The 72089-nt window shown below is 35.6% G+C and overlaps 3 protein-coding genes and 2 pseudogenes across 4 annotated transcripts; 4 read left to right on the top strand and 1 right to left on the bottom strand.

Moving 5' to 3' along the window:
- The window catches only part of LOC143529366 (uncharacterized), a 902-nt pseudogene extending 609 nt beyond the window's left edge, over window positions 1–293 (top strand).
- A 39712-nt stretch (window positions 294–40005) lies between these two features.
- On the top strand, window positions 40006–42694 carry LOC143529318 (homeobox-leucine zipper protein HAT14-like). The gene is made up of 3 exons (XM_077025141.1): window positions 40006–40997; window positions 42072–42151; window positions 42231–42694. The coding sequence occupies exons 1-3, from the start codon at window positions 40344–40346 to the stop codon at window positions 42493–42495; spliced, it is 999 nt and encodes a 332-aa protein (XP_076881256.1). The 5' UTR covers window positions 40006–40343; the 3' UTR covers window positions 42496–42694.
- An 8532-nt stretch (window positions 42695–51226) lies between these two features.
- Window positions 51227–53520, top strand: LOC143529317 (thioredoxin-like 3-1, chloroplastic). The gene is made up of 5 exons (XM_077025140.1): window positions 51227–51611; window positions 52768–52842; window positions 53021–53087; window positions 53201–53218; window positions 53303–53520. Exons 1-5 carry the CDS (start codon window positions 51301–51303, stop codon window positions 53399–53401), a joined length of 570 nt encoding a protein of 189 aa, XP_076881255.1. The 5' UTR covers window positions 51227–51300; the 3' UTR covers window positions 53402–53520.
- A 1073-nt stretch (window positions 53521–54593) lies between these two features.
- LOC143529315 (DNA-3-methyladenine glycosylase-like) lies at window positions 54594–57830 on the top strand. The gene is made up of 6 exons (XM_077025139.1): window positions 54594–54983; window positions 55721–55792; window positions 56333–56456; window positions 56592–56662; window positions 57377–57434; window positions 57505–57830. The coding sequence occupies exons 1-6, from the start codon at window positions 54615–54617 to the stop codon at window positions 57666–57668; spliced, it is 858 nt and encodes a 285-aa protein (XP_076881254.1). The 5' UTR covers window positions 54594–54614; the 3' UTR covers window positions 57669–57830.
- A 1082-nt stretch (window positions 57831–58912) lies between these two features.
- LOC143529337 (gamma-tubulin complex component 3 pseudogene) lies at window positions 58913–62233 on the bottom strand (annotated as a pseudogene). The gene is made up of 2 exons (XR_013134638.1): window positions 59802–62233; window positions 58913–59322 (listed from the first exon to the last, which is right to left on the bottom strand). The product of XR_013134638.1 is annotated as a gamma-tubulin complex component 3 pseudogene (transcript).
- Window positions 62234–72089: the final 9856 nt, after the last annotated feature.

Here is a 72089-nt window from a genome sequence, read left to right as displayed (position 1 = left end):
CCGGATGTTACAATGGAGTTGGTAAATGATTATGTACCTGACCTTACGTCCGCTGAAAGTTTTGTTGACTCGTATTTTCGGGACCACCCGGATGAAAGAAGTCAAGACGAGCTTGCGTTGATCGATAGCCATTCGATGTCGAGTGTTGGTGGCATCATCATACAGTCGGAGGTCTCGACAGCTGGCACTGGCTCGAGAAGGAGACGTGACCCATCAACGTCTAGGGTTTTGGATGTCGATAGAGGAAATTCTCGGCCGAGAAGGAGGAGATTGCATTAAGGTTTGAAGATCTTTAGTGAGTGAGCACAAACTGTTATATAGATTGGCTATATGTGTATGGTTTTGTTTTCTGCATTTAGTTGGTGCTTAAATGATTGGGATGTTTATGAGTTTTATGATATTAGATGGTTACAGTATGTTGTGCTTTGGGTTATGTTTGAATAGAATCCTAGATGACAATGGTCACAAAACAATGTGCATCATCTATAACATATTGCACAGTGAACATAGCTTGTGCTTTTATTTTAGATAATTTATATCACAAAAAAAAACTCGACTTTTCTTTTTTGGATCGTTGCAAACTAATGTGCGACAAACAAGGGTTGGGGCCGGCTCAATATATGTTTTAAGTAAAATGAGTTTGAGTCAAAATGAACTGGGGGTTATAAGCTTGTTTGGGTCAAAAGACTTCGGACAAAAATGCACTTGGGTTATTATTAGTCATTTTAAAAAACAAACAAAATAAATATATTTTATCACCATCCGCTATATTTGTGTGAGGCCTTGTGTGATGGGTGGGGGTGGTGGTACCGTGTCAATAGGGGAAGGCGACAACAATGGTAATGTCCATAAGGGTGATGATAGTAGTGACGACGTAGACACGTAGATGGTAGAGACAAACAATTGGTCATGGATGTTGTTAACTCATATGGATTGTTTTATGCTAACAGATTTTTTAACAGTTTGTTTTAATTTGTTGTCTAATTTGAGTGTGTAAAAATTGGCATGTTTAATTTAAGTTGTACAAAATGAACCCATATAAAATTTCAACATGCTCTTGCTCTTCAAAAATCATGGTCATGAATCATGATTGTCACATATAATAAAAAATACGATTGTGTTTAATTAATTGTAGTCAAATTATGTTTTAACGATCCAAATTACCTATTAGTGGATAATACTCCATACTGACATCATGACTAATGACATTTCTAATTTTCACCTTTGTTACCTGGGACAACCTCACTCTAACAAAAAAAAGTCTATGTCTGCTCCTAGTAAACAATTTACCGATTCATGTCTCAAACTCTCAATCATAATGTTACAAATTGTTTTGAAACAACATAAATAAAAGTTAAAGGCAAACACAATTACCTATACGTTAGACTAGAATTGTTCATCAGTAAAAATACTTTCTTTTTGTAAAAAAAATTGGAGGTAGGCTTAGTCAATCTCTTATGAAACTACTCATATTAATGATATTTAATGCTTGTTTCTATTATTATTTAAGGTTGTGGTAGATTGTTTGGCAATTAAGGTGTGACATGATTATGGAAATTTGCTGAAAGTGGGTTTGATGATTGGTTAGAAGAACAAAGTTTAGAAGTTGGAAAAGTTCTCTGAATGAGTCCATTCCAAGCAAAAATCTTAATTTTGATTTTGGTCAACTCTCCTTCTCATCATCACTTTTCAAATGAAATGTTTTTGTTATCATTTTTACCACTCAAATACCATCTCAACATCATAATTTGGAAATATTAGGTAAATTATAACATTAATTTAATGATTATGACTTTATATTTATAATGAGTATGTAATAAAATGTTAATCAGTTTAAGTACATGTTTACGTGTATAGCAAAATGGATTATTAACTAATTTGTCACTTATAACATATCATAACATGGTATGGTATGTTTATAACTTATAATTGCCGTGTATACGTGATCACACTGTCGCACATTCACATGTGCTTATAAATTAAAATTGGCGCTTTAAAAACAATATGTTTGATACATAAAAAGGAGTTAACATGCTCGCATGAATGAAATTCGTTACACTCGTCGAGTGTATATAAAGAACTCATGATCATTTTATTATTCTTTTATGTAGGTCAATCAAATGAATCAATGCATCAAGAGCCAGTAGACATGCCATCATTCTTTTAATCTGTCAATTTGTTTCAAATTCAAGCACACAATTAATAGGCTTTAATCATGTCATGCTCATTGTATGGATCATCACATTATGACTAGAATAATTATCCCATTATAAAAGCTACAAAATTTACTTCTTTCATAGAAATCATTAAATTACTTTAGACAAGAGCTTTTATGATTCATATTGTTGTTACATCAATAAATTTATGTTCTTTTGGGTTTTATAATGTTATTGCAATTGGTTAACTTTGTACATATATAACAACCTTTTTATCGTGTGAAATGTGATATTTCCTAGGAGCATACTTGTCATATGTTAATAATTACACCCATCAAGCTTAACTATCCAGTTCCAATGAGAACCAATGTGCTTGTGGCCCCAAAATGGGTCACGTATCGTAATAAGAAATCTTCATTACAAATCTAGCATCTTCCTTGTGTGTTAGTGCTTTGTGGATGTGAAGGAGTGTGAAATATAAGTTATCGCAAAGAGAATGCATCACACATCACTAACACATAATGGAGACGCTAATTTGCATAAGAAAGCCTTGATCATATCAAACATGACACGTTCTGGGGACACAGGAGCACTAAGGTATGTCATCATAAGTAACCTCTTTGAGACACTCCCATGTGTTTGCTAAGAACAAAACCTCAAGAGTTGGGGCCAGATTTACTTTTCCAAAGTGAACGATATCATGCTGTTATGGACGGAGGTGTTACACTTCATTATGTGAAAACAGAAAGAACCTTGACAAGAAACAAAGATGAAATGAATAATAACTTGAGAGTAAAAGTGGGGTATCATCTTACTTTTGGGCAAAAGAAGTGTACTATTTATCCAATTATGGTTTTGACTTTATTAAATGATTAAGTTAAAATATGATAATACAAACGTAGATAGAATTAAATTCTAAAGTTTACTAAACAAAACACAATACTTATGTGTTGACTTTCGACTTTCGAAGTTTGAATGTATGTTATGCGTTATCTTGTCTAGCATTCCAATCACATTTCGGCTAATATAAACCAGATTCTACGCATCCCAAATGTGTCTTTGACCCATTACTTAGTTAGATGTAAAACATGTATAACATTTGAGTTTTTATAAAAACTTATTCATGGTTTTATAAAAAACTTTTGGGACGGTCATAGTTTTAAAAAAAGTCTAAATTTTATTAATATTGTTAATTATATTAATAGGATTTGTTTGCAATCTCTCTAATTCCGTAGCGTATTCATGTGGTTGGTTTAAGCCTTGATTCACCCCTGTTGATGTAGATTCTCAATTTCGATCCTTGTAGACTTGAGTATCATTATGGTTGCGATATTTGGATTTGTTGATTATCAAAACTTGAGATGATTCATTAAGTGTATAGGGATATGTATGCGGTATATAAGCATTTTTAGTAAGCAAATGATAACACTAGTTACATAATGTTAAGTCATTATAAAAAATAGGGATCATTAAGTTTAAATAGTGTTTTCCCAACAAAGCCGATGAAGGAGGGCTTCAAATCGCTTCAATTTGCTCCTATTTTTCATGTCGTTAATGCGAATCGGGTAGAAGATAGATAACTATGTTTCTTGGTTTTTGATTGATAGTAACCTTGATTCAGAAAATCAAAATTAGCGCTAAAGAACAAATCGTATTGATGAGGTAAACTTATAACACAATTTTGAACACCATATATTGTCTTGACATGATGGTTAATACATATATCATGAGTATTATATGAGGGAACATTGTGATGAAAATAGCAAGAACTATATGAGTATAATAATGGGCTAATGGCAGTCCATGCATCTATCCATGTCCAACAACTTTATGGCATGATTCAGTTTTTTGTGGATGCATGTCCCACCCCTTGGCAAACATAAAAACAGCATCCCAGGTTGAAGATTGTTAAAGATAATTGAAGAATGCATGATGATGATGATGATGATGATTATGGCTACAAATGATACTAATGATGATGATGATTAGATATAATCAAATATAAGAAAGCATGGAGATATATAATCATTTTGCCACCTCATTTTTCTTTGCTAGGATTTGCACGAGAAGATGTTTTTTTACTCTATATATAATCTTCTAGTAATCATAAAACAACTAATTCTTTAATTAACCTTTTTTTATGTTGCTTTAGTTTTACCAAATAAGTACTTTCAAACTTTATATATGCTTTCATAAAAGCTACCATATTAATCATAATTAATTTAAAGGGTTGAGAGTGAATAGGCTAATACCATATATATTAGTTTTAAGAAAACTTTAGAAATTGATTTTATACTCGGTCTTGTAACTAAATACTTACAAAGACCGACCCATCTTAGAAGACCGGGGTTAAATGATACATACTTTACCTTTATATATGTTAAATATAAATTGAAAATCTGTTAACTCGACAATTTTTTTGTTATAACGTCTACGTTGAATCAACTTACCAAGTTTCAAGCTTTCTTCTTGTGTTTGTTTCTCGTTTTCTTGTATAGTCAAGCATTTTTAGGCCATTTTAATATAACTTAAATTTCTGCCATCATTATCTCATTCATGTACCCTAATTTATTTTAAATATATTTAGTTATTTACGTTTTCGGCATCCAAAAATGGTTTTGATAGAATTTGCGATGAATTTAAAGGTGAAAACGTGGATTTCATACTGGTTTAAGAAAATGTTCTAAAATAATATTTCTACAAATTATTGAAATTGTGTACTTTTGAATGTCTATTTGATAGGTTCGATCGACCCAGAAATTCTGATGTCGAGTTGACATACATACACCTGAATAAGTACGTACTTTCAAAGTTTATATCCTTTCATAAAAGCTACAATATTAATCATAAATGACTAATAAACTAAACCCGATGAGAAAACTACTGGATCCACCCTGAATACATACTCTCATAATTAATCGGTGTTTGAAGTGGTTTATGTATGTATAAATTCTCATTATGACACAAACATTTCAATATATCTTGCATAAATTCATATCATTAATGGAATGTCCGGTCCTTTTTTTAAAGCCAAATAATGTAATTGAACTCATGACCTCCCTTTTCACATCCATACCACCTTATCATCTCATCAAAGTGAGAATGGCGGGATGCCCGGTCCCTCCTTAAAGTTAATGAGAATTCAAGCTTCTTTCATTCCATGATGAATAAGAATTAACAAAAAATAATGTTGCCATATCCATTTTGTGGGATGTAGGTAAGGTGATTAAGGTGTGAAACATGAAATTAAGGGTTTAAACCTTATATAGTGCAAACATTTAGTCGTTAAAAATAATGAAAAGTATGATAAAAAGTTAAAAGAAAATTATAATATTGGTTGAAGAGAACTAAGACATTACATTTTAGATATATACCTCTATTATTATTATTATTATTATTAAACTATATAAAAGCTATTCTTTTCAATAGCATGTATTGTCTATATGGTCATGAAAGTTAACTATTTCTTTTGTAAAATTACAAATGATTGCATTGATTGACTATTTTATTAACTGATAAATAATAATTGTTAAAAAGTAAATCATATTATTACAAAAAATGAAATAAATTTATGGTGTATCAAAGAAAGCTAATTCATATAAATCAATTGACCCGACCTATAAATCGATTGACCCAAACCGACCTGACCCATAAACCATTGACCCGACCCGAACCAAACAAAAAATATAATCACCATGAGAAATTCAAGATGAGAACCAGTTACTACGCCCTAGAGTCTTAAGACTAAATGCAAGGAAATACTACTAAAACCAAGAAACCAGCCCATAAGCCCATGTAGCACTACATCAGATATCAAAATCTTATGTGGCTCTTTTTTCTTTTCCTATTGATTTGAAGGATGTAACAGACACACCAATGCTAAGGTTTATAGATTTCGTTCATATTCAGAATAAAAATGTCATTAAATATTTAAAAAAGTTTGTGTCACAACAGTAATTTACACATCACGTAAACCGCTTCAAAATCGATTAATTACATATCATCTTATCGGAAGTCATACCATACATACGAATATATTTTTATATGGACAAAGTGGTCAAACATTTTTTCATCATGCAAGATGTAAATTCTTAACTCGCATTTAAAATTAATAAAGTTTTACAATTTATTAGATTAGTTTATTATATTTAAACAGATTTAAATAATTTAAAAATGTTTTAATTAGGGTTTGACTACAGAAGTAGGTTGGTATAGGTCAGCTGGGAAGGATCTCCAACAGGTACAGACTTCCCCTCGGTCTCCTCAGATTCTCTTGTCTTGTCACTCCAACTGTCCTTTTCACTTTCATTCCTCATATATTCTCTCATTATTGTCTTTTTTTTTCCTATCTAATATTTCTTTTTTAATGAATACTCAAAATAAACTATTAGCTAAATTTACTATATCAAAATACACTTATCTTTTCATTCGGAAAAAATCATATTGAATTCACAACGATAAGAAAAACCCATTAAGTTCAAGGATTCAAATAGTGAACGTCAGCTATTATTCTAGTCTCATCATCTCCCTTCTATAATCTTTAATGTTAAATCCTAAATTATTAAATTTTAAAAGTATTTACCATCAACTTTTAAAAGAGAATGAACAGTTCTCTAGTAGCAAAACAAGGATTTTTCATATAGAAAGTCACGCAGGTTCGAGTCTCGTGTGATATATGTTATGCATGACCAAGGTTTTATCACAGTAGACCTTCAGGCTTCAAGTTTCTAGTGAAACTGGTGGTGGACCGGATCACCAGTGTTATTAGCAATCACGGACATGGGAGATCTTTTACCAGTGGGTATACATAAGTGGTCGGACTTTGTTAACATCGTTCAATAAAAATATACTTTAAAGAAAGTACTTTTGTTTTACCAAATAAGAAGAGACTATATTTCCATAGAACTTCCAAGTTCATGAAACCATAATTTAAACATATGTGTATCAACTTCATAGGCAACCAGTTCGGCAAGATATGTATATCAATTTAAACAGTTCGGCAAGATAGGCAACCAACAGATTTGTGTTCTCCGGCGATTTAGCTTTCCTTAAACTCCAATTATTATTATTATTATTATTATTATTATTATTATTATTATTATTATTATTATTATTATTATTATTATTATTATTATTATTATTATTAACTTTCAGTATTAGTTATTATCATTATTATTATTATTATTATTATCATTATTGGGGAACACTTTCGGGTTCGTAGTTGTGTGTTTGTATGGGACTGGGTATACTTTGACTCGCAATACGCGGTCTTACTTATTTACATTGGGTGTTCTATTGCTTGTGTTTGTGTGATTATGTGCAATCATAGAGCGTATGAACCATGATTATTACTTGAGACCATGTCCTGAATCGAGGGGTATAGGTAAGGGTAAATATAGGGAGCATATATTGCGTCTGGCTTCTTGGAATGTAGGAACACTAAGTAGTAAGTTGCTCGAATTGGTGGATGTGCTTAAAAGACGTAAGGTGCAGATAGCGTGCCTTCAAGAGACTAGGTGGAAAGGACATAGAGGAGCCGAGTGTAATGGGTATAAGTTATGGTACTCGGGGTCTGAAAGAGCTAGGAATGTAGTGGGGTTTCTAGTGGCTAACGAACTGCACACTAGTGTGGTGGAGGTGATAAGACATAATGACAGGATTATGGTGTTGAGATTAGTACTAGGAGAGGAGGTAGTGGCAATAGTTTGAGCCTATGCGCCTCATGTAGGATTAGAGGATCAGGAAAAGAGAGAATTTTGGGACTGCCTAGATGCAGTGGTAGGGGGAATACCTAGGGGTGAGAGAATTTGCATAGGAGGTGATTTTAATGGACACATCGGTAAGGTTAACGATGGTTTTCAAGCAGTACATGGGGGTTTTGGATTTGGTGATAGGAATGAGACCGGCACAGATCTCCTAGAGTTTGCGGTGGCTCACGACCTAGGTATTATAAATTCGTACTTTAAGAAAATAGATTCACATTTGATCACTTTTAGCAGTGGCGGGCGAAACACTCAAATCGACTACCTTCTGATGAGGAAAGGAGACCGACTTTGGTGGAAGGACTGCAAAGTCATTCCCGGGGAGACGGTTGTGTCTCAACATCGTCTGCTGGTGGCGGATATAGGCTTCAGAAAAGCTGACCGTTCGACAGAAGAAATGCACACCGAGAATTCGATGGAGAATTTTGAAGGACGAAAATCTAACGCTGTTTAAGGATAAACTCATGTTGCAGACAGTGGCTCGACCAACTGGGGACTCAACGCAAATATGGGAAGCTATGGCGTCAAAGATTATTCAAGTAGCAAAGGAGACCCTCGGAGTCACAACAGGAACGGCAGGTGGCAGTAAGGAGTCTTGGTGGTGGAATGAGGTAGTACAAAACAAGATAAGGGACAAACAAAGAAGTTTTATGGAGCTTATGAGGTGCACACAAGAGGAGGAGCGAGTGGAATTGAGGGAGGCCTACAAAACAGCCAAGAGAGAGGCGAAGAAGGCGGTGTCGGAAGCAAAGAACACGGCCTATAAATGTATGAACGTTTAGAAACAAAAGAGGGGGAACATGCTATGTTTAAGATTGCAAAATCCAGGGAGCGCAGAAGGCAAGACCTAGGGCCTGTGAAGTTTATAAAGGGCACATAGGGACATGTTCAGGTTAAAGAGCAGGAAATCAAGCTAAGATGGCAAACCTACTTCCACAACCTTTTTAACAATGGGAGAGCTTACCAAGAAGAAGATGACAACACAACATTTCAACGACAACAACCGAATAACTGGCACTGTCGACGGATCACACGGGAAGAGGTGTAGACCGCACTTAGAAGGATGGGAAGTGTGACATCTGACCCGATCCGACCCGACCCAGGTACCCGTTTCTCCGATCCGATCTCTTTCTTTTATGATTTAATATTTATTTATTTTTACTTTTAATAACAATATATTTTCCTTTCCGCCTCTTCCTCTCTTTTTCTTCCCGCCGTCCCGTCCCTCTTTTTCTCTCTTTCCGCCTTCTTTTCCCTATTGTTGCCATCCCGCCTCTTTCTCTCTCTTGTCGTCGTTCCGCCCTTACGCCTTGAACCTCCTTTTCCCTTAACTCTTTGCTTGTCCTTTGGTTCTTCCCGCCTAAGGATGTCTGCGCAGCTCCACGCGCCAGACTCCTTACAAGGAAGCCTGCGCGAAGACCAGTTCCTGCGGTACGCGAGGCGAACTGTTCTCGCAGCGCGCTAAGAATTGTAGTTCTTCCCGCAGCGCGCTAAGAACGGTAGTTCTTCCCGCGACGCGCTAAGAATTGTAGTTCTTCTCGCAGCGCGCTAAGAATGGTAGTTCTTCCCGCGACGCGCTAAGGATTCTAGTTCTTCCCGCGGCGCGCTGTGGACTGTTCTCTGTCTGCCTTCGCCCTCGCGCGTGCGCTCGATGCTTTCTCGTGCTATGTCTTGAGTCTTTTCTTCTGTTTAATCCAGCCGTTTACTTTTGTGATGTCTTATCTTCTGTGCTGTTGACCTGACCTATCTTATGTCTGAAAAGTTACTTTCGGCGCAGCATGCGCACCAACCTCATTGGTTGACAGAAAAAGTAACTGACATTATCTTTTGAGATCTGCTTTTTCCATGCTTGACCAGTACCTTTATCTGACCCGCCCATGCTTTTACTGTTACCTGTCAGCTTTTCCTTGTCCCCTGCAGCTGCCATATCTTTCCATATCTTTTGCTTTTGTTTTCTTATGCTTTTTGATATCTTTTGCTTTTGGAATCTTTTGCTTTTTGAGATCTTTTCCCCCTTTCTAGGGATTGTGTTCCCTAGGGTTTCCCTATAAATAATAATGTTATTTTCTTAACACTACACACACAAACACTTAATTTAACCTCCTCCTTGCTCTCTCTGCCGCCTCCCTCTTTGCCTCCGTCTTCTATCCTGTTCTGCCCTGCTTTTCCGGTAATATATATATATATTATATATAATAATTTACTTATTAATTATGCTAACTTATAATCTAGACTTAAAACCAATCATTAAAACAATAATCTTTAATTATAGGTTAACTTGTGCTTGTTTAAAGTTGGTTCTTGCTTTATCTTACACCGCATCGTTTATCAAGTGAGTAATCTCGTACCTAATCCCTTTTTATTTTTAATGTTTTGGGATGTTCATGTGTTCATACAAACTTAGAGTCTTAAACTTATTTATGAACTTTAGTCGCGCAGTATCCCATGTGTTGAGGACGTTTACTTGGCTGTTTATTTGTATGTGTGTATCATTAACCGCTTTGTTCGGCCTATTCTGAAGTTTTCATGGATCCATTGGATGAACACGGGAGACCTATCGTTTACGGTTTTCTTTGTTTACACTTGCACAGATGTTTTCTTGTTTTTGTGCTCATTTGGGAGCACGGATTGAACTATGAACTATGATCTATTTAGGCTTGATCACAATCTGATTTCACCCTTGTTAAACACCAGACATACACGTGTTGCGCGCAGATTTATTGTTATCTATGTATTGTATTAAACTTGATTTCTCACCAACACGCAAGTGTTTGACGTTTTATTTTAACACATGTTCAGGTTTGCTGTAGCTACATTTGGAGCTTGTGGACACGTAGGACGTTTTTACTTTTGGACCTAGATTAAAATGTATCAAGACAAGTTATTATTGTTCGAATATTTTGTTTTATAATATATTGATTTATATTGATTTATGTTGATTTATGTTATCTTGTGTTTACGCTGCGCGTGCGCGAATGAATGTATTTATTAAATATTGACACCCAAATAGTGTCACGAGTAATGAAACAATATGTGGCGCCCCGATGTATAATCCGCCTTTGGTCGGGGTGTTACAGGAAGGGCTAAAGCGGTTGGCCCAGACAACATACCCATCAAGGTGTGGAAGGGTCTGGGAGAAGAAGGAATAATGTGGTTAACTACTTTGTTCAATATTATACTAGAATCTGGTAAGATGCCAGACCAGTGGAGGAGCAGCGTCGTAGTCCCTATCTATAAGAACAACAGAAACGCCCAGTGTTGTAGCAACTACCGAGGAATCAAACTACTAAGCCATACTATGAAGCTATGGGAAAGAGTGATTGAGGTTAGACTTAGACGGGAAACTCAGGTTACGATGAACCAATTTGGCTTCATGTCGGGCCGTTCCACCACAGAGGCAATACACATATTAAGAAGATTGATGGAAAAGTATAGGGAGAAGAAGCGTGACCTTCATATGGTGTTTATTGACCTAGAAAAGGCGTACGACAGTGTGCCACGCCAAGTGCTCTGGGAATGCCTAGAGGGTAGAGGGGTCCCGAGGAAATATATACAGATAATCTGGGATATGTATACCAGGAGTGCAACAAGTGTCCGTGCGCCCGTGGGGGATACTGATTTCTTCCAGGTGGAGGTAGGCCTACACCAGAGGTCAGCGCTGAGTCCGTTTCTTTTTTGCAGTAGTCTTAGATGAGTTATCAAAGTCGATCCAAGAGACAATCCCATGGTGCATGATGTCCGCAGACGATATAGTGTTAGTTGCTGATAGAAAACAAGATCTAAACATGAGGCTAGAGGAATGGCGAACAACCATAGAGACAAAAGGTTTAAAGATTAGTCGCTCTAAGACGGAATACTTACACTGTGACTTTGGTGGGGTAATTGACAATGAGAATATCCAGATCACCATTGACGGGCAAGTGGTCCCGCAGGTAACGACGTTCAAGTATTTAGGATCATTTGTTCAGAGTGATGGGGAATTAGACAGTGATGTGGCCCATCGAGTCCTGGTAGGATGGTGTAGGTGGAGAGCAGCCACAGGCATATTGTGTGACAATAGATTCCCATCTAAACTAAAGGGAAAATTTTACAGGGTGGCTATCAGACCCGCAGTGTTATATGGAACAGAATGTTGGGCCATCAAGAAGACACAAGCACGAAAAATGGAGGTAGTAGATATGAGAATGTTACGCTGGATGTGTGGACACACAAGGTTATACCGAATAAGAAACGGTGTGTTCCGGGAGAGATTAGAGGTAGCTAACATATCCGACAAGATAAGAGAGTGGAGACTCAGATGGTTTGGTCATGTGAAGAGAAGACAGACGACGAATCCTGTTATAATCGTAGAAAACATTACTATAGGGGGGAGGAGGGTAGAGGCCGACCTAGATTGACTTTGGAGGGGATGATTAGGCAGGATTTGATAGACCTAAACCTTTCAGGGGACATGGTTGAGGATAGGAGTTCTTGGAGACGTAGAATTAAAGCTAAGGATTTTTATGGCGATATGAATTATTAAATGAGCTACTGTTTACCTTATCTTGGTCGCACACCATTATGCTATTTTAATGACATATATTATATAGTTTTATTTATTAGTAATTCTAATTTTATTCCGGGCTATTACTAATTATATTATTGTTAAACTTTAATTTCCTCCTATATCCCCTCAAACATATTTTTTTTAGAGCCGAGGGTCTCCCTGGAAGCCACCTCTCTACCCCATCTGGATAGAGGTACGGTGTGCCTGCATCACACCCTCCCCAAACCCTACTTATAGCTTGCTATGGGTGGGATCCCATTAGGTATGATTGATTGATATATCAACTTCATAGTCAAGCTATGTGTGCACGGAGAAAAGAAAAAAAAGTTGAAAATTACTAAGTATTTAGAGATTAAATTCACACGTACTTTTTTGTTTATTTGTAAACATGGACGTATTAGAGAGAGTGCAGGATGGGTAGGGTCATAAATATTTATTTTTCTTTCATGGGTCGATTAACATATAAATAAATTATAAAGTTACTATAAATTATATGTTATAAAGAGGAGCCAAATATGTAAATAACCATCAATCATTAGTCGATTAATCAACTAAGTAATCTTTTAACTAAAATACCCAATATTCCATTCAGCCTTTTTAAATGCTTAAAATTATAACATGATTAACAAATAATTATTAGCGTCATTTTGAAATTAAAGAATAATTGAGCTTCGCAGCTTATTTATATTTAAGTTTTTATTTCAAAGAGTCTGCCTTGTCCCTCAAATCTCAATGACGGCACTGTTTGAAAACAATACCGATCCAGTTGGTAACATTTTGTAGAAAATCTGGTCCGACCGCCATTTCGTCTAATCAACATAAGCGGGCAAGCGGCCTTCAAATACCGGTACCCAGTTTAAAATTGCATATACTTCCCGGCTCGATTTTCCACCCATGAACACATGAGTGAGATTTAATATTTGTTCTTTAAAAACATAAATATAGAAACAAAAAGTACAAAGATGTGAAGGAAAGGGACAACACGCTATCCGCAATATATACACATGTTATGATGAAATAAAGAAATAATATTATCTTTCAAAATCCAAATTAAGTTTCGCTTTAAACTTGAGTTTTTGTTTTATAAAACCAACTTTTTTATTTAACAACTTTTGAAGCTACCCTTAATACCCGGGTGAGTCTTTCTGAGACGAAAAATCATTCAGTCGGGTATTTATAAAATCACACTCATAACTTTGTACCAAAAAGCCAATTGTTTTTATAAAACCACTTAAGAAAATATTTGAAAACCACTTAAGAAAATATTTGAAAACATGGTTCTTTCAATAAAACACATTTTTTTGCATGAACGCGTAGAAGGTAGAACAACGTAAATTACTAATTTTCCAATTTCAAATTTTGTTTGAACATATAATAAAAGTTTAAATGCCATTTTTGTTCAATTCTCTCGTGTAATTAAAGACATTTTTAAACAAACTTCTTTTATATATAAAACCTACACACATGTGTAGATCATGTGTAAGATTACTAGATTAGTTACCTACAAAACGTGAAGAGTTTAGTTTGATTGTTTTTATTTCAATATATTTAAGAAATCAAACTTTTAACTAGAAAATATAAACCACTTGTGAAAAAAACTTTAATGACTAATATTCTTTTGTTTGCTCTAACAATAATCTAGTGTTTATAATGAATCTATACTATATAATAAATAAAATTTTTAACGTCACATGGCATCATAAAAGATAATTTCTTACAAAATTTTCCCATCTCTCTCTCTTATTAAATGCATTTTCCTTTTTTATTAATAGTTTTATATTTAAATTTTTTTTCCTTCTTAATCAATTATTTTCACTTTCTAATAATTATTTTTTAATTTAAAATTTTAATACAAATTATTATTTAGTTTTATATAAATATATTGTATTAATTATTAATATTAATCTTTTATAAATGACAAATTTTCACGTTGATTTATATAAAATAATTAATTTTAAATAAAGAAATTTTAACTTTATGTTTGTTTCACAATGAAGATTAATAAAAGCTAAAGTCAATCATTATAGATAGTTTTGATTTGTTTTTTAGACAACATGTTTTAACGCATGATAAGTGATGTATTTCATTATCTAAAGTTGAAATAAAAAACAAAATGAAACTACTAATTTTGATATGCAGGTTAAAATTACAAACATTGTATACAAAAAAAAATATTTAAAGACTTAATTTTCAATAACTTTTTACTTCCGTATTGTGTAGTATGTAATATATTTTATCATATATTATATCTTTATATCATTTGAACATATTTACATTGTGTTATTATCTAAACAAATTTATTTATTATAACTCGTGTTCTACACGGGTCTTAATGCCATATGTCATTACACATTAGTGATCCCTACAAAAGTTTCTCATTTCTCTCATGTTAAATATATATTTCTTTTTCTTATTAATAGTTTTATATTTTATTCTTTTTTTCTTTTCAATCTATTATTATTGGGTGAACTACGGTTTTCGTCCCTATGGTTTGTCGAAATCTGCGGTTTAGTTAAATGGTATTCTTTCATCTCTCTCATCTTAACTATGTTGATCCTTACAAAATTTTCTCTCATCTCTCTCAGATTAACTACATTTCTCTTTTTAATTTCATTTTAAATTTTTAATAATTCCATCCTAATTTAAAAGAATTAATATCATCATAAATATGTTAATTTGTTTAATATATAATGTTATATTAGATTTTTATAAGTAACCAATACGAAACGGGTTGGCTTCTTTAACCGATTAAAGTATCAAACATTGTTCATGTCAAAACAGTTTAAGATTAAAATGAGTTTGGTTCACGAGTTGGTTTAAAAAAATTGTCATTTACAACTAAGTTTTTATATAGAAAATAACAAAGAAATAATTTATGATTTATGGATTTTCTAACAACCTTTTGTTTCTAAATTGTGTAATGTGTAACTTTTTTTTACTTTATAATATATCTTTATATATGTGATACATTTTTTTTTGTATTTCACACTATGTTATTATTTAAAAAAAATACTTATTCTAACCCGTGTGCTACACGGGTAACTAACCTAGTATAATATAAGGAAAACATCATAGAATAGCAACAGAGTTTCAGCATTGTTTCAATTAGGTATATTAGGGTGTTCCCCGTCCTAACAAGAAGAAGAATTAATATTCAGCTTGTTGCTTGTTCACTGTGTATAGTGGAAGATGAATCCATAGATCATCTTTTCCGCGTATGCCCATACGCAATGGCAGTTTGGAGAAGGATCTCTTGGTGTGTAGGGATCGATATATTATACAACAATTAGCTCAATTTGATACTTGATTGTTAGCTAAATTTGTGGCACTGGTAGAAATAAAGGAGAAGATATGGTGGCTACTATATATGAAATGTTCGAAATGTGGTACGTACAAAACTCTTGTTCATTAGCATTACAATATTCCTAAAGCTAGGAAGTTACCTATCGGGTTTTAAGCTCAGTTTTCTAGCTGCCCGCTAATGGTTCGATTGAAAGATTTTTTCATTGTTGTTAACAAAAAGAAATTAACCTTTTATACATATGGGTAGTTCATTAATAAAGAATTCGAATAACAATCTTAGTCTCTTTTTAAGGTATTTGTGGATCAATTCAGATGTTAAAACAAAAATATACTTTTTAGAATAGACAAATCTCATATAAATTATAACTTGTCAAAGTTTCCAATGTGTTGATGTGTGCCTTGGAAATTCACTGCATGTTTCAAACATCTTGTGCTTATATAAAAAAATAATTCTTTGTGATACAAAGAAAGACTAACCCTTTTACTTTCTATGCTTTTTAACAATATTTGGAATTATCTCAATATCTGAGTGAACTTTTTTAAAACATGATGCTATTATGTTAACTGTTCATATTGATATTGACACTCCAGGTCTAACTCACTCAGAAACATAATCAGGATAGAAATTCATCACCGTGAACTCCCCCCCCCTCAATTAAGTCAGGTTTCGAACCCGAGACTATAAAATATCTTAAACATCAATCATCACTCTCATACAATTGGACCAGAAAACAAGTTACATTTATATGATTTAATCCTTGAACTTAAATAATATTAAAGAAGAAACATGATATTGTTAAATAAGTATTAATTATAATGATATAAAAATAAGGGAATTGAATACTTAGGTTAGAAGGATGAAAAGGGTACTATTCGGAAAAAAAAAAAAAAGGATGAAAAAGGTGGTTATGGGCGCGAGGCCAATGATAGACAGAGGAGAGGAAAGGGGGTCCTGGGTGAAGCATGCACCACCATGAGGAGACAAACTCCGCCGGTGCAATCATTTCCACCAATCCCATCATATTTATTACTCACCTTCACCTCACCCTCTCACGTGACTTCCCCTTCACCTTATTCTTTTTTTTTTTAAAGTAAACTTCTATTCCACCAAAACAACAAAACCGAGAGTGTAGAACCTGCGCCTCCACTGAGCACGGAGAAGCGAAAGAGAAAAAAAAACCTTACTCTACGACAAACTTACACCACTTATACCAACTATCGTTGAATAGTTTAGATCTATTCTTTATCCACAAAAAGCCTAAGGACTTGATATCGCTGATGACTTCTTCAATTTTAGCTTCTTTGCCTTCATAAATCTTCTTATTCCTAACTTTCCAAAGACCCCAACAAGTTATAATTATGATACCTTGGATTATCTTCTTCTCTTTGTCACTTTTCCTAACCTTAGAATGAAGGCTAAAAACATCTTCCACCGAAAATATAAAGATAGGAGGTAATTTACACCATGCACTAATATTTTGCCATACGACCGTCGCGAAAATACACCCGGTTAGAATGTGCTCTATCGAATCAAATCCCGAATCGCACAAAACACAATATGGTGACTGAACCTCAATATTCCTCTTGATTAGAGCTTCAAAAGTCGGAAGCCTATTTAAAATAGCCCTCCATGCAAAAATATTACATTTGAGAGGTACCCATTTACTCCAAACCGATGGCAACCGATCAACTCCGAGGTTAGAGGACATCAAGGCTTTTCTCACCGATCTAACCGAGTAATCTCCTGATCTATCTCCCAACCAACTCCAATTATCTTCCCCATCATTACAACCAACAGAGGAAATAACTTTAAATAGGTATTGAGAAAATTCCTAAAATAACCCATTTATAGTTAGTGTTTTCAAGTTTATCCCCCATAATTCAAGTTTCCAATTTTATCCCTTTGTTATCTCGTCGCCGACGACATGATAGCGAACACCGACGACATGATAGCGAACATTGACGATGCGTTACCGAAACAAATAGGATAACGACACGTGGCCGGAATCTGGCCAGAATAGATCGTTGCGATGTGTTCTTCGGCCCAGACGATGTGTTATTGTTAACTACGTCAACGACGGGCTGCCATACCTGACACCCGTGTTCACATCGTCGGCGACGACCTACCGGATCTCATGGCCGGCGACTTGTTGGATATAACATAGGGTTGACGATGCGTTATGTTGCTAACGTAAGGTAGCAGCGATGCGTTATCACTAACGCAGGGTCCCGGCGTCATGTTATATAACATGTCGCGGCGACCTATTCCGGCCAACTTGTGCCATATGTCGTTAGTGAATCTAATGTTGCTTCCATTTTATCTTTCAGTAAAATGTTACCCCACCCACTTCCAGCGAAAGTAAACTTTTCGCTACCGCTTTCCACGCTCCGGACATACAATTGTTGAAAGGGACAACCTTACTTACTATCATCCCTTGCCCAATGAATACTTTCAATAACCCTTTTCCCGTTGTCCGACTTATATCTCCAAAACCATTTGGTTAAAAGAGCTTTGTTAACCACCTCAAGTTTACACAAGCCGAGACCACCCAAATTTTTTTGACGGGCCACTTTATCCCAAGCTACCCAGTGGATTTTTTTGACTTCATTAGCGCCCCCCCCCCCCCTAAAAATTTTCTAATTATTTCTTCCAAAACCTCTATAACCTTCGTTGGGACTTTAAACAAAGAAAAATAGTATATCGGAAGGCTCTCTAAAACCGATTTGATAAGAATTACCCTACCCCCGATAGATAAGGTATGAGCTTTCCATAAAGAAAGTCTTTCTTCAAACACCCCAATCACCTTATCCCAACTCGCTCTTTTGTTCATATTAGCTCCAACCTTAATACCATTGGCGGATCCAGCATACAAACGGGTGGTTCCCCGGAACCACCCGAGTTTCGAAATAATAGTGTACGGATATATAGAAGACGCGTAGGAACCACCTTATAAATTAAGAGGGAACCACCTAAAAAAAATTCCTGGATCCGCCACTGCTTAATACCAAGATAAACGAAGGGAAACGAACCCGGTTTGCAACCCAAAACCCCCGCCATTTGAGCAACCTCCAAATCACCAACTTTAATGCCAAACAGGTTCGGTTTGTTAAGATTAATTTTCAGCCCCGAACATAACCGAAAACACCTTAAAATTCTCGCCACATTTCTAAGATTATCCGAAAACCATTCACCTATAATAATTGCTTCGTCCGCATATAACAAGTGGGTTATCACCGGGCCACCATGAGGCAAACTAATACCCGATAGTCTATACTTTTAATATTAATTATTTTTGTAACATTAATAATTTACAAATTACAAAACATTACAACTTTACATAGGTGTGAAATTGAAAAAAAAGATCTATGGGCGTTCAGTTTCACTCTTGTTGTCATTTATTGCTCCACCTCACCTAGTAAATCCACCTTAATTATTGAATCTCTTTTATAAAGCTAGTTATATCATAAAGAGAGAATTGTTATAGCAAAGTGTTATATGATAAATGAGTTGCATGTCACATTGTGTTTCAGCATCACATTTGATGCCTATTTAAATTTCCAAATTACACGAAACTCCTTTCGTGTATCACATTCTTTTCACGTATCATCAACAAAACAAACATTTCAAGAAAAAGTTCAATTCATATGCGAATAAGCCTCGATTAAGTCGCTTGATTCATATCTAGTTACCATTTAGTTTGAAAATAGTTTCATAACCCAATACGCGGATAGAGATCTTAACAGTGTGGTGTTTTCTCATCAAAGAATGATGATCCGAAATGTTGGTGATTTATGTTACGTGACGTTGTCAACACATGTGAAATGATATAACGACGTTTGGGCATGACACCTAAGAGAAAGATGATGCGTGTAATTAGTTTAGTGCTCAACTTCATCATGCTCATACACAGACAATCTTCCAGGGTACCACGAGTCTAAGTTTCCTAAATCCTTTCAATAAAGAGCACGAATTGTGTCACATTATAGTTGTAGTTATTTTGAGACAACAATTGGTAAATGGTTGTGCCTTTGATATACTTTTGTGCCTTTTCATATAAGGTCGAGTCTTTTGCCATTTATTGAACTTAAAACAATATCATCTTCGTATTAAGACAACTATGGATGGTTGGTTGGGTCAGTGTATTAAGGGGGTGTTTGGGGTTGCTTATTTTCACCAACTTATAAACTTTTTGAAAAGCTATAAGGTGTCTGGGATTGTTTATATTGTGAGAGGAAAAATTTCATAAATTACATTTTTGTAAATTATTAACTAAATGAAAAGTTATAAGAAAGTAAAATAAGGAATCCGAAACACCCCAAGTCAATACCTTTAAACATACAACCTCAACCTTCTAACCTACACACCAAATAAATAAATGAATAAACAAGCTATGTTGGGTTTTATTTTGTGACATGCCATTATATAAATATATATAACATGTAGCATATGCTTGTGACACATAAAATAGATATCATTCCCCTAGTAGCTTTTTAACATTAGTGTAAGTGTTTTAGTTTAAAAGGAAATCAGATAGAAATGAATAAGAAACACAGGAGAATACACTTGGTAAACTACACTCAAAATTTACATTTCAAATTCTTCATGTAACAAACACTCATAATTTTAAGTGTTTTTATTTTATATATATTCTTTAAAAGCACACACAATACATTTTAAAATAATTTGACAATGTAAAGTACCTTCCTCATCATTAAAACAAGCATGACTTCAATTATTGCAATGATCCCAAAAGCGTGACAAAACTGACCACCCTTCTATTTTCAAAATTGCAAACACCCCTTACTGATATTGTCTCGTGCACGTGGGTCCCCCATCTTTCACACATTTGCCTTTTATATCCTAAAACACTGGTAAAAGTCTCTCTGTCTTTATTTGTTTTTCATGTCTCCATCCAATGTTATGAAAGTAGGTTTTCAAGGTCGAGTACTCCCTGAGAACTCGCTACAAGGTATGTCACCGATGGGAGTTTTTTTAATTCCGCCTAGTTACTAAAGATTGATTAAAGGTGATCAACCTTAGTCAGAATCGCATCTAGTCAGTGAACTTAGACCGATTTTGGCTTAAAAAATAAATCATAACTCGTATTTATTTAATATTAAATAAAATATCATTTTTTTACTTAGTGACTAACAGTTTTTAGAATAATTTATTATTTACATATGTATTTCTCTTATTTATATTGATTTTTACCTATTTTGTTATAAATATTAGTAAATTTATGATATTTGGCATATATATAATATCCAAAAATTAATTTTCTTTATTCTACCATGCCCGAGTACTCCCCAAGTTCTCCGAGTACACACAACTCCCCAGTCAGCCGTCTAGAGTCCGCCTAATGACTTTTGCAACCTTGTCTCCGTCATATAAAAATTACAGTAGGTTTACATATCCACAACGAAAACAAACATCTATACAAGCACACATTATATGAAGTTAGCTTAAATGCTAGTACGTCGTATCGAAACGTACATTAAAATCGCTCTTTAAATCATTTATAATAATTTGTTTAGCGATAACACATGTTTGAATATGACAAGAATTAAATCTATGAATCACTAAAGTGCAAACTAACGCTAATTAGTACATGTCAAGGGGGTCACATGACAGTGTGTTAACACACAAATGTACATTTTAAACGTGCAAAGGTTTTAATCTTTTGAAAGGTGTATGTTTGCCAATAGAAGTAAAAATCCTTGAAAGATCTTTGACAACTCAACACCATAGGTAAATGCAAAACACCTTCTCTCTCATCTTTTTTACATCATCATCATCGTACTCAATATATCCCACCAATAGCAAAGCTATGGTAGGGTCTGAGGAGGGTAAGATGTAGACAGCCTTACCTCTACCCCATAGGGATAGAGAGACTGCTTCCGGTGAGACCCTCGGCTCGATAGTAGTTTGCATCAAGCCTTGGACATAAGACACATGACACCTAACCATCGGGACACCGACCGATTGGTGCATGTACCCTTGTCTTTCGGCTATCAACGCCACCACATGATGCCTGATTAACCTTCCGCCACTTTTAACATTATTTTCACGAACTAAGCAAAATAACGTCAAAATTAGTGCAATTTCATTTTTGCCCACCCGAGGGTTCACACCTTTTTTACACCTCATCTATATTTACCTCAATTCTATTTACATCAATATGTGTCATTCACTCACAAGGGAAAGAAATATATTAATAAAATATAACATTGAAAAACATGGAATAAATATGTAGTGGTTTAGGCCGATTAGTTTGATCGGGTGTACAAATTAGATGGTCTCCAAAGTGTTGGTTAACCGATTGAAAAAGGTGATTGGCAAACTAATATCCAATGAAAGTTGGCGTTTTTGGCAAACCAAAGCATTCTCGTAGTTTACGTCAAGGGTCCCTTTTTCTCTTTATTATGGCAATGGAAACACTAAAGAGAACCATTAAACGGGCTAGTAGTTAATTAGTTATGGCATCTTCCAAGGTATGAAGTGCGGGTTAGGTGGGCCGACCGTGACACATGTCATGTATGTCTGCAATTGGTTTTTTTAGGGGGGTGGGATAAGGAAAATGCTTTGAACCTACGTTGTATTTTAACATATTTCAAATTGTTGTCGGGGTTAAAGATCAACTTGCCTAAGAGTTATCTATGTAGTACATGTGTATAATCGCATGTTGGATTGGAGATGGCAGCTACACTTTGTTGTAATATAGATGTTTTCCCGTTCCGAAATCTTGGGTTCATGTTAACGACAACAAACAAGAATTTAATGGAAAGTGCAGATCTTGTCCTTCGGATGTAGGGTTATGGTAATAAAAGTGGGCTTACTCGCTTCCTACTTATTATTTTTCTTTGATTAGACCCGGGAAGGGGCATTGAAGAAACTTGAAAAGTTGAGACGGGCATTCTTTTTGGGTGGTTCAAAGAAGAAAGCGAAAATAAGCTAGGTGGCTAAGAATAAACTACATTTGTATCGTGTATTATATAAATAAAATCTAGTAATTACACATCAAATCACATTCACGCATATATTGTCCTGATTTTGATAAGCATTTTATTTCCTTTTATCTCACCATCCATTCTCTAATGATTTTGATAGTTTGTGTTTTTCAACTTTCGGCTAATTGGAATGCCTCCATTTGACTCAACGGCTCACAAACTCTTTATATGAACATATAAATCTTTGATTATCATTCGTGATTGATCTATATGTGTAGGGTTACCATAGTAACCTACTTTAGAAATCATAATGATTTACAACCGATTTACAATATACGAGTTATACATATAGAAACAAAAAATAAATATAAAATACCAGAACATCAAGACACATGTTACATGATTATAAGTGACATGCTAGCTTAATATAGTGACGGACACAAAACATTTGACGATTAAGTGTTTGTATTTCAATAAGAGGAATACCATGACACGTTTAACATGATTATTAGCAAGCCTTGTTAAACACAATTTGTAAGTAATATGACACAATTAACATTATAAAATAAAATTTTAAATTGTCTATATAACTCTAAATCTATGTTGATTCAACCATCAATTCATTAGCATGGCGTGCCGACTTATTAATCCATATTTAACTTGATAAGATAAATCATTGATAAAGATAGGTTCCTTCAATGTTCTCCAAGATATGCAGAGTTGAAGATAAACCCGTAAGATCCAAATACTAGGTTTCTAGTTTACAACTAATATTTTATTATAACTTATTCTTTTAGTTTTAAAAAATAGAAAACATTAAAAAAACATTTAGATGGGTAATTTTAACATGTTAGTTGTTTGCAAGAATTTTTTTTTCTGATTTGGATCTAGAAGACGAGTTGATAGTTTCAACAGTTTGACATATATACAACTTTTATTTGAATATGGCCAAACCTTACAACTGCTTACACAAAGACCTCCATTCGAACAAGTTCGTGAAGCCACTTATAACTGCTTGGTTAAAACGAATAAATTAAAATTTATTTTAATAAGTGTCTATTTATTTTTAATTATTATTAATGTATGCCTTCCTTTTTTCATTTGTATAAAATGAATTTTTATGTTCATTTATGTAAAATAAATAGTATGAAAATAAATATAGTGACCAATATCCATTGCACAAGTTTTTTCGGTTAGCCAATTAATGCCGTACTATTTATGTGACAATGACGTGACATCATTTTTAATTGACTGATCATCAAGTGGCAAACCTAAAACAATTACGCGCACGCGTGTGTGTGGGGTGGGTGGGGGGCTGAGACTCTGAAATAAATATATTAAAAAATTCATATACGAGGGGGCCTCAAATTTTCAATCGAAAACATATAAATTTACACAAACACGAATAAACTTAAACTTTTGCATAAAAAAATAGAGAGTCGGGTCACCCTGACGCTCGCTATTCTTTGTCAATGTAACCATCAACCACGGTACATGAGTTTGGACGGGAGTTTCAGGATAAATAAGAAGAATGTATAGTTTAATTTCGTTAATGGTAGGCAAGTTTTCTTGAAACAGTAAAAAAGTGGTATGTGTTGTTGTCTGGGTGGTCAAACTTAATTTCTTTTGGTAATCCCGACCAAACCCCTACCTTTTGGTCTTCTTTCTTTCTTGGGTCGCTTTTCCTGTTTCACTGTTTTTAATGTTGTCTTTAATCTTAATCAATTTCCCAAATATATGAAAAGGATATGGAGTATGATTTAAATGAATATATTGTTCTTCAAATAAACTGTGAACTCATTTTTCCATATATTTATAAATATAAGAAATGATTGTAAGGAATATTTATTTCTCTCTTATGCAATTAAAAAATACATATAAACAAAATACTTTTTTCAACTGTACCGTAATGAACCAATCAGATACCCGACCAAGTTCCCGCTGCGTCCTCACTGCAATGCGCCGGTTTAAAACAGCTGCAGAGAAAGAACATGGATTCTTTTGAATTTCTGACAAGAAAACCGATGAAAATGATAGTGTTTCTTTGTAATTAAGTTCTGGTTGTCTCGCGAGGTCGGTAAGTATGAGACAAAATACTTTTTTTGACTCTTATTATTGGTGCAACTAGTTGACAAAATACTTAAACTTTTATTTGTGTAAAGATACAAAAGTGAATGATGAAATCAAATATAAGCTCCAACCTTATATTATTACCTTTTAAAATGACGTCATCCCTAGTTTTCCAATCACCCGCCAAGTTGATTGTTTTAGCAGCTTCTTGTTCTTTAAAATACTAATCGAGCCAAGCATGGAATTCATTAGGATCCATAAAGCTCGGACCGAGTAATTACATCTAAGCATGAATCGAGGTCCAAGTCTTGAAAGTGACTCCGCAATATGCAAACACATGTTGAACAACTTCCATTTCTCTAGAGCAAAATTGCACATAATGAACGGGGCATCCAAACCTTTACAAGAGAGATTAACTCGAGCGGGTAACCTATTCAAAAGTAGCCTCCATATGATGATGTAACCTTTTTATGAACATTTTTATTCCATCTAGTATTCCATGACACTTTTAGATTAATTTTCTTTTCCATTGAATTTTTGATTATTTTTATCCAAATTCATTTTGATCTCAAACTCCCATCTCCACAAATTCTTATCTATTAACCAATGATGTTGGACAAGAAAATTTAAGAGTAAAGATAGCTGAGCCTCCTCCTCCTCCACACCTCTAAGAGGGCGTATCCATTCCGACACCCATCTAAGATGTTATTTTCTATTTCTTATCAGACAATCTTTTTTTAGTGCAAATCATCTTAAAAATCTTGAAAGTAAAGTATCATTGCCGGTCTAATGATGGTCAGAAATAAGTTAAGTCTCCCAAGCCTACATTTTTTTCATAGCCTACAATGGGATCAAGTTTCTAACATTTAAATGGTGCATGCTTTTCACGATTCGACTCCACACATCATTTCCTTTTCGCACCTTATATTTATCAAAAACATCAAAGTTATTGCTATTGTAACTAAGAACTAACTCAATGATCTTAGCCCAACGAGAATGTTGACAATGATGAAAACATCATTTCCACTTAAGAAGAGTGCCATGTTTAAGGTGTAAATACTTCCAAACCCCAAACCATCTTTTGATTTAGCATTAACCACTAAATCCCATTGACCCACAACATCTTATTTTCGTTTCCATCTCAAAAGGAATTCACCCTTAGTCCTTCAAAACCCGTATTAACTTTTTTGACATCTATTGTTATTGTGTTGGTTTATAGAAGTCTATTCTCTTATACTGGATGGGGCACAACACGAGTACTCTCCATGGGCATCTCGGGTATTAAATGAACATCACCGCCAACCCAAAAAAAAAACCCTAAAGGTAGTATTCACCAATGAAGAGGAGATGAGTTGGTGTTGAGCTGTGTGCCCAACGACTATATGATCGTTTAACTTTTTCTCCACTTACGAATACCATTCTTCACTAATTTTATACACACTATTCTATAACTATTTTGTGAATTTCTCTCCAAACAAATAATTTTATGAAGCAATTGGAGAGGATCATGAAGATGGAGCCATGAAAAAGCAGTGTTAGCTAAGACTTTGGTCTATGTTTTCGAAGACATGGACCTTGTGGAACAACGACTGTCGGGTTTTTGCCACAAGTTTGGCACTATTTTATTTCAAAGGGAGATGTGGCCGAAATGGCAAAATACGGTGAGACAAATTTGCGTTCGCGATGACGATACCTATGAAGTTATAACGAAAGTCAAGCGCCGATGAAATTGGGAATACTATTTTTATGTTTTGTTTATTGAATAAAGAGTTGTGTCAAGTATTTATGTATTTTTAAATTTATAACCTGTGTTTTTTTTAATATTTTTGAGTATTTAAATTTATGATTTGTTAGTTATTTAAAAAAATATAAAATCTTTAGGGTAGTTTAGGGACGCAATGTCAACCCTTAGAGTAGCTCAACGTAGTTCATGGTAAAAGTGAGGTATGCAAAATATTGGTGGAACATATATAGGAGGTTTAAGAAAAAAATGTTTTCATATATCTTTTTCCTTCTATTCATATAGTACTTTCTATTTAATTTTAGAGAAAGTAGATAATGATTTATGGCAACTTGATTATATTATTTACAAAATAAATAGCAATATTTTAATCTAGTTTAATTGAATCACTTTAATTCTTTGTAAGGCTAAGGGTAGTGAGGCTTGATTAAGCCCCAAGTGATTCAATACATTTACGACACGTAGGCGCTGACGAGGCTCGTGGTCAAGCCTCTGGATCAAGCCCCATAGGGTGTAGTGGAGCTTGATTGATCCACCCCCAAGCTTGATTGTTAATTTACTCAAATCCTTGCTCAACCCTTGTTCAAGCCCCGCGGTCCTGGCCACCTCTCTCGTCTGCGTCCCTGATCACATGAAGGGTGTAGTGGTGTTCGCGAGCCACCTAGTCAGCCACCTAGACCACGCCCACCCGTTCACCCCCCCTACCCTCGGCCTAATGTGGTGTAGTGGTGGAAAGTTTGAGTTATCAATGGAGAACCAAGTTAAATTCCCACTTGCAACCCATTGTGGGGGACTTGAGTGGCTCAATTGAGGAAAACTGAGATCTTTGTGATATCTAGTTCGATCTAGTGGACAACTGGGTTTTACCACCAGTGGACCTTCGGACAAGTAACTAGAGATAACTTGGAGGCGCTAAAGTGCTCCATACGGCTGGGTTGGGCCAGCTGACAGTGACCTTTAGCCACGGATCATTCCATACAGAATACCTAGACACTATGTTTGTTGCTTATTACATTACTTTATGCAAATATTAAACTAATTTAGACTTATGAAAGTAATAACAAGAGGGAAGAGAATGAATACATATTTTGACTCAATCAATTATAAAATTTTAAAAAATTTAGGAAAATGAGTATGAATGGCAAAAACTTGATGGTGGATCAGTTGACTGTTTTGGTGCCATCTTTGTTTGGATTTATGAAATAATGACAAAAATCTTATAAACTATTAATTTACTATAAATAGTTATTAACTAAATTTCAATATTTGTAATTTATGAGTTATGACTGTATTACCATTCCACACTTAATTTACATAAGATTTGAATCAGATATTTTCACCATTTAATTACAAAACTAGTATTTCGACCCCCCGCGTTGCGGGGGGTTGTGAACCATAAACGAATACAAAAACAAAAACGAATGACATTTCATCGAACACAACAAACCATAACTTAACATACAACCCTCATAACAAAGAGTATAACCAATACAGAGGGCCACAAATGGTCGCTGAAATTCAATAGACAGCCTTAAGACCCACACATATTCGAACAATGATGGTTAAAAAGCTTTTTCAAGTGCGCGCTTGGAGACGTGCGTAAAGGAAGATAAGTAAGGAGAGCACATGTAAGCCAAAGAAGGCAAACAAATAAGTACAAAGGACAATGCATTGTGTACAACTTTTCAAGCGACAATGAAAAACAATAGTAAATCCTCCTTAGCTCGTCAAGTTGAATCAATTCACGTCCAATGGAAAAAACTACAACACGCCAATCTTAAAATCTGCATGATAAAACTTTTAAAAATAAATCCCAAGGTTAAAATGACATACCTATCATGAATACCCGATCCCATTTTGTATTATGTCAGAAAAACAAACAATTTATGTTATTTGTTAAAAGTATGCTTTAAAAACTTAAAAACAAAAATCAGTAAGTAAACGTGCTTGTGGTTTTGACTCGCAAGTGACCCGAACCCATTTAGACTTTGTATTATGTCAAAGAACAACAAACTTTTGTTTTTCATCGAATAATCATGTGATGAATAAATCACTAAAAGTTGAAAAGCTCGATATACACTCTCGTTGTTAACAGGTATCTGACTTTGACTTTTTTTAGACTTACAACACAATAGCAAACAAATTGCAAATCAACAAACAAATCTTGTTACAGCTTAAGAGCTTAACAAACTGAAAGAACTAAAAATTCTGGACTTACCTTGTTCTTAAGGTCTTTAATAACAGCACCTACTATGCTTTGCTTTAGCAATTTAATAATATATATTACCACATGCAATTATTTAAAATAAAATCTCCTCAAAAATAAAGATTAAATGTAAAAAAAGGATAAAAATATTGGCTATATCGAATGTGATTTTGAACTGATTCCTGTTGTGTGATTGAGACCAGAAGATGATAAGCTTTATGGAGGGATCGATCACAATATATTCACAATCATAGACGCCTCAAAAGCCGACCACAACAACGTCAACAAATGGCAGCTGTGAAACACCCAACATTAGTGCAAAACCCCGCATCTACAACAAAAAAAAAAGTCTAAGGACCGCCGCCACCATAAACTACCTCCGCCGTCGCTTAGAGCTCCAAATTGGAACCCGAGGACAGTAAAAAATCACCGTCTAAACACAAAGAATTAGCAAATTAAATATACACTAAAATTTGCAAAACCGTACTAAAAAATGAACATCATGACATAAACTCATGAATCTGACAAATGAACTGAGAAAACCAACATTCAAAAAATTCACGCGGGGTTGTTAACCGAGGCTCAGGTCAGATACACGGCAGCAACATACCCGAGACCCGAGTATCATCATAGCCATAAACCATTAGGACATGACAGAGTCATCAACCAAACATCCTTCACCAAACCAATCAGAATTTCAGAGTATCATCACCAAAATGCCAAAGTATAATTGATAAGTGATCTGTGTGGTTGTAAATTTAACCCAATTAAAAACCACAACCTTTCATCAAACATATTTCGATACCAATTTCTTAGATGCACCAAAAAATACAAATAAGGCATTTCATCAAACACCTTGCATGTGTGAAAAGAAAATAAACCATACCAGTTTCAAGAACCAAATCAAACCATGAGTTCTTGCGACAAAGATCCCTGAAGAAAAGTCAAACAAAATTTGTTGCCTAAGGTTTCAAAATGGAACCCGACAACAACATAAAGAAATCCGCCACCGCCATAATCGATCACAATTGACCATTGACACCGTCGGTGTCGCCGCCTAGGGTTCCTGAACAGAATCCGGCAACAACACAGACAAATCCGCCACCGCACTAAGGGTTTCAAATCGGATCCGGATAATGACATATATATGATATTTAGAACTTATACCATAAAGACAAAGTCGGCCACTGTAACCGGCTGTGAACCACCGTCGTAGACCATTCGCTACCATCTCTCCGTCGCCACCAAGGGTTCCGAGTCGGAACCCGGCCACGACAGACGATTTCGTGAACATATAACTAAAGACTTGATAACACTCATGTAGGAAACAAAAGAGAGAGGATGAAGACGATGAGAGAAGAGGTGGCAATGTGAGTGGGATGGGTTGGATTTGAGTGATGGGTAGATTGGATTTTTAAAATAAAGGATTAGGATGGATATGGATCAAGATGGGTAAAGCTAACACATACAAAGGGTTTTAAAAACCTCTCAAAAAATATTCAAAAAAACAATTAAAAAATAATAACTCAAAATATAAATAAAAAACGCAAAATGTAAAATAACAAAAAATGTTTCCCCCGTCATCCTCGTTCATTAAAAAAAGACCGTTTTGTACCGTTACAGGTTCGAGTTTTTCGGGGTATTTTTCGGTTCGTTTTTGTTTTTTTTTTCATTTCGGTCGGTTTCGGTATTTGCTCGGTTTCAATGATTTCGGTTTCGATTTCTCGGTTTTTTCGGTTTCAGTGTTGTTTTGTTTTAGTCAGTTTTTTCGGTTTCATTTCGTTTTTTTTTTGTTTCGTTTCGATTCATTTTGTTTTATTTTGGTCGGTTACGTTTCAGTTTTTTGTTTCGTTTTGGTAAGCTTTTTGATTGCATTTCGCTTTTCTTTGTTTCGTTTTGGTCAGTTTTTCGGTGTCATATCGGTTTTTTTTGTATCATTTTGGTTGTTTTTCTATTTCGGTTGAGTTTCTTTTCAGTTTTTTGTTTCGTTTTGGTCGGTTCGGTGTTTTTGATTCGATTTTTAAATTGCATTTATTTTTTATGTTTCCTTTTCGTCAGTTTTTCAGTTTCAATTCAGTTTTTTTGTTTCGTTTCGGTCGTTTTTCTATTTCAGTTCAGTTTCGTTTCGGTTTTTTGATTCGTTTTGGTCGGTTCAGTGTTTTTGTTTTGTTTTGGTCAGCTTTTCAGTTGCATTTCGGTTTTTTTTTGTTTTGGTCGTTTTTCTATTTCGGTTCGGTTTCGGTTTAATCGTTTTTCTATTTCAGTTCAGTTTCGTTTCGTTTTTTTTGTTTCGTTTTGGTCGGTTCGGTATTTTTGTTTTGTTTTGGTCAGCTTTTCATTTGCATTTCGTTTTTTTTTCATTTTGGTCAACTTTTCGGTTTCATATCAGTTTTTTTGTTCCGTTTTGTTTGTTTTTCTATTTCGATTCAGTTTTGTTTCAGTTTGGTCGATTCGGTGTTTTTGTTTAGTTTTGGTTAGCTTTTCGGTTGCATTTCTCTTTTTTGCTTCGTTTTGGTCAGTTTTTCGGTTTCATTCCGGCTTTTTTTTGTTTCGTTGTGGTCGTTTTTTTATTTCGGTTCAGTTTGGTTTTTGTTTTTTTGTTTTGTTTTAGTCGGTTCGGGGTTTTGTTTCGTTTTGATCGTTTTTTGGGTTTCGGATGAGATTTGTTTCGCATGTGATAGTTTGCGTATTTTAAAATTAGATAAATTTTGGATAACTTGGATATATTGTTTTGACCCATTTTAACCTATAAATGAAACTCACTTGTATATTTCTAACCCATCCTGACCCACTTGAAGAATTTTAATGATACATCTTAACCTATTTTACTTTTAAAGTTTATCCATCTTAACCTAAAACAATCCATTTAGATTGGGTTTGCCACCCTTAATGAGAGAGATGAAGATGAAAGTGTATCTGGAAAAGTGGAAACATAACAATAAAGAATTAATTTATGGATATGAATAGGGAATGGAATGTGAAAGAATTTTGAAAAAGAATAGATAAATTTATGAAATTGTGTTTTTAGCTAAATTATAAGGAAAAATATATGGAATAGGATGTGAATGCTCTTAGGTTGAGGAATACGTTAAATAAATATTTAGAATATTAAAACTGAATTATGTCGGCAATGCAACCTCCAAATCTTTGATAGATTTGATTGGTAAGGGTGTGGTCAGGCAGGCAATAGGGAGAGGTATACAGGGCAGCCATTTTATGCACAAGTCATTTCAATTAAAGGAATGGAGATTGACAATCAAGCCAATATACACATTACCAATCAAACTTCACAACCACCAAGTATAAATTATATTTTATTTCCCTCAACTACCTTTAATTAACAATTTAACCAGAAAATTGTGAATACATGTATTATTAGACCATGAGAATAATATCGACCAAAAACCAGAATAACGGGAAGTCTTTGATAGTTAGAGAGTTCAAGAAACACAAGGGCTTAGAAGTTGACATGCAAAGAAAACATATGAGATGTATAGGAGTTTCACTAGTAGCCGAACTCACAAACATATCATTTATGTGCTGACACATAACATTTTTCAGAGGAAAAGTTTATATAGACGCAATCTCATAAGAAATACGTGGTCCTTGGAAAGGCAAGGGATCGGAGAAAACGTCTAAGCCCTAGACGTTTCCTTCAACTTAGATGTTACCTCCTTTTGTTAACGTTTCCATACTTTTTAGACTTTTTATTTTTTTCTAAATTCACTTTAGACGTTTTCGTACATTTATAGAATGCGACGTTGACTTGAAATGAAAGAGCACAAAAAATTTATGGAAAATTTCGAAAATGTCCTCTCCCTGGATGGAGGTTCCATTTTTGTCTCTCCAAAATTTCAAATTTACCTTTGTCCAACACAAACCCGTCGATGTCTCATTATCGAGCCAGCGTGTTTGTGATCCAATCATATCACAGCACGTGGTTGAAACAAATTGTTCATGGCAAGTTTCGAAAACAAATCACGTCGTCCACGGCATGTTTCTAAACAAATTCAATCGTTCCCGGCATATCTCAAACAAATCCGGGGACGAGGGGATTTGTTTCGAAGCACCTCAATGACGACTTGTTTCAGCCACTTGGGGTGATCCGATTGGAAAAGAAACCCGTCGTCTCAATTACCAAAACGATGTCGTTGACGGTATAAGAACTTGTAACATCCCGAAATTTCCAAAATGATATTATTTATATTACTTAATAATAGAGGGAAAGTTTACTCGGATTATCAGGAAATAAATAAATAGAGTAGGAGTTAGTATGGGTCAGGCTAGTGTTGGGTAATGGATATGGGTTATGGACTTGGGTTATGAAAGAAGGAAGGAGAGTCCATGGGCTTAAGCCCATGATCCCTAAATATAAATACCATTAATCACCCTTTAATCCTCATTCTCACATATTCCACACACACACCCAAAACACACACGACCCGAACCAAGATCCGAAGGCGAAAACCCGAGCTTGTTGGTGCTGGAACGTCGTGACGGACCAAAACATCAAGGCTTAACCGTGTTCGTAGTTTGACTCGTTCAAGGTACGTTTATAGTTAGAAATCGTTCGTGTAGCTTCGGGTTGATTTGAGAAATGATAGATCTGAGTTTGTATGGTAAAAAAGAATCCAACAAAGCTAATCTTACTGAAAATGGTTATGATTTGATGGGTTAATCGATTGATAAAAAGAACCCGTAACCTATATGCCTAAATCGCACCCTTTAAACATCGATGTTAGGTCGATTTGATGGTTGGGGTTTGTAGGCGCTGGTCAGACGATTCCGTGGATACCTAAATCGAGTTATTTGGTTAAGAAACGAAGGATTTAAGAACGAACAGTAGCTGCAGACGACAACTTCGCCTGCAAGCTAAGTTCGCCTGATGAACTTCGCCTAAAGCCAAGTTCGCCTGATGACAACTTCGCCTAAAGCCAAGTTCGCCTGATGACAACTTCGCCTAAAGCCAAGTTCGCCTAATGACAACTTCGCCTAAGCGAAGTTCGCCTGATGACAACTTCGCCTAAGCCAAGTTTGCCTGATGACAACTTCGCCTAAAGCCAAGTTCGCCTGATGACAACTTCGCCTAAAGCCAAGTTCGCCTGATGACAACTTCGCCTAAAGCCAAGTTCGCATGATGACAACTTCGCCTAAAGCTAAGTTCGCCTAAGGTTTAACTTCTCCTAAAGCCAAGTTCGCCTAAGGTTTAACTTCGCCTAAAGTCAAGTTCGATTAGAGAATAGATTAAAACGATAAGTAAAAGTAAGCTAATACTAGGCCACCAGATTAGATCAGGCGAGTATTGATACGTGTAACTTATACAGTCAGCCGAGCTCAGTTAAATAAGGGATTTACAACTATCGGAGGAAGAAGCAGAGTTCAGGTGAGTTTCTAGCCCCATTTCCTTGCTATGTTTTCGGGGCTGTGTGCATACTCGATGTGAAGTGTGAATACACTTACCGTAAGTGGTAAGTGTATGCTATAGATGTTATATGAGGTATATATTTTATAATGCTTGTCGGTACGTGAACGATCTTCGGATATTGCACGTATCGCCAAGGATAGTAAATTCCAAGTGGTTGATAGTGTGTATGAATGTTATGATGTGACTTGTTTATTACGTAAATACTGAACTGGTATGAAGTGTGATATAGGCAGGTAGAGGTAGAGTGTGTCAGAAGTGGCAAGAGACTAGTAAGGGTGTTAGTGGCATAACGTGAGAGCGTGATAGGGAAAGCCTGTACGTGCCATCGTTATTATGTGTGTATGATTGTTGATGTTACTTGCTTAGTATGTAAATAATGTGCTGATAGGAAGTGGGTTATAGACAAGTAGAAGTATAGTGTGATAGAAGTGGATAGGGGTCTAGTAATAGAGTTAGGGGCATAACGTGAGCACGTGGTAGAGTGAGTCTATGCGTGTCTTCGTTATTAAAGTGGCACAAGGGGCACAAGTGGCATAAAGTGGCACAAGCGGCACAAGTGGCATAAAGTGGCACAAGCGGCATAAGTGGCATAAAGTGGCACAAGTGGCATCAATGGTTAAGCTGTAGGGGTAATTAATTGGCTAAGCTGTAGGGATAATTAAGTGGTTGAGAAGTAGCGGGATAGACAGTGGGTTAAGTGTCTTCGGACACGTATATGATGCATGTAGTGATTGTATGATAAGTTGCTTGATTAACTAGAACTCACTCAGCGTAGCTGACTTTTAGTATGCACGCAGGTGAGCTGATTATAGAGTTAGCATGAGGATGGCACATGGCCTGGATTGAACGGCTGGCATCTGAAGAAAGAAGAAAAGATGTTTTAAATATAAAGTTTTGTGTTATGGTATCAAAGAATTTAATGTTTTGTAACAAATGATTGATGTTTTATATTCCGCGAAAAGTTTTAATAAACTCTGATTTGCAGAACTGTGTTTATGAGTAAATCCGACGCTAAAGTAGGGCTACCGGGTTCGGGGCCTCACAAGTTGGTATCAGAGCATGAGTTCGAGAGATTTAAGCATCCTACATGCTTAGACTCGAACAGAGAATGAGATTTAAAATGAGAAAGAAAGAAGATGTCAGTTCAAGAATGCCATGTGTCGCTCAAGCAAGATCAGTAAAGGTAAAGTGTATGATTAAATGATATATGTTAATGAGAAAGAAAAGATATGTGATCGGCAGGGATAGGAATAATTGATTGTTTGATTTGACTAACTGCTTAAGTAGAACCAGCACAAAGAGACTCATAAAGGGAAGTGTATAGGACACGGAAAGCAACGTGATCAGCTAGTCACAGCTGGCCACTGTTATTACCTGTTAGCCTTGCTATCCTTGTACTAAATAGTTCCTCGAGTGATGATGTTTGTGTTTTCCCTTTTAGAATACTATGGCTGGAGCTGGAGACATTGTTGGAGCTGGAGGTCGCACTGGACGTCGTGGCAGGCCTCGTCCTGTCCGGCAACCCTCGGTAGAAGAAGATTCCAACACCGAAGATGAAGGAAGCGCAGCTGGAAGAGACCAGAACAATAACGAAGAGGTTCAACTTAGCCCTGCAGTTCAAGCAGCCATTATTCAAGCTGTAGTTGCTGCTGTGAAGAACCTGAATCCCGAAAGATCTGCTGGAAGTCGTGAACGAACTGCTGAAGGGGCGGGTGGTGATGGTAGGAAGGATGGGGAAGGAGAAAGAGAGGCTTCGAGTGAGGATAAGTCTGTGGAGGTCGGTGACAGGAAAATGGGCCAAGATGGGTGCAACTATTAGTCCTTCAAAGGATGCGACCCGCCAAAGCTGACTGGGTTGGGAGACGCAATCGCTACTCTTCAGTGGATAACCGCCATGGATAAAATCATTCGAATCAGCGAGTGTCGTCCTGACCAAGCTGTCGGTTATGCCACCCAATCATTTGAAGATGAGGCTATGTATTGGTGGGAGAGTGTGGAGCAGAGGAAGACCCGAGAAGAGATCGAAGAGATGAAGTGGGACGATCTGAAGGAGTTAGTGATGAAGAAGTTCTGTGCTGACGCCGAGGTTGAAAGGGCGGAGATGAAGTTCCTAAACTTGAAAGCTGGGACGATGACACATCGTGAGTACACTACAGAGTTCAATCGAATGTCTAGGTTGGTACCCGATATGGTCAGCACTGAGGCTAAGAGAATCAAGTGTTATGTGAGGGGATTACCACAGAGAGTCCGCATGTTAGTCAGGACAAGCAAACCTGTTACCTTTGAGTCTGCGGTCGAGTTGGCAGAGATGGTCTATGATGATCTGGCGGCGGATGATGTGGAAGTGGAAGATGAGGAAAAAGGGAAAGGAACTAAAGGAGCTGGGGATGTCGTGGAGCGTGCAGGGAGAAAGACACAGAAGATGGCAGGGAAGGAAGCATGTAAGGTGTGCGGGAAGATGCACTTGGGGGAATGCAAGGCTGGTCCAAATCAGTGCTACCGATGTGGGAGGAAGGGGCACATCTCCCGTGAATGCACCGAGGACCAGAAGTGTTACAATTGTGGTAAGTCAGGTCACATAGCTAGGGAGTGTGGAGAAGCCGTGGCAGTGGGGGAAGGAAGAGGAAACGCGTGAAAGGATAGTCTATTAGCTGCTGAGGATGTTGCAGGAGAATAAGTGGCATGTCACAGTTGTTTTATGTTTAGTAGTTGAAGAGTGTTTTATGTTACAGTTGAACCTATGTTTGTTTAGCAAGCTTGAATGATTTCCTTTTATGTTATGAAGTACTTGTGACTTCTTGTGATTTTGTATGATCGACCTATGAATCTATCTTGAATGCATGTTGGTTATGATAAATAGTTGTGTGATGGTAAAGCGTCGCCTTAGGAGTTAGCGTTATTATATAAAACAAGGTTCCTCGGGAAGGCGATACGAGACTTGGTACATCGAGGGCTTCATGGACAAGCTACCGTAAATAGCTAAAACACATGACCACCATTCGATGACTACAAGTCAGGAGTAAGAAGGATAACCCAGAAAGCAAAGACGATTCAATAAAGAGTGTAAATATAAGAAGTTTTCCTTTTATAGGGAATAAGTTAGGTTTCGGGGACGAAACCTCTTTAAGGGGGGAAGACTTGTAACATCCCGAAATTTCCAAAATGATATTATTTATATTACTTAATAATAGAGGGAAAGTTTACTCGGATTATCAGGAAATAAATAAATAGAGTAGGAGTTAGTATGGGTCAGGCTAGTGTTGGGTAATGGATATGGGTTATGGACTTGGGTTATGAAAGAAGGAAGGAGAGTCCATGGGCTTAAGCCCATGATCCCTAAATATAAATACCATTAATCACCCTTTAATCCTCATTCTCACATATTCCACACACACACCCAAAACACACACGACCCGAACCAAGATCCGAAGGCGAAAACCCGAGCTTGTTGGTGCTGGAACGTCGTGACGGACCAAAACATCAAGGCTTAACCGTGTTCGTAGTTCGACTCGTTCAAGGTACGTTTATAGTTAGAAATAGTTCGTGTAGCTTCGGGTTGATTTGAGAAATGATAGATCTGAGTTTGTATGGTAAAAACGAATCCAACAAAGCTAATCTTACTGAAAATGGTTATGATTTGATGGGTTAATCGATTGATAAAAAGAACCCGTAACCTATATGCCTAAATCGCACCCTTTAAACATCGATGTTAGGTCGATTTGATGGTTGGGGTTTGTAGGCGCTGGTCAGACGATTCCGTGATACCTAAATCGAGTTATTTGGTTAAGAAACGAAGGATTTAAGAACGAACAGTAGCTGCAGACGACAACTTCGCCTGCAAGCTAAGTTCGCCTGATGAACTTCGCCTGCAAGCTAAGTTCGCCTGATGACAACTTCGCCTAAAGCCAAGTTCGCCTGATGACAACTTCGCCTAAAGCCAAGTTCGCCTGATGACAACTTCGCCTAAGCGAAGTTCGCCTGATGACAACTTCGCCTAAAGCCAAGTTCGCCTGATGACAACTTCGCCTAAAGCCAAGTTCGCCTGATGACAACTTCGCCTAAAGCGAAGTTCGCCTAAGGTTTAACTTCGCCTAAAGCTAAGTTCGCCTAAGGTTTAACTTCGCCTAAAGTCAAGTTCGATTAGAGAATAGATTAAAACGATAAGTAAAAGTAAGCTAATACTAGGCCACCAGATTAGATCAGGCGAGTATTGATACGTGTAACTTATACAGTCAGCCGAGCTCAGTTAAAGAAGGGATTTACAACTATCGGAGGAAGAAGCAGAGTTCAGGTGAGTTTCTAGCCCCATTTCCTTGCTATGTTTTCGGGGCTGTGTGCATACTCGATGTGAAGTGTGAATACACTTACCGTAAGTGGTAAGTGTATGCTATAGATGTTATATGAGGTATATATTTTATAATGCTTGTCGGTACGTGAACGATCTTCGGATATTGCACGTATCGCCAAGGATAGTAAATTCCAAGTGGTTGATAGTGTGTATGAATGTTATGATGTGACTTGTTTATTACGTAAATACTGAACTGGTATGAAGTGTGATATAGGCAGGTAGAGGTAGAGTGTGTCAGAAGTGGCAAGAGACTAGTAAGGGTGTTAGTGGCATAACGTGAGAGCGTGATAGGGAAAGCCTGTACGTGCCATCGTTATTATGTGTGTACGATTGTTGATGTTACTTGCTTAGTATGTAAATAATGTGCTGATAGGAAGTGGGTTATAGACAAGTAGAAGTATAGTGTGATAGAAGTGGATAGGGGTCTAGTAATAGAGTTAGGGGCATAACGTGAGCACGTGGTAGAGTGAGTCTATGCGTGTCTTCGTTATTAAAGTGGCACAAGGGGCATAAGTGGCATAAAGTGGCACAAGCGGCATAAGTGGCACAAGTGGCATAAAGTGGCACAAGCGGCATAAGTGGCATAAAGCGGCACAAGTGGCATAAAGTGGCACAAGCGGCACAAGTGGCATAAAGTGGCACAAGCGGCATAAGTGGCATAAAGTGGCACAAGTGGCATCAATGGTTAAGCTGTAGGGGTAATTAATTGGCTAAGCTGTAGGGATAATTAAGTGGTTGAGAAGTAGCGGGATAGACAGTGGGTTAAGTGTCTTCGGACACGTATATGATGCATGTAGTGATTGTATGATAAGTTGCTTGATTAACTAGAACTCACTCAGCGTAGCTGACTTTTAGTATGCACGCAGGTGAGCTGATTATAGAGTTAGCATGAGGATGGCACATGGCCTGGATTGAACGGCTGGCATCTGAAGAAAGAAGAAAAGATGTTTTAAATATAAAGTTTTGTGTTATGGTATCAAAGAAAAGATTTAATGTTTTGTAACAAATGATTGATGTTTTATATTCCGCGAAAAGTTTTAATAAACTCTGATTTGCAGAACTGTGTTTATGAGTAAATCCGACGCTAAAGTAGGGCTACCGGGTTCGGGGCCTCACAGAACATGTAATGAAAATTCAAATTTGGGGGAACTAATTGAAATTTCTTTATCTAATTTTATGTGTTAAGAAATAAGAAATAATCAATTAATGATTTTCTAGACCAAAAACTTTAGTAGGGATATAGACACCAGACCAGACTGGGCAAAAATATAGTACAAGTATTTAATACGTATGCAAATATATCATCTCTTTCTTTTGAGTCTGCTAGTCACAAGAAGTAGGCATGCGAAATAAATAATAAAGATGTACATATGATTGTCAACCAAGATTTGTTGTTGGGTCAATCTTTCTTTCCTTTCCCTACCCCCAAAATCAAATCCTAAAAAGATTCTTTACAAACACAAACACAAACACAAACACAAACACAAACACAAACACAAACACAACATATATTACTCTAATTTAGAAATCATCAGACCAACATTTAATTTAAACAAATGACTTCATTTGTCTTTCTTGTTGGGCCACCCTATGTTTATCCTTTCCATTTCCTTAATTCTTTCAAACAATATTATGAACACAATACTCTCTCTCTAAAAAGTAAAAACCCTATAATAATATTATTATATTATTATTCATCATATATATACATACACATGTAGTGTATCTCAAAGCCTGTTTATATAACTCTCCTTTTGTCCTTTATACAGTTCTCATGTAATTACAGATCTTCTGAAACAAGTTTTATAGAGAGAGAGAGAGTATTCTAGAGAGAGAGCATGGAACTTGCTTTGAGTTTAGGTGATCATCCTCCAAAACCCTTTTCATTGTTGGATCATCACAACAATTCCACACCACAAAACATTTTAGATTTTGGCTTTTGCATGGGTACTGCCTTAGAAACCACCAAAAATCATCTTCAAAATAATATTAATAATAATAATCACAAAACCCTAGTTTCTTCACCGGATCAACCACCACCGCCACCGTCGCCGCCACTACAGCTGGACCTCCTCCCCTTCTCACCGGTGCTCCGATCACCACCACCACAACAACCACCGTCCCATCGGTGCATCCCATGGCTCACAAATATGGTTGATGTGAAAGTGAAACCCTTGCCGGTGTTATCTGATCAAGAAACCGGTGAAGAACCGGTGGCCGGAAAGTGTTCACCGAACGAGAGTGACACGTCATCGTTCCAGATGGACTTTAGTTCAGTGTTCAATGGTGTGAGGTCATTTGGTTCAAGAAAGCATGTGATTAATCATCTTGAGTTGATAGATGTGAAAGAAAGAGGTTGTTCAAGAGGTAGTGGTGGTGGTGGGATGAGTGATGATGATGAAAACGGGTTGACCCGGAAGAAGCTCCGACTCACTAAAGAACAGTCTAGTTTTCTTGAAGATAGTTTCAAAGAACACAACACTCTTAACCCTGTAAGTCTCCTTAAAGTACTCTTGAGTCTTGATGTGTTGATAAAGTTTGAATCTTGAAATTTGCATATAGTTTGAATCTTGAATCTTCTTGTTGATATGCACATAAAGTTTGAGTCTTGAATAATAATATTTGCTTAAAGTTTGAATCTTGAATGTTGATATGTGCATAAAGTTTGAGTCTTGAAACTTAGTATTTGTTTAAAGTTTTGAGTCTTGAAACTTAGTATGTTTTTAAAGTTTGAGTTTTGATACTTGTTATGTGCACAAAGTTTTGAGTCTTAAAACTTGATATGTGCTTAAAGTTTGAGTCTTGAATGTTGATATGTGCTTAAAGTTTGAGTCTTGAATAATGAGTTTTGATATGTGCAAAAAGTTCGAGTCTTGGGTCAATTTAGCTCAAATCTTATATATTTATGTCATTTCTTGAATTGTTGACATTAGCATTATGAACATATGATCATATGTATGATGTGATTTTGAAGATGAGCTAAATCATGTGTCCCGCCAAAATCAAAGACATGGATAGTATACAAAGTACTAGAAGTTAATAAATGATTTGTGGGGAGTAGATATTGGGTGCCATTTTGTCAAGCTTCTACATTGTTATCTTGTACTATTTCATTGATTATATGTCATGGGATGTATAATAAGAGTCCGACAAACTTGCAGTATTTTAAGTTTTAACCCTAACTTTTTATCAATGCAATTTTTTATGTCATGATAAATGTTGCATAACATCATGTCATGTAATTATCATGTAATACCACCACATTTACATTTTGTTATTAATAAGGTTTTGACTCCATAATTCAATGATATTTATTATTCTTCTCTAGACCAAATGTGGATGATTACATTTAATTGATCGACTTTAATATACAATAACCAAACGAGTATGGTTTTTGTCCTATTTAGTTACATTAGTTATGAGACTGTGATTACCTAAATCCGTCTCATTGTCAATCCCTAATTAAAATTAACCGTGAAAAGTTTTTAAAATATATTATGTTTTATTTTATTTCTATTGATAGTTGATGGAACTAAAGCTTTTTGTTTGTTGGATATATGTTTCAGAAACAAAAGCAAGCTTTAGCTAAACAGTTGAATCTACGTCCACGACAAGTTGAAGTTTGGTTTCAAAACAGAAGAGCAAGGTACTGAACTGTCCAATAATTTTGTTTGATTAGAGAACGAAATAATATACGAAAATCTAATTTAATGGGTTTATCACAGGACAAAACTGAAACAAACCGAGGTCGACTGTGAGTATTTAAAACGATGTTGCGACACCTTAACCGAAGAAAACCGAAAGTTACAAAAAGAGCTTCAAGAACTCCGAGCTTTGAAGACTTCTCAACCATTTTACATGCAAAGGCCGGCCACCACTCTTACCATGTGCCCGTCTTGTGAGCGAGTTGCGACATCCACTACCACCACAGCTGCCGCCGCCTCTCCAAGCCAACAGCCACCTGCCACAACCGCCAGCCATATACACTAGCCTTAATTAACATGTCAAATTCGGTGTGCTTTGTTTTGGCCTTGGATTTTGACTAATTAAACAATTTAGAAGGGAAAAGGAAACAGAAATGCAATTCCATGCTTGCGTATGTAAATATGATTTTGCCTTTTTTGACCATATGTTTATTTCTTTGTTTTTTTCTAGTTTTGGGAGCTCTTTTGTTACTTCCATTTATATGTTATGGTTTGACCAATATCTTAATGATAGAAAGAAGGGGAAATGATGCATACCAGGATGTATCTCGACGTGTGGTTCCCTATAAAAATAGTTTTTCTCTTTTCTTTTATAAAATATACCTTTTTAGTTTGTTTTTTTTATTACACAATTAAATTATAATTTTTTTTTCCCAAAACACTAGTTTGGGGTTGACAAGTATAACTTTGAATGAATTAATAATGATTTTTGTTTATATAGGTATAAGTGGTTTAACATTAGTATATAACACATAGTTAGAAAGATAATGTAACTCAAATAGACAAGTTTAACTTTAAATGAATTGATGATTTTTATTTATATAGGTATAAGATGGTTTAATGCTACACATAAATAGAAAGATAATGCAACTTGAGCAGGCAAGTTTTACTTTGAATGAATGAATGAATGTTTTCTTTATATATATATATAGGGTTTGGATCAAATACAAATGAAATTAACGTGCTAAATGTGAGAATCAAGTAGAGTAATTATCATAGAGTAACTACATAATTACTTTATGATGATTACTCTACTTGTATATATAATTACTCTACTTGGTTCTCACGTTTAGCACGTTAATTTCATTTGTACGTTAACATTCCCCTATATATATATATATATATATATATATATATAATATGAGACGTTTTAATACTACACACAGAAAGATAATATAGCTCGGGCAAACAAGTTCTAACTTTGAATGAATTAATGATTTTTTTATATAGGTATAAGACGGTTTAAATTACACACATGTAGAAAGATAACTCGGTTGTAAATTTGTAATTAGCTCATATTTATCATAACCTACTTGTAAAAACAATTAAAAGAAAACAAGTTCCACTATTTTGCTATGGTTATTGATGGGTCAAAAAAGTTCGATTTTGACAAAGAAGACCAGGTTTTATGCACTATTAACATAAAAAAAATAAAATAAAATTATGGTCAGGTTAATTATTTTATTTTGAAGTTTGATCATATTTGACTGGAAATTATTCTATAGTGGTTTAGGAGCTAAGTTTTGTTCTGCAATCATCATAATCATTAAGTCAAGAATTCAATAAAATAAATGATGATTAGATGCTTAATCATATACTAAGTGCTATATAGGTTTATGAAAACTTTATCAAAATCAATAACCAAAACAAACGTATAATTAGGCTGAGGGGTGTGGGGGGCGCGAGAGGGGGCGTGAGTGCGGGCGCCAGCCAATAATATAGTGACGTGTGGCAGAGAGAGAAACTTGATAAGATGGGTGTTGGTAGTGGTGATAGCGCCCCGGGCCATGGTGTGGAGGGGCGCGAGAGGGGGCGCGAGCGGTTTATTTTTTTATTTTTTTATAAATGTATTAAAAAAACGTATTATTAAAAAAACAAGAAATTATTTAAAAAACACACATTAATTAAAAAAACACATTAATATATAAAAAAAAATTAAAGTACTAAAGAAAAACATTATTCTTATTATTCGGCTTCGTCTTCTTCGATCAACCTCTTCCGGATACGTTCATTTTGTTTTTCCATCAGCATTTGGTCGACCGGATTTAGGTGGCTGAAGTCTCTTGCAAGGAAGTCCAAATCTCTCATTCTTTTTTTTTTCCTTTTTGTCAATAGAGACCACCTCCATGGTTTTGTTGAATTTATTGAGGGATTCAACAAGATCGTTGATGTTTACGGCTTCCCCCTCAGCCGGTTTTTTCCCCCTGGCGTCCCTTCCCAATGGCCGCCTCCTCGGCGGTGAAGACGTTTCCTCCCCCGCAACGTTTAGGTCGAATCCAACCCGGCAATCCGACCCGGCGGAAGTGCTGTACGCTCCAGACGAACTAGTTTTAGTCCGTTTCGGCCCTACTTCCGCATCAAGGTCCGGCGCCACCAGCTCAACCCACTTGGAACACCTTCTCAACCTCTCCCACACCTTTACACCGTCCCACGTCTTCACCGTCCCATACCTCCGCAGGCACTCCTGCCTCCACTCTTCGACAGTGAAATTATAGACCGCCAAATCGTCACTGCCACTTGGTCTCATACGACCGGCGTTCCTGTTGAACAGATTAGTAAACAAGCCGACAAATTTTCTGATTTCGGTCCACCGACCCGAAATCATATCGGGGTTCCGCTCTGTACTCCCAACGAGCGAATAGAACGTCTCCCTAACCTTTGTCCAAAAGACCTTGCTCTTTTGGTAGTCGGCTGCAAAATGCATAAATAAATTTGTAAGTCATTTAACTTTTTTATTTAACTTTTTTTTAAAATCATTTTTAAAAACGTTAAAACAATTACCGCAACGCCGATCCTCAGAAATGGTTATCCAAGCCCGACACAGGGCTTCCTTCTCATCCGATGACCACGGAGTGATTTTCCGTTTCGCCCTTCCAGTCGAAGCCGAACCCGACCCGTCCGTTGCAACTTGTTTTTTCCGGTGGACGCGTCTTCTTTGTCCCGCAGCTTCACCTTCTGGTTCTTGTGTCTCCGGAACTACAAAGTTAGGAGACGGTTGTATGTTGGATGGTTGAAAGCCGGATGGTTGTTGCGACCCCGAATAAAACATCGGTTGGTCCGGTGCCGACCATAAATCGTCGTAACTGTAATCTGATTCTAGGTTTGGGTACCAATTTCCAGCCATGTTTTTAAAAAAAGGTTTGGAAGATGGGGTGATTTTGGGTTTTGGGTGTGGTATGTGATATTGGTATGTGATATTGGTGTTGGTTTGGGTTTGATATAGGTTGAATAGAGAGAAAAATCGTGTTTGATTTTGTGTTGATATTGGTATGTTATTATATAGAGTAGGAAAATTATTTTTTTTAATAAAATACCACCCAACGGCTCTTTTCACGCATCCCAAGCCTCATTCACGCTCCCCCCAGCAGCTAGCCCACCCGCGCCTGCCTCTTTTTCCGCGCTCGCGCCCCTATAGCGCCTCGGTGGTGTGGTCCTCGCGCCCCGGGGCGCGACCGCCTCGCCACTTGAGCCCTTTCTCGCGCTCCGCACCCCTCAGCCTTAATCATGTTTATGGGTCCTATGCATACACACATCACACCCTTCGAATTTGTTATGTTACTTATTTAACTTTTAAATAAGTGTTTAGATTTTGGTAATTCCAGTTAGACATGTAGCAATGTAGTTTCCATCCAAACGGTCTTATAGGTATGTAAGTGGCCGCAAACAGTATGTTAAATGAGCGTTTAATTCATATCCTAGAAATTTGCCAGTTATACTCTTTGTAGAAGTTATATGTTGCTAATTATACATAAGAAAAAAATTGGTGTTTGGTGACAAAACATTTTTGGATTATTTTATTGTTTTTTTTTTCAAATTAATCTTGAAATAAAATTAGCTTTGCAATATTTATGATCTAATTAAAATTTTGATTGTTTGATTTAATTTTGTTTTCTAGAAGTGTGGGCAATGAGCATGAGCTAATCAATTACCATAAAATTGATTCTTCAACTACTATTTGGTGACCAGTAAAGGAGTTAATTGATGTGGTCAATTTCTCAAAAATACCAACCTAAAAGTCGCAGACATTTTAATTCCAAATGATCACTTTTTCGAAACCTTTTGGGTCTTCAAGGAATAATTGAGTTGAATTTTTCAATTTTGTAGGGGGGCTTTAAATATCCCAAAAGTTTTTATTTGGTATACCAAGTCAACCCTATTAATCTACTACTAATCATTTTTATTCTATTTTATTTAAATATAACTACTAATCATTACATAATAATTATTTAAACTACTAATATCTATTTTTTAATTAGGTTTTTTTAAAGGCTATTGTAATTAGTTTTTTGCAATACTAGTATGAATAATAGTATATTAAATATTTTATTATACAATTATGAATATTACTAGTCTTCTAAAAAGTACTCAAATATATAAATACGAAAATACAAGTTCATTATGAATGTAAAAACACTAAAATAATTAATCACTTAAATCCACAAACCCACTTTCAGGACGATAAAGTTGGCTGTACAGTTCTAGACGCGACTTATACATTGTTTCCCACCTAACTGCAGACCGGCTAATATTGTTAAGATTCCAATAAGGCGTGATAACAGGCATTGGGGATTCTCCTTGTATTTTCCGCCACGATCACACATGATTACAACTTTATACACGAACCCATTAGGATATTTGTTCGATCTTTTAGTGACGACGACAACACCAAGAGAGCGTGCCAAGTTTTGTACCCAATTCATCAATTCTTCATGGGACCCGAACACCTAAAAATTAATAAAAAGTTAATAAAAAGAATAGATAATACACTTAATAATAAAAAGTTAATAAAAAATGTGTATATATAAGTTAATAAAAAAGAATAAATGATACACCTAATAATAAATGTGTATCATTAAAAACATGTATATATATTAAAAACCTAATTTGTTAAACTAGAAATAGTCAAAGGGTTATAATGGTAAATATTAATATTAAAAACCTAATTTGTTAAACTAGAAATAGTCAAAGGGTTATAATGGTAAATAGGGTTATAAACTAGAAAAAAACCTACGGCCAAAACCAAAAAACCTAAAACTAATTTCTCTCCTAAACTCATCCGCCGCCTAACCCCTTTGCCGCCGTCTCCACCGTCGCCACCATCTCCGCACCGCAGGATACTCGCCGTCTCCACCGTCGCCTAACCCCTTTGCCGCCGTCTCCACCGTCGCCTAACCCCTTTGCCGCCGTCTCCACCGTCGCCACCATCTCCGCACCGCAGGATACTCGCCGTCTCCACCGTCGCCTAACCCCTTTGCCGCTGTCTCCACCGTCGCCACCATCTCCGCCTAACCCCTTTGCCGCCGTCTCCACCGTCGCCGTCTCCACCGTCGTCGCCACCGTCGCCGTTCTTCGCTACCACCGCCGGCGATATCGAAACCCTAACCACCGTCTACCACCACGATTTTGAAAGAAAACCTAACCCAACACTGATTATACCTGATGAGTGAAAAATTGTGGTGTAGTCATGATAAATTCGTTATCTGCCATGGTAAGAAATCAGAATATTAGTTTAGTTTAATCCTAAGAATTTTGTTATTGTTATTGTTAAATAATATTGAATCTGTTCATAAATTTTCAACTGTATTTTTTGTTTTGTTATGGTATAAATTTTCAATTGTATTTTGGGTTATGTAAAGATTTAAATTTTCATTGTTTTCTAGGTTTACAAATAAATGCTGACAACTTTTGGTTTAATGCTGACAACTTTTGGTCTTTGACTTTGGTATATTTTTTGGTATATTTAACAGAACCCATTTTGTATTCAACTTTATTGTAACTAATAATTTTTGTTCTCGAGTTGTTGAATAAAAAAACTATATACTAAGTTTTTGTTAAATTTGTTAATTACTATGTTTGACAAGAATATTTAATTCATTTATTCTCATCGGTTTTGCTATAGAACTTATCAATATTGCTTCAATTGTTCCATTAATGACAATTTAACCAGCGCAATAGAATACTCTAGGAAGAAAATTGGGTCAATAGCAGGGACCATATTCTTATTCATTTTTAATATCTGAACCCGTATCTGATCCTATCCGTCGGGTATGAATATGGTATGCATTTTAGTAGATGTGTACAAAAAAACCCGGTTTGAGACCGGTTTTAGGCAAACCAAACCGAACCGGTTTGGGTTTAAAACCGGTTTCACCCAAACCGGTTTTCAAACCGACCCAAACCGTTAGTTTCAAGAGCGGTCCCCCTTCAAATCAATCAAACCTGTTTTAAAACCGAACCGGTTTGAGGAAAACCGGTTTATAGACCGAACCGAACCGAACCAGTGTGACCAGGCCGGCCTATCTTGCTTTTAAACCGGTTTATAAACCGAACCGGTCCTAAGTCAAACTGGTTTTGACAAGTCATTGACCAAACCGGTTTTGTACACCTCTACATTTTAGTACCAAACCCCATACACAACCCGATTTGTATCCGGTAATACCCGAAAACCCGAACTGGTTCCATACCCGGACTCAGGTTTTTCCAATCCACGAAACCGAGCTTTTCAAATACCCGATCTACACCCGAAATTTTCAGAAAAATAACTGGAAAATACCCGAAAAATACCCTAAAAAGCGCAACCCCTAAAAATTCCAATCTAGCCCCGAAAAAAAAACCCGAAGAAACCCGAAAATATGGTTTTTTCAATACACAGACATAGGGTATTCAAATACCCGGTTTTAGAGTACCCGAACCCGATGCATAGGGTATGGTTTCTAGAGGCAATACCCGGGTTTGCTAATACCCGATCATATCTGAACCCGGTTCTATACCCGAACCCGGGTTTTTCTAATACCCGATTTTAGAGATGTACAAAAAAACCGGTTTGGGACCGGTTTTAGGCAAACCGCCGAACCGGTTTGGGTTTAAAACCGGTTTCCAAACCGACCCAACCCGTCAGTTTCAGGACCGGTTCCACTTCAAATATACCAAACCGGTTTAAAACCGGTAAACTGGTTTATAAACCGGACCGAACCGGTATGACCAGGTCGGCGTATATTGCTTCGAAACCGGTTTATAAACCGAACCGGTTTGAGTCAAACCGGTTTTGACCAGCCGTTGACCAAACCGGTTCGGTTTATAAACCGATTCGGTTTGGGTTTAAAATCGGTTTTGTACACCTCTGCCCGATTTGTGCACCTCTACCGGTCTTTATAAATTATAAGCATCCTGTTGGGTATTTTCTCTAGAGTAAATGGCCCAGTGAGGCAATGACAGTCTGACAGGCTTGGATTTATCTTTATGGGCTATCTCGAACTTGGATCACATAGGCCCATTTATTAAACAATCTTGTGAATGATAACAGGCTAACAGCCTAACATTTCCAATTTTCAATGATTTGAACAATCTATCTTAGCAATGAAAATGAAGAATCATATATTATAGGAAACACCAAAAAGTATTATAAAGGCTGTCAATTCCTGACACAACCCGAAACCCAACACGAACCCGACACGAATAAATTTAGATTTTGGGTCGGCTGACACGACCCGTTTTCTTAAATAGGTCAACCCGAACCAGACCCGTCTAAAAAACGGGTCAACCCGAACCCGACCCGTCAAAAAGTGGGTTGACCTATTAACCTGTTTAAAACTTTTATAAAAGATAATATTTTGATTTTAGAGATAAGAAGTGTTAAATTTTAAAGTTAAATAATATGATGTATATTTTTTCATATATTTAATTAACTTTTAAAAATTAAACTAATTAATTTTTAAATATTTTTATCCACTCTTAACTTCCAAATTTTATATTCTATTAATCATAACCGTTTATTCTTTTATTATTTCCATTCGTATATTTTTATCTTAAGCAAAATATGTGAACCCAAGTTTGTTAAATGAAAATGAGAGATAAATACACAAAAACAATTAGATCTATCACAAAATTATTAAAATGTTTTATATGAATAATAGTAATTGATTGTATAGGTTATTAATGAACCACTAGATATTAATCATATTCGTAAATGAACGTAAAATGGGTTGACCGGAAACACAACCCGAACATGACACGAATTTAAATGGGTCGACACGACACAACACGAATAAATATATGGGTTGGGTTAGGGTTGAAGAATCTCAACACGCCAACCCGCCAACCCGACACGATTGACACCCCTAATATTTATAACATATATTGTGATTCTTGTTATTGATTTAGGGTTGTTCAGAAATCCGTAGCACGTCCGAAAAACTCTCAATAAAAGCTTGGTCAAAGTGGAGTTAAGCTAACTTGATTTGTAAACGAGCTGAGCTAGAGTAAGGTAAGCTCACTCCTTAGATTGCCCGTGTGGTTAGTTAAGTCCAAATTTATTGTTTATAAGTTATAACTTAGTTTCATTTATACATAAACCTAGACAGTATAGTACTATAGTCTATGAGCCATATAGAGAACACCATGATACTAATTTTAATATTATCATTTTACCTAAATACTAAATATCAAGTACGATTTAAACGACATATATCATTTGAGCCACCAGATAGCTAGATTAAAAATAAACGAGCTGAGCTAGCTCGGCTTGATTCACTCAATTAACCACGGGAGATATGGGTGATCAAACGTGTCTTACCCACCAAAACCAACCCAGACTTCGACCTCGTTAATGGTGAAGACTATACTCGGGAACCAACTCAATTGTTAACACTTGATTCTGGTCATAGAAAAGTTCGTATTGAAACCAATTTGTGCAGTTTAAGCCGTTCTTGCAGACCCGGACCCAAGAAATGACCTTATTTATTCTAAGCGGGTATGATTGGCTTGAGTTTAACGGGTCCCATGGGTTTAACGTGTAAGACCCGGTTCATGCTCATAGTAAAAAGTGGAATAATATATAACTTACATAAATATAATCTAAAAATTAATAACAAAAATACACATAAAATTTATGTGTATATATGTATGTATATATGGCCCATGATTCACTATAGTCCAATCTCCAACTCATCTTTTGGATAAGCTTACTTAATATTTTTCTACACTTTTTTTTCCCATCAAAACATCCAATTCCAATCCTTTAATAAAATAATTCTTTTTCAATAAATCACTTTGAACCCAAAATATCTTATCTTTATCAACCCAAGAAAAAAAAATGTCAATTTTATCATCAAACTCTCATCTTCTCTACAGAGAACAAGTGCATCACAGAGAGCTGCAACAGGCACAATATGCAAATTGGAATAATGGGTGTTGTTCAAACATGTTAAAGACTTGTGGGTTTGGTTTTGATCGGACTAAATATGATCAGTTGAAGAGAATTGTGAAAAGAGAGTGTAAAGTTGCAGCCTTTTGGGACTTGTCAAGACCTGCTTTTGTGGAGATGGAGCCCATCACTGATTCTGATCATTTGGATAGTGTTTTGGAACAAGCTAAACAAGCTTCTCAACCCATTGTTATTGATTGGTATATGTTGGTTCTTGTTTTGTTTTTATTATTAAGTTTTGGATTATGAACATAATCATACATACTAGGTGATGCATGTCATAGTATATATACATGCCACTGAGTTTATACACTTTTGCAAACTACGGACATGTCAAGTATGTCATATCATACGACCCATATAACTTTTAACACAACACATCATTGTCACATCAGTCGATCAGAGTAAAGTTGTACAAACTTCTATTAAATTTCGTATAACATGTTAAACGTGTCCAACACCAAATCAGATTGACGGCTACTAGTATCTTGGAGAATATTTAATATAATAATCATTGGTTTATTTTTATAAATTAATATTATTATAACATAGGTTCAATGTGTTAGTTATTATTCGTTTGTTGTTTTTCTTAATAAAAAGTTTGTGTTTTTGATTCACTTGCTTAAAGTTTAACATAACGCGTTATTAGGGTCCATATGGCGTATGCCATTTTGCGGGTCGATCTTACGACTTGACAACTTGTATGACCCGTACGATTTGGCAAAAAGTCATACGGCTCATATGATATGATGAAAAAGTCATACGCCTGTATGACTTGTCAGTGATGCATGGATGGTATGTAATTGGTGTACATATAGTTTTATCCAATTATCTTATACAGCCTGTTTTGATGTAAAAGTAGGGCTGTCTTTAAGCTTAATTCATTTATTCTTAACGAGCTGAAATTTGAGCTTAGTTTATACAAAGCCTTAGCAAAGTTGTTTAAATTAAAATTAAAATTAAAATTCAATATTTGTTTTGGTGCTTTAAGTAAAGTTTAATACTGAAATTGATACTAAAGTTAATATTAGGATGGTCCATAATGGGCTCATGTATCATGTTATTATGCGGGTTCATTTATAAACGAAGGATTAGGAGCAAATTAGCAAGCTTACCTTGACTCGAGCTTAGCTTGTTTACAAATGAACTGTTATCAAGTGAGTTGCGAGTCACGTGCGTTTTAAACAGTTAGAAGTCTTACAGGTGTCCACTTTATGTGTCTGATACTTTTACGATATAATTATTATTAATTGTACAAGTAAGTGGATTAACACAGAAAGTGGGACACACAACTCTATTTTGAGGTATTAAAGATTGTTTAAGAATGCATAGTGAATGTATTTGTGATTTGTGTAGGATGGCTGCTTGGTGCAGAAAATGCATATATTTGAAGCCTAAATTGGAAAAATTGGCAGCAGAATATGATACCAAGTACTTTCACCAAAATTATTTTGCTATTTAAATACTTTAATTTGATTCTATTTTGTTAACTAAATATAAAAGATACATGAGTAGCTTATAGTATGTGTTAAGTTTTTAAGCTTTCTATTTGGTCATGTTACATGGCTTTTGACAAACTTTTTTTTTCGACTCGTGAATTCTTAAACAGACTCAAATTTTATTGCGTGGATGTGAATAACGTACCACAAGCCCTCGTGAAACGTGGAAAGATATCTGTACGTCAAATTTTCCACTTTTAAATTCGACAAATCTTGATGGTTTTGATGTTGCTAAATGCTAATGATTCAGTTCATTGTCTTATTAATGTTGTTATTGTTTGTTGGTGCAGAAAATGCCAACAATTCAGGTGAGTTTTAGGTCACCTTGATTAAATTTCTATTCAACTGAGTATAAAACACTCTTCTAAACATTACATTCATCATTCATGTAGTTGTGGAAAGATGGCGAGATGAAAGCTGAAGTAATCGGTGGGCATAAAGCATGGCTTGTGATCGAAGAAGTTAGAGAAATGATTAAGAATTTTGTATGATTTTTTTTTCTATATTTTCAGTTCAAATTCTTGTTCATATATATGTTCACAAGTCATAAATACAAAAATTGTGTACAGTTATATTCATATCTATTAGTACCATGTTGTTTTTGTTTTAAGCTAATTTGCAGATAACTTTGTGTCTGTAATTAGAATCTTGATATTTTCTAGATGGATCAGATGATGCAGTAGATGTCAAAACTGGTTGTATAATAAAAGTAAATAAAAATACTTGTATTGACTTATACTGAAAGGAAAGCAGTAAATTACAGTACAATTACAACCGAACTAGATGAAAAAACAAAAGGTATGTATGTCTAAGGGATCGTGTTCAACAAATGTTGCTTAAACCAAACTTCGTGACATAAAAGCAAGTGCCTTTTTTTGCACATTCCGGTGATCTGTTTAAACTGATATTCATCATTCATCGATAAATATGTTTAATTGTGCAGGTGAGGTTGGCTTTAGAAGAGCCTGAACCTGGACACACTCAACCTATTCATTTGTTTATAATCCTCAACTATGCAGCCAAATAGATTTTAGTTTGTGACTTGGTTAATAAAGTGATATTTGTATCTTTCACTTTTTACTCGTAGTCATCTTTGTGAGTGGAATCTCGTGGAAATCTCGTGTGTTCCATGATAATTATGTAAGTGAGATTGTCATTGTTGTATTGGGTAAATTATCATCTACTATTTTCGATAAATAAGATATTCAATTATTAAAATTCGGTTCGCATCAAAACGGGCAACTAAGTTATAGCTTAAATTATAAATATCCAATTTGCCTCAAAACCGAAATTTTAATTGAATAGAGTTTATTTTTCTCATAATAAAAAGAAACATGATACAATATACAGAATTGACATTTAATTGCACACCACCATTAACATGTTATATAGGTTGTAGGCAATTCTCCACATATCATACATTTATATGGGCTAATTAGCCACAATATATAAAAAAGATTATTATATAAGTATGTATATAAATATAAAAAGTAATAAGATTTATACAAGTTGTCCTGTTTATGAGGTCAAATCAAGACGCTCTAAAAAGAAATATTTGAATATCAATCTTATCGATATTATCGATCACATAAGTATCATACCAAATAACTGGTGTATCTTTATCAACACCTATAATTATTGTCAACTCTTATTTCAAAAATAATAAAATAAAAATAAAAAAAAAATTGTCAAACTCATTCATGTATGGTTTTGATGATATATCCAAACACCCCATGTTTGTTCATTGTTCATCATCAAACACCCGCCAAAATTAATCAGTCAATCAAAAGCCCTAAAATGAAAATCACAAAACGATTCAATCGAGTCATTAAACCCCTAAAGCTCATAAACCCCTCTGCCAGCAACACCAAACCCAATTTGAAACTGAAATCAAAAACAAAACCCACATCAAAAATCAACCAAAAATCCAATCTTTATTCAAAATCCATATTTTTACCGGAGAAAGCTATAATCTTGGGACCTGATTTTTACCAAATTGATGCACTTGATCTTGCACCAAGATTGCTAGGCAAGTACCTCAGAAGAGATGATGTTGTTCTACAGATTACAGAGGTATTATTATTATTAGTTAGGGTTCATATTATAGGAAAATCCCCAAATGCCCATTTGACTTTTTTTTTCTTCCAAAAATGTGATGCGAGTGGGGTGTTCATGGTTTGGTTTGGGCTAAAACCGTTCCATTTCGGTTTTTCGATTTTTGGTTGTCTGTTTGTCATTTGAGCTTGAAATTTTTGGGCCGGAAAAAAAAATTGCCCAGAATAATGAAGTTGGGCATGAATCATTTGAGCTAAAATATTCGAGTTACATAGTTATTAAAATCTTATGAATTGCTTAAAATAAAAATTAAAAAAATGGAAATCTGTAAATTAAGTTTGGTTCAGTTTGTTTTTCAATTACATGGAAAACCAAAATCGAACCGTAAGTTCGGTTATTACAAAAAAACATAAACCCAAACTACGTTATTTGTTTTGGTTTCATGCTCGCCCCAATACGACGGTGTTCTAAACCACTTAAAACCTCCACACATCCATAGTATAGTAATACCATCGGAAGACGATGTTATACCGTAGGAACGACGTAAATATGAGCGGATCTGATCAATTCATTTTGGAACATGTGGTGGCTTATGGTTAGCTATGAACGCATGCGTCCACCTACATAATAAAGTCGGTTCTGATCGTGTTTGGATGAATATTTTTGAGAAAAAAATAATAATAACCGAACATATTGAGTAAATCAAAAGGTAATATGGACATTTTGTATTATTCAGTATGGATTGAAAATTGCAGGTGGAAGCATATAGATCTAATGATTCTGCTTGTCATGCTCGTGTCGGTGTTACATCAAGAACTGCTCCACTTGTAAGTTTTAAGATCATATTAAATAAATTTTGCTTATTATTTTCACTTGGCTATTAAAGTTAATATCTATGGGTTGATAATGATGATATGAAGTTGAAATTTTGATTTTGTTTTATGTATGATTTAATTGCTTCATGGAACAGTGCGCATATTGATATTATGGTAAATATATCTTACAATAAGTTATTAACATTGAAAGATAGGGCTTGATATGATTATGTAAATAACTAGGTTTGACCTTGAAAGTCAACATATATTTTTTATTCGAATAGTGAGTGATACAGGTTTTGGATTGTCATTATCTAACCTGTTTAGAAAGCGGGTCGTGTTCGGGTTGACCAGATTTTCACCCGAAAACGTTGACCTGTCACGGTTGACATCTTTCCCTATATGTATATTGTTGTGCATTGCACGCGTTTACAATGTCTGTTTACCAAACCTTGTATATGATAAGAAGTTAAACAAGTATCATTATTTGTTTTATGCCCATTGTGAGTTTTCCTATTTTATTAAAAAAAATTTTTTTGAAATATTCTATAGTTTGGACCAGGAGGACATGCTTATGTGTATCTTTGCTATGGTCTACATAATATGTTAAATGTTGTAGCCGATAAAGAAGGAATCGGGTCGGCTGTGTTAATTCGTTCTTGCGCACCCGTCGCTGGTAATTTTCTATAATATATTTTCCTTAATTGCATACAAAGAGAAAAATATTAGTGAATATGTAACAGAAGTTGGATAGATTTTGAATTTGAAAATAATAAATTTGACCATTTAACAAAATGGTATGAATCAACAGGGTTGGAAACTATTAAACAGCGTCGCGGTTTGGATACTGAAAAGCCTGTTCTTCTTACCGGGCCCGGAAAGGTCAGTCTGCAATCTGCATAGTTTTTGTAATGACTAGGGGTGTAAACGAGCCGAGCCCTCGTTTCGAGTTCTTTTTCAAATGCTCGAGCTCGGCCCGTGAGTTGTTTTAACCTTAGGCTTAGCTCGGGCTTGACTCGTTTTTTATTTATTAATTAATTTATATACGTTTTTAAATATTTTTGCATATTTTGAGAAACACATTAAACGAGCCTGAGCTTGGCTTGAGCTCGAGCTCGTGTAGTACCTTTAAACGAGCCAAAGCTCTGCTCGAGCTCGACTGTGCAGTGTGAAATAGTGCATAAAAGTCCAAAAGATGTAAAACTCAAAAATACACAAGGCTCGACGAGCTTAAACGAGTTTCCCATACAAGGCTCCAGCTCGGGCTTGGCTCTAGCTCAGTTGTGCGGTGTGAAATTAGTACATAAAAGATAAAAGTCCAAAGATGTAAAACTTAAAATTATACAAGGCTCAACGACCCCAAAGGAGCTTCCCATACAAGGATCGAGCTCGTGTTCGATAAGTAAACAAGTTTATATGAAGCTTGGGTTTGGCTCAAGCTCGAAAAAGCTCGGTCCATTTCGATTTTTCTATCGATTCGAGCTCGAGATGTTAGCGAGCAGCTTGGCTCGGTTCATTTGCGCCCCTAGTAATGACCCGTCTATTTTTCCGCATCAACTGATTATGCTAACGATTTCATATTGTGACATTATTAAGGTTGGTCAAGCACTAGGACTTTCAACAGACTGGTCTAACCAACCTCTCTTCACTCCTGGTAACAATTAACAACTCATTTTTATCACTTTTGTGAATAAATGTTAGATTAACTTTTTTTGGTGTTTTAGGTGGTTTGGAACTATTGGACGGTCCGGATGTGAAGGAGATACTAGTAGGGCCACGTGTAGGGATCGATTATGCTTTGCCTGAACATGTTGGTGCATTGTGGAGGTTTGCAATTGCTGGTAGCCCTTGGATTAGTGCTCCTAAGAACACTCTAAGCCCACCTTAATCTTTTAGTGATATGCTCACCTTGTATTTGACTTCAAGTCTAATGATGTTTTTTGGTGTACTTATGTTACTATTTGTGTTCTTTATTAAAAATGTGTCATTTTGTAACCTAGGACTACTTTTACCAATGATCTTCAATGATCCAGCATGTTCAATTTTTTCATCTTTGAGTGCGTCTCATGCCTTTGATAATGTCTACACTACGTCCAAGCGTTTATATGGCTTTCATAATACGTCCGAGCTGACCTGACAAGATGTTCAACTACCTTATAACTAAGATTGTCTTTTCAAACACATATATGTTCTTAAATTCTTTTACCAAACACTACTTGCAAATAATAACATAAAAACATATTGAAACTGCCAATGTCCTCGTGTAAATACTACTAATACATAGAAAAACAGGGGTAGAATCGAAAAAACTTCCATTTCAACTGGCAAACACATACCAAACTATTGACAAAAAGTTTCTGTAAACAAATAAATTGGCCAAACAGAACTCTCAAAGCTCTCACAAACAGCACCCATCATCACTCTTAATCAAGCCAAATATTAAAATATAGTACACATCACCAACCAATAATACCAAAATGGTTAGACAACAGCAGCAGCAGCACACCTTCTCCTGTAACTGCATTGAGCTTGAGCGTGCAGATCATTATCCCGTTGACTAAATCCAATCTAAAATATAACGTCAAATACAGTCAGCACGAGATTTTAGTAAGCTTGATGCTATCAGATTTGATATAATATATTAGGTGGCAATTTTAATTAAGATGCTTATGAATGGGTCAATTTGCATTACGTTGAGTCTTTAGTATTATTTTGCTAAAACTGGTTTACGTACAACATTATTTATTTATAACAAACTGGAAAAAACCGTTGACAAATAAATTCAACCAGCCACGTCTCAACCACAAAAAAAAAAAAAAAAAAAAAAAAAAACCGTTTTCAAGTTTAAACCAGTTTCAGCAATTTACTTACAAACAGGTCGATTTGTGTTATGCTTCACTTCAAATGGATCAAACTGAAAAATAAAAAAAATGAAAAAAAAGTTGAAAGGGGAAAGAGTTTGAAAGTTACCCAAAATCTATTTTTATTCAAAGATTTTTATTCCTATTTTCATAATATGAATTTGCCATTATTTTTATAAACAATTAAAGAACAGACATAAAAACATTTACGGGTCAAGTCAAACCCACCCATCTTGCCACCTCTAAAGTATAAACGAAAGATAAGAAAGTTGATACCTAACAAGAAAGATATACATATACATCAACTGGAGTTTAGATCCATTGCACGTCTGCACTGCAAGATTCATGGGAACTTGTTTCCTTCATGAACAAAACGTTTAAACTGAATGCGTGTGGAAGCTGATTTAGTATCATTAGAACGCAGAGCCATAAAATTCAGAGAAATCGAGCCGGAACATGAGGAACTTTAAATCAATGTGTTGTTGCACAGGCAGTTGAGATATGAACTCGTTAAAAAGAGAAGAATATTCCTTTGATACCGCATCTATATCCTGTCCCATATTTCTAAGAAACTCATCAGCCCGTTGTGTTATTGCTTTCCTTCCTTCACTAAGCCATGATTCAGAATCTTCACTTTTGCTTCTAGAATGTCTCGGAAGCTCGATCTTATCTTCCATGGTTCTGCAAATATTAGTCAATGACGATATACGTCAAAATATAGGTGGAAAGTGACGATACACGTTAAAGAACATAAACGAATGAACAAGAACATAAAAATTTTGTTCGCTTAGTCAGAAAAATGAACACGAATACATGTCTCGTTCGTTCATTTAAATTCATTTATGTTCATTAGCTTTACATTTGTTAAGTTTGCTCGTTTACAATCGTGAATATATTCATTTTTAGCTTTTTAGGCGCAACATATTGTTCTTCACATTACTTTTAACTAGTTTTAGCTCAGTTATGTCGGTTCATCTATGTTCGTTCGTTTACATTCGTGAACCATTCTTTTATACTGTTAACGAACCTAAACAAACACAAACAATTCCTTTAATTATTCGTGTTTGATCGTTTGTTCAATCAGTTCGTTTACAAGCCTAGTAAATGAATTAAAAGCATCATCTTTAAGAAAACACATCAAGGCAAAGAAATATTATTACCTGGCTTGAAACTCATAAATTCCTTCATAAAGTCGGTCAGCATGACTACGAAACCGTAAAATAAGGTCAAACAGCATGAACAAACTTTTATAAAGAGCTTGAGACCGTTCTCCAAGAAGTGATTTTTCAACAATCGAGTGAAGATACTTATCATGAGCTGCAAGAAGATCATCAAGATCTTTTGAAGCTTCCATTTCATCTGAGAAATTCGCCCATGAAACCTCCAACACTTCAAACATAATATAGTATTGCAAATTTGTAAGAAAATGATTCATTTCATTCCAAAGAACTTGGCATCTTCTTGAAGTCAAAATTAACCGAAACTTAACCGCTTTTGGTAGTTTAGTGAAGAAACGTGAAGTAATCAAGTTTGGCTTCATTTTCTTCCAAGCGCCTATAAGTGCATGCTCTACCCTTCTAAGCTTCCACAAAAAGTTAAAGATTTTTAAATACTTTTTCATTACAGATTCTGTAACACGGTATTTAACGGGATTCTCACATCATAATCCAAATAAAACACATCCCACCCTCTATCTCCCTTATTATGTGGCATCATCTTAACCCTTAATCTCTCCAAAATGTCAGGATCATCATACTGTGCGTTAGACGACCTAATTGCACTCTCTAATAACCCAGCCAGTTTAAACGAGCTGATTGTGTTAGCGGGCTCTGAAAGCTCGGGCCCGACAATATCCATTAGATATTGAACAAAATCACCTTGCCCTAACAAAAGGTATCTTTTGATAGCAAGACAATGCTCTTTAAACCTATATTGATTGTAAACAACATCCAATAGATGTTTATCGATTCTTTTTGCTGCTTCGGTGACTAAAGATTCCAGCGCATCGGTTTCACCATACCCAAGTCCGCCTCGTCTAGTGGTGGTCCCTGTGGCGGCTGCAGCTTGTGTGGCTGCATCCGCCCAACTTCTATCCTCACAACAAACTCTAAGAAAGTTAATCGATTTCCCGGTTCTTAGTATACGTTTAGCAAGAGACTGTGAAATAAACGAAGGAAGCATTGCAGAATGAAGCCTATAACCTTCTCTCCATAAAGATTCGGCTTTTACGGATTGACCCAAAACAAAAAACTCGGAAAATATATCTTCAAGCTCGCCTTCCAAAACCCAACTTCTAACCATTTCAAAAAAAGGCGAACACACTCTACGAAGCAACCGTTTCATAAACTCATGCAAAAGAGGGTCACCATGTTGAGCATGCATATGAATAGCTCCCGCCATCGCACCACCCTTCAAATCCTTACAACTATCCACAAGAACCGCCATTAACCGCATCTTAACCATTGGTTCCGCAAACCAAACCGAAAGCCTCCTCAATGAAAGATAATTCCCCGAACTCGCGTTATCCGAAACCAGAGGAATCGGGTTCATCGACTGCGACTGAAGCACCGCCAACAACTTATAATACTCCGAAAGCTCATCCTGCAACGCTGCACAAAACGCCTGCGCCACCGTCCCAACATTCTCATCATGAAACTTATCCATCGTCTCTGCAATATACCCTTCACCTTCTTAAACAACCACCCAAGCTCACACAACTTCCGAATCATAATCCGCACAGGACGTGGCACCCGAATCGTCTCAGGTAACGCGTACCCGTCAATACTCTCATCAAACACCACATACTTCCCTTCAATCCCTTGACAACAATACAACATGTCCCTCACCAAAACCTCCTCGGAAACATTATTCTCCTCCTTCACCAACACCGCAAACTCCCGGTACGCCATATCCCTCAAATTCTCCGGATCCTTCGAAACCAACAACACCCCACCATTCGTTAACTTCCCCGAATCACTCCGAACCTCATTCCCAACCAACCCATTTACATTATCATTATCTAAACTGTGCCTAATTTTGAAACCCTAGCTAAATTACCACTACTTTCGGGGTCGAAAAGCCTCGGGAGCCCACCGGAGCGAGTCGAGACGCCTTTACGGTCCTCGGAAACTGTTTTAAGCAGGTAAAGCACGGCCCACTTGTTGTGAAGACTACCAGGACCAGTTTTAGAAGCGAATTTAGAATATAGATCTGCAAATGTTACGGCATCAGCCAATTTACTCTGTTTAACTAGATGCGTCTTGATTGAATAGGCCATGGCGGCTTCGTCGGCGGCGATTGACGGCGTCATGCGGCTGGAGAGAATGCGAGTGGCGTAATTGACATTGGTAGGGTTAGGGTTTGAGATTGGAAGTGGGTTTTGAGTGGGTGAAGGATTGGTGGTGAGACGGTGGAGTAATTCGCGGATGAGGTCTCCGGCACGGCGGTGGAGAGAAAGAAGAGGGAGGGGGTGTTTGTGAGAAATGAAGGGGTTATCATTTTTTATTAAATGTGGGCGCGGAATTAGTTTTGGTTTTAGTCCTTGTGGTTTGAGTATTGGCGGAATGCTACCTTTTTGTTTCGGAGTTGATGTTTATTTCCGTTTAGATTGATTATTGTTGATCAGTCAGAGTGCGACAAATGTCTTTCGGGATGGTGAAAACTTAACCTGGTATGGTGATTCAAAATTCGATTGTTTTGGTGTAGCAGATTGGATTTGGTGCGATAGAGACTCCCGTGAATCGAAAGTTTTGAATTTTTTTTTGTATTTGAAGTTAAAACGTGGCGTAGGAGATTCGAAAGTGATACAGGAAATTTTAATCTGGTGTATTTCGTTAGGGATGAGTGTACATGTTCTCTGTGATTGGTGGAAATTATTGAAAATTGAAAAAAGAAATAGTTATTTTCATAATTTCATATTAATATAATTGTGATATATATAAATGGTTACGTAATCAGGGGCGTAGGCAGCTTTTGAAGAACGGGATCGGTCGGACCCTTACAAATTTCTTTTTATTGTTATATATTCATGTATTTTAACATCGTATCCATATAAATTTTGGCATCGAACCCATAGAAAACCTAACTTAAGTGATAGACAACCGGTTGTTTGTCCATCAAAATTAATTCCAAACACGTAAGAAATTTTTTCTGGCTACGCCACTGTACGTAATCAAATAACAATTTTATTTTTGGTCATTGTATATTAATGGTAAGCAATGCTTAACCGTGTTTTAGCTTTAATAACAAACTATAGCCTGACTTTTTATTTACATTATCTATACTACATATAATGCATGAGTGAATGATCTCTTAAATTTTAAGAGGTACAATCACTCTTGCTTAAAGTATAATCACTAATGCAATCAATTTTGAAAATCTAGTTTGCTTACTATGATCATGAAGTTTTAACAATTTAGTTTGAAATATACTTAAAGTTATGGTCCTTAAACTTAAGGGTAAGTTTTATTAACTTATTAAATAATTACATATTAACCCCCTTATTCTAAACCAACAACCCCACGAAGTTTTAACGACAATAACTTTTTTACATGTTAATATTTTTTTTAAAAAAAATTACATCCTAAAAACGAGCATTTTATTTTCTTTAATTTGAGTATAGTATTGCTATATTTTTTAAATTTTAAAAATAACATGTTACGTGACATGCAATTAGGGGCGCAACGGGTCTGGTGGGCTTGGGCCATGTTTCAGACCGAGTTACCCGTTCACCGACAAATGGTTACATGTCTGACACCGCATTACATGCATACTATAGTCATACTACATGTGTACTATAATGAGGTCATCGTTTATGCGTTCGATGTCGTGTTTGAGCGTGTATCTCGCAGCATCGCGAGGACACTAAGGTAGTATGTATAGTATGTATAAAAGAGTTGCATTATTCTTGATTAACAATATTGCCTATTATTTTTTATTACTGTCACATACAAAATAATACGACTCTCATTTTACTGTGCCGTTAAGAGTGTGAGTGTGAAGTACTAAGACCGTCCGTAGTGGCACGTTGTGCCAGACGTTATGGGCTATAACGCGGGGGGTACACCGCCCCCCTGCGTTATGTTGAAATTTTTTTTTGCGCGTTGTATCTAAAACGCGAGAATGGCACGCAGATCAAAAAAAATTACCGTTGGTTTGGAGCCGTTGGGGGTTTTAAAAAAAATTAATTATATTTATACTATATAAACAAACCAAACTCATATTTTTAACACATTCCTTCCAATCTACCAATTTACACAAATATTTATATCTTTTACACTAATATTTCTACCATCATGTTTCCAAACAACAACCAAAATATTCTCGGTTTCGGTCAATATGCCCGTCAAGCCAACCAAAATCCACAACCGAACCAATCTACCGCCCCGACGCCAACCGTACCCGTCCCGCAAATGTATGACCCGCAAATGGCCGCGTACTTTGCACTTCTAAAAAACTCTATGCCAAATGCGGTGCCCGGTTTTCAAAACCCAATGACAAACATTTTTGCGGGTTCGGGTTCCCAACCCGAGGTCGAGTTCGTGCCGGATACACAACCCGAGGGCGGTTCGAGCCAACGCGGACGTTCGAAAAAACACGCAAAGAAGCCCGCCGGCGAACCTCGGGTTAAAAAGACGGTGATATCGTGGAGTATCGACGAGTGCGTACTATGTGCTCATGCTTGGTGCCAAATATCGGAAAATGCCAAATGCGGTAGGTTTTTAAAATGCATATATATATTTTTTAAATTTCTTATAACAAACATTAAACTTGTAATGTTTTTATTTTTTTAGCGAACTATCAAAAAACGGGGGTATTTTGGCACAAAATTATAGAGAGGTTTCACAACCTTGGCGGGGACTCGCGTCGAGAAAAAGATTCGTTACTGTCGAAATGGGGCGACATAAACACCAAATGCATGGCTTTCCATACGGTTTTCTCTCGGATGAATCGAACTAGGAGTAGCAGTGTCTCGGACGCGGAAGTCATGGATAACGCGTTGGTTGAGTTTCAACATAAGGTCGGCGGGACCTTCAACTACTTTGGCATTTGGAAAGACCTCTTGAGGTTTCACCCAAAATGGGGCTTGGTGTTGTATGCCGAAGCCGAAGGCGAAGGTGGTTTGTGTAAAAAAAAGTCTAAAACATTGTGACATTCGTCAATTTCGAGTCACTTTTGTTATGTAAACCCGACCCGTTTGTAACCCGAACATTTCAAATATATAAAATATTGGATCTTTTTTTTAAAATATATAAAATATATAAAATATTGTTTTTTTTATATTATGCATTGTTTGACCATTTAAACATACCCATTTTTAAGCAAACCATAAAAGAATCTTTATACCCAACCCTTCACTCCTTCCCTATATATACACACCCATCTTCTTCATTTTACTCTTGCTACATCTCCAAAAACTCTCTCAAAACTCCATAGATTCAAGGTTGTTATTTCTTATGTATTCTTGAAGTTTTGACTTCTCAAGTCAAACTAACTATAGTCTTTCGTTCTAACTTGTTCTTCAAACATTACTAACTCTTGAATATGGTGGTACAACATATATATAATACACATCCCTTGTTTCCTTTATTTGTTACTTCACCGACTTTGGTTGGTTAAGTTTCGAATGTCATAAGGCAAGACTTCATGGAGGACTTCGTGTTCTTGATATATATTTACACACACATAACTTATTATACATATCACTTATGACTAACTTCTAACCCTTTAGTTTGTTCATCTTATTTACAAGTTCCATGGTGTGGGTTTGTATAAGACTAGCCTCGGTTTAACCGAAACTAGTCCAAATCGGAAACCGAACTTTTGTTTACTAGTTTTGTTAAAATAGCTGTTTAAACATGTTTATTGCTAGATTTGAGTTTCAAAAATCATTTTTACAAGTTCTTTGATATTAAGCATATGGAATCCATCTATGAACTCGTTGGGAGATGGAAACCGAACTAAACCGAAACTATTGCTTAAAAGACTTGTAGTTAACTTTTTTTGTTGTAAAATTTAAGTTTTCTTCATTTATAAATCAATATACAAGTTCTATGATATTTGGGCATGTAGAAACCATCTATGAACTATTTGTGAGATGGAGACCGAACCAAACCGAACTATACCGACTTTTACTCGCTTAAGACACACAAGTGTGTTTTTAGCTATCAAGACTTGTATATTTCTTTAAAAAATAGGTTACAAACTGATTTTAATTATTTTCTTAAGTACTTGGAATAGTTGGATCCAACTTGATCTCATAACATAGTTTGGACCGACAAAACCGAACACTCGCTTAACGTGCGTTGTTAGTTCTAAACAATAGATCTACATACTTGGTTAAGTGTTAGTATGTTTTAATGAGTTATCTCATAACAATTAATATTTTGGAAAGTTGACTTTGGGTTTGACCATTTGTCAAGACCCGAACCGACAACCCGAACACTCGTTAAAAACCCGTTTTAGTATCTTTAGCCTAATGGAACTTGCATTTTAGCATTTTCCCCACCTTATTACTTAACATTGGTAAATATTAAGGTTAGATACTTTAACCCGGTTTTGAGCAAACTTACATTTTTTAAAAGGGTTATTATTATAAATTCTTAAATAGTTACATTTTAAACCTTGAACTTTAATTGATTAGTTTTTGCAACAATTATTTTATTTAAAGATCTTCAAGACAACCTTTCTAAATCCAAGACTTTCTTTTATTTAGGCTTCATGCGTTAAACTCGTCGTTCCGGCAAATCTCCAAATAATCAATCTTTCAAGTTTATTACTTGAACGTGAGTAACTTCATACCCCGTTTTCTATCTTTTATTTTGGGGGTGACATTTCAACTTATCTAAACTAAATGTTTTATACTTGGGTCTTAAACCAAAAACGTTGTTGTATACCTTACTTGAATAATTGCTCGATTTGGTGTTCTATGCTTATTTGACTATGTGTTTATCGCTTTTGGATGGTGGAACTATAAATCCTAGACCATTTGGCAACCCCTCATGGCAAGGTGTCGTTAACGTAATGCAATTAACGATAACTATAAAATCCTAAACTATTTGGCAACCCCTAATAGTTGGGTGTCGCTAACTTGTTAGCGATAACTATTTATCAAAGTTTATAGCTATTATTTATGGTTTTGTATACTAGTTTTGTAGTTTTTTATACTATATGTCTATTGTTCAAACTTATGAATTGCTCACCAACCTTTGTGTTGATAAACTTTATTTTATGAAATGTTACAGGTTTGCATCTAGGTTGATTATGGAGTTCGGTGAAGAAAACGTCACCAATACCGTTAGGATATTAGCAAAAATGAACAATATTTGATTTGCTATATTTTGTTGTATTTGAGTTATGAATATTTGGTTATGTGACATTTTCGATGTTGTGAAATGAAATGAGTTTGTTAAATATTGTCGCTTTAAATAGTGTCATGCGCTTATGAGAAATCGTTGCACCCCGGCATGTTCCGCCGCATTTGGTCGGGGTGTGACAAACATCATCTTCGGTTGATCCAGACACGCTCCGTTCCGACGTTCGAAACTTCAACTTAAGCGATAATGACCCCGTGAATACTACCGGCATGCCTCGGCCGGGGGGTAGAAGAACCAAAGGCAAAGGAAAGGGGAAAGGGGCCGGTTCGTCGTCGGCAACGGGTTCGAATCCCGAATTGGAAAGCCAATTCCAATTAATGAACTCTCGACTCCAAGATTTACACCAACTTGGAACCCAACGACTTCAAGTAAATTTGGACGCCGTCGACCTACTTCGAAGGAATGAGATGGATAAAGACATCGAGATTTTATCAAACGAGCTATCCGAAAACGACCCGATAGTCCAATCTCTAAAAGCCAATCGACGAGTGAAAATTTTAGAAAAATATAAATGAGTTTTAGTTTTATTAGTATTATTTATGTTTTTTTATTTTAATTTGATGTATTTTTTTAATTTAGTTTAATGTATTTTTTATTTGGAAGTTTAATGTAATTTTTAATTTTATGTTAATTTATTTAAATGAATTATTATTTAAAAAAACAAATAAAATTATAATGACTGGGCGCCACGTTGCGCATAACCCCTGGATGTGGAGAGTTATGACTACAGCCTGTTTTTGTACAAATCCATAACTCTGACTGGGCGCCACGTGACACATAATCCCTGGATGTGGAGCTTTATGACCATGATCTAAATACCTAAAATCCATTTACTTGTAAGAAATGAAAATAACTTAAATAAGTTGAGGTGTTGACTCGTTGAGCACTGATCTATTGGGTTATTTACCCGGTGTATTTGACCCAAAGTTATTGCTTAAATGGACCGGATAACCTTTCAGAAAAATTGAGTATACTTTTCGTGGCCCAAATTCAGATTCGTGAGTGGAGTCGTGGTCTCGTGGAGATACCTCAAGCTCTCTATATGAAATTAATATGAGGTTCCCCAAAAAAATCGGTTTTTGGGTCGAGGCATATCGAGGGCCGGACTCGGCGGGTCACGAACGCTTATCTTGTCGACCTTTCAAGTAAAGTCTCCAAATGATGCCAAGATGCCACGAACCTTTGTGTGTGACAAAACATGTGGGTTAGGTCATGCAAGGTAACGTGTCATAACGAGTTGTTTCAAATTTGATAATTTTGGTTCGGGTTTAAATGATGACGGGTTGGAAAGTTGCCTATGCATCGGCTAGTATAGGAAATTTTCGTTAAAACGGGTATCAACTTTGGTCACATAGACTGTTAGCATTTGTGAATATTATATATCGGGTTAGCTTTAATATTTTGTTAAGGTAACTATGAAATTGATTAGTGTAGAAAAAAATATAACTAATGCTAACACGCCATCGAAAGCAAATGACCCATGCGAGGATCCAAATAGTTGATCCCATTATCATTTACAATCAAATGCTAATGATTAATATTTGATTGCTGCACTTAATTTAACCAATTATACAAGAGTTAGTATGTATGACTCTACGATTGTAAAATACTTAATTGATATTGATTAAAATTTGATTGCACTTAATTTGGAAGTTGTACAAGGACTTACATGTTACATGTTTGTACCTAGGGGTTTTGTTTGGGATTTTTAATTAGGTTTCAGGTTTTTTATCGAATTATTCCGGTATTATGTTACATAAATTCTACTTGTTTACCGACCCAAATTAAATTCAGGTAATCGGTTTCGGGTCATATATGTTACGATTATTTCATACCTTTTTATTTTTGAAAGTTGTATAAGGGGTTACATTTTACATAGCTGTACCACACTATTTTTACATAATATGATCATGATTAATTCACATTATTGGGTTGAGCACTTGACTTTTTGGTTTTAATGAATAAATTAAAGATGAGTTCAAAGTATATTTATCAACCTAAACAGGAAGCTTGATTTCAAAGCTTAGTTTTCAACTCAAACAAGATGCTTGTATCTACCAAACCAAAAAAAATGGTATATTTTTGGCTACGTGTCTATTCAAAACCAATATAACTGAATTATACCGTTATCAAGTTAAGCTTAAATGAGCTCGAGTCTAAGCTTCAAGAATCTTACTTGAATAATTATCCCCTTAATGGATTTTGTAATTCCTTTAGTTTAGTGACGATTACCACTGTCACTTGAGACCACCATCGAAAACAAGCAAACATCAATTCAATCACCCAAATCACATTTCAGAAAAATGATACGATTCAGAAGAAAAACACAGAGTATAAAATTGAAATTGTTCCAATAGTATTATGAAATTGATTTCCTTATTTTCATGTGTTTTATTGAAAATAAAACATTACCCTTGTATCCTATTTGATCAAATCCTAAGGTTTTAAATTATTTTTTAGTTTACATTATTTAGTTTTAGAAGACATTGAAGTTCTGTTTTAATTTAAAATTTTGTATTTAATTTACTAATAAGAAAAATATTTGATTACTTTTTTGGGATATTATTTAAACTTACCGAGTATTGTACTGAAATACGTTCATTGCCGATACAGTACCGGTATCGGTTCCTGTTTTTGGCACCTAACTATTGTGGTACTGCTTGGGTAATTTTTCTTTGTTTGATACGAAACATTCGAAATTTGTTATACTACGTACATATTATCATTATTATTGTTATTGTAATTTTTTGAAGTCTTCAAATATCATTCAACGTGACATTACATTCGAGGAAACTAATTTTGATAATCCTAACTAGAGTTGCTGTCGTTTCGGTGTCTCGGTTTGAATCCAGTGTGTTCAAAACCGAACCAAAAAACAAATTTAAATTCGGTTTGGTTTTCGGTTTTTATCCAGAAAAGAAATTAGTATCTTCGTTTAGGAGACATATCTGTCTATCATAATACAAATATTGTACATCTTCATATAATCATTTTAACAAGGTACAAATACTCCAATATCAAAATGAGCACAAATTTTAATCAAAGAAACCAAAATTGATCTAAAATTAAAATGATCATATTTATATGTCAAAAAGCATGTTTTTAAGTCAACATAACGCAGCTAACACTATATTTGTCGGTAAATATTATGGTTGTGTGTTGTACTTTAGCCTCTAGGTCCTTGCTATAACTCTTTTCTTATATTTATGACTAGTCACTAGTGTCTAGTGATATTATCTAACATTTAATTTCTTGTGAAACAAGATTATGTTCCTTTATATGTATCACTTCGTTTTAAAACATGACAGGCCTTAAAACTATTTTAAGGAAATGGTCTACACTCTACATAATGATTTGAACTTTTTTATTCAAAGTCTATAAAATTAATTGCATCGTGTTTGTAAGATTCAAACTTTTGACGCCTTTGGTAACATTTTCTTTCATCAACAATTTGGGATTGTGACATGTCTTTCATAGATATTTTATTTCCAAACACATTTTCTCTACAAATTGGGATTAAAGTTTTTCTTTTTTTAATCTTTAAAGTTTACATCTACAATTTAATCTCCAACGACCACAAAATATTTATATTATTATTTTCCATAACATGAAAAACGACGAACCCGAAATTAACCGATAACGTACTGAATTAACTGATAATCTGGTATAAGTTATTTTTGTACCATTGGTTAATCAAATTAATCGAACCGAACAAAACCAAACCAAACCATTCATATGTTTCTAGATTTTCTACATCTATTTTGTGTATTACATGTTTTATATCACCATGTCATGTATTATACATAGATTTCATGTATTTATGTATTCATTTAACGTATTTCTAAGTAAAACTCTTAACCCAAATTTGGTGCTGTTTATTAACCGAATCAAAAACTAAAAAATTAACCAAATAGACCGAACCGATTGATTAATTTGGTTAAATATGTGAATTTTTTTTACCAGGGTGAGATTGTAATGCTCATGGTAATGTAGCAAAATCAAGTTGTACATCAAGCTATAATAACGGTACCACCATAATTGTACATTTGTGCTAGTGGTCCTGCAGACAGAAAAGGTTACTCAATGGTCGGTAAATGCCGGGTCCCATTGTATACACGGTATAATCAGATGCCTTTCTAAATAATAATAAATAAAAAATGAATATATATTGAATCACAAGTATTCTACTGTCTAAAATAATTATGAAAATACTCAAATATTTATTTTAATCCAGGTTTAATTAATTCAGTCATTGAATTTCAATCAACATGTTGAAGAAGATAGAATATATTTTGTTGATTACTTTGGAAATCGTATAGTAAATTTCATTTTTTATCTATAAGATAGAACTTTTGTCCGTCTCCAACGTGACTGTCTGTCAGTCGCACGTTTAGACATGATTATCTGGAAGAAAGAGACAACACTTTGCATATAGCAAACGAGGTGTACACGCAAATGAGAGAGTCTGATTTGTGAGAGGGTGAGGTGTCTCGAGGCTTCAGCGCATGTTGTAGGAGAGGGGGAGGACGAAAGGGCAATCGAAGGTGGCACCGAGCAAGGGAGGACGAACTCTCACCATTATAGATAGTCCAAGTAAATAACATAAATCATTCTTCATGTTTGTATGTTGTAACAATTCATGTCATTTTCACGTGCATTAACTCTTGACAGGGTTTAACGTGACTAGTTGATATCGAATTTTGATAGGGCTTAATGTGATTAGTTGATATCAACAATTATGTTTCTAGCTTGTTTCGTAATACAAAGGTGTAAACGATTCAGTCTAGAAATTTGAAGTATAGAAAAATCTTTGGTCATCACATCCTAACGATTTTCCGAGATACATGCTTAAAAAACGTCAACTTTCGTTGATAAATACAATCAACAGGCATGTTTCAAAATAAATGAGATAAAAGCATAACTTGATCATATAGTTTCCAACAGTTGACCATTCAATCAGCTATACAACAGCATAACTTGGTCATGTTAATAATTATATAATCAAATATAGTATACATACACATAGCTTAAATGTGTTTCAATATAAATGGATTGTATGCATCATGGACTTTC

The sequence above is a fragment of the Bidens hawaiensis genome, unplaced genomic scaffold, assembly GCF_021521415.1.
Source record: "Bidens hawaiensis isolate Kalapana, Puna unplaced genomic scaffold, B.hawaiensis_p1.1 tig00008535_1, whole genome shotgun sequence".
NCBI classification, from domain to species: Eukaryota; Viridiplantae; Streptophyta; class Magnoliopsida; order Asterales; family Asteraceae; genus Bidens; species Bidens hawaiensis.
Note: the sequence above shows the minus strand (reverse complement) of the source record. Positions and strands in the feature narration are given on the sequence as shown.

What these genes read in the sequence shown, in the direction of transcription:
- LOC143529318 (XM_077025141.1), top strand. Translation starts at nt 40,344, where the DNA reads ATGGAACTTGCTTTGAGTTTAGGTGATCATCCTCCAAAACCCTTTTCA. An exon ending in AACACAACACTCTTAACCCT is followed by an intron (nt 40,998 to 42,071) that starts GTAAGTCTCCTT and finishes TATATGTTTCAG; the next exon opens with AAACAAAAGCAAGCTTTAGC. An exon ending in TTTCAAAACAGAAGAGCAAG is followed by an intron (nt 42,152 to 42,230) that starts GTACTGAACTGT and finishes GGTTTATCACAG; the next exon opens with GACAAAACTGAAACAAACCG.
- LOC143529317 (XM_077025140.1), top strand. Translation starts at nt 51,301, where the DNA reads ATGTCAATTTTATCATCAAACTCTCATCTTCTCTACAGAGAACAAGTG. An exon ending in CAACCCATTGTTATTGATTG is followed by an intron (nt 51,612 to 52,767) that starts GTATATGTTGGT and finishes TGATTTGTGTAG; the next exon opens with GATGGCTGCTTGGTGCAGAA. An exon ending in GCAGCAGAATATGATACCAA is followed by an intron (nt 52,843 to 53,020) that starts GTACTTTCACCA and finishes ATTCTTAAACAG; the next exon opens with ACTCAAATTTTATTGCGTGG.
- LOC143529315 (XM_077025139.1), top strand. Translation starts at nt 54,615, where the DNA reads ATGGTTTTGATGATATATCCAAACACCCCATGTTTGTTCATTGTTCAT. An exon ending in CATCAAGAACTGCTCCACTT is followed by an intron (nt 55,793 to 56,332) that starts GTAAGTTTTAAG and finishes AATATTCTATAG; the next exon opens with TTTGGACCAGGAGGACATGC. An exon ending in TTCTTACCGGGCCCGGAAAG is followed by an intron (nt 56,663 to 57,376) that starts GTCAGTCTGCAA and finishes GACATTATTAAG; the next exon opens with GTTGGTCAAGCACTAGGACT.